The 72,089-nt window shown below is 34.7% G+C and overlaps 2 protein-coding genes, 4 long non-coding RNA genes and 1 pseudogene across 8 annotated transcripts; 1 reads left to right on the forward strand and 6 right to left on the reverse strand.

Annotated features, from left to right (window-relative positions):
• Positions 1 to 4,473: 4,473 nt before the first annotated feature.
• Positions 4,474 to 11,660, reverse strand: LOC148274692 (uncharacterized). 2 transcript variants are annotated; one of them, XM_088236769.1, is made up of 3 exons: positions 11,575 to 11,660; positions 10,599 to 10,927; positions 4,474 to 6,635 (listed from the first exon to the last, which is right to left on the reverse strand). In XM_088236769.1, exons 2-3 carry the CDS (start codon positions 10,870 to 10,872, stop codon positions 5,755 to 5,757), a joined length of 1,155 nt encoding a protein of 384 aa, XP_088092895.1. In that variant the 5' UTR covers positions 10,873 to 10,927; positions 11,575 to 11,660; the 3' UTR covers positions 4,474 to 5,754. The 2 variants fall into 2 exon arrangements, with proteins under 2 accessions (XP_088092895.1, XP_088092894.1); XM_088236768.1 differs by having other exon boundaries at positions 11,338 to 11,648.
• Positions 11,406 to 11,528, forward strand: LOC148274693 (U2 spliceosomal RNA; annotated as a pseudogene).
• Positions 11,661 to 14,778: 3,118 nt separating the features above from the next.
• LOC148274694 (uncharacterized) lies at positions 14,779 to 19,923 on the reverse strand. Its single transcript, XR_015824228.1, has 2 exons — positions 19,416 to 19,923; positions 14,779 to 17,208 (listed from the first exon to the last, which is right to left on the reverse strand). It is a non-coding gene; the product is annotated as an uncharacterized LOC148274694 (long non-coding RNA).
• Positions 19,924 to 29,666: 9,743 nt separating this feature from the next.
• Positions 29,667 to 34,381, reverse strand: LOC148274695 (uncharacterized). The gene is made up of 2 exons (XR_015824229.1): positions 33,837 to 34,381; positions 29,667 to 31,780 (listed from the first exon to the last, which is right to left on the reverse strand). It is a non-coding gene; the product is annotated as an uncharacterized LOC148274695 (long non-coding RNA).
• A 1,767-nt stretch (positions 34,382 to 36,148) lies between these two features.
• Positions 36,149 to 40,408, reverse strand: LOC148274696 (uncharacterized). The gene is made up of 2 exons (XR_015824225.1): positions 39,971 to 40,408; positions 36,149 to 37,034 (listed from the first exon to the last, which is right to left on the reverse strand). It is a non-coding gene; the product is annotated as an uncharacterized LOC148274696 (long non-coding RNA).
• A 2,520-nt stretch (positions 40,409 to 42,928) lies between these two features.
• On the reverse strand, positions 42,929 to 49,088 carry LOC148274697 (uncharacterized). Of its 2 annotated transcripts, none has more exons than XR_015824226.1 (3): positions 48,932 to 49,088; positions 47,512 to 48,024; positions 42,929 to 44,476 (listed from the first exon to the last, which is right to left on the reverse strand). It is a non-coding gene; the product is annotated as an uncharacterized LOC148274697 (long non-coding RNA). The 2 variants fall into 2 exon arrangements; XR_015824227.1 differs by having other exon boundaries at positions 48,928 to 49,057.
• Positions 49,089 to 58,932: 9,844 nt separating this feature from the next.
• Positions 58,933 to 64,043, reverse strand: LOC148274698 (uncharacterized). Its single transcript, XM_088236767.1, has 3 exons — positions 63,883 to 64,043; positions 60,908 to 61,258; positions 58,933 to 60,610 (listed from the first exon to the last, which is right to left on the reverse strand). The coding sequence occupies exons 2-3, from the start codon at positions 61,239 to 61,241 to the stop codon at positions 59,052 to 59,054; spliced, it is 1,893 nt and encodes a 630-aa protein (XP_088092893.1). The 5' UTR covers positions 61,242 to 61,258; positions 63,883 to 64,043; the 3' UTR covers positions 58,933 to 59,051.
• Between the last annotated feature and the right edge of the window lie 8,046 nt (positions 64,044 to 72,089).

Consider the following 72,089-nt stretch of genomic DNA (forward strand, 5'->3'; position numbering starts at 1 on the left):
CATTTAATCATGAAATTCACAACTATAATACACGACATGCAAAAAATCTTCACATTTCTAAATTTTGTTCCACGAAGTTCGGCAAAAGGTCTCTGGAATACATTGGTCGTATACAATTTAATAAACTGCCTGATGACCTTAAAAATGAAATGTCGAGTGGTAAATCTCAAAGACCAGAAATGAAGACCTATTTCTTGAATCTTTTTGAAAGTGATAGTTTTTAGCTCAGTTTCTGTGAATAGTCTATATATTGTGTTTTAGGTTTAAATGTTTTTCTTTTCTTTTTTTAATATTAAGTTCACAGAATGTTTAAATGTTTTTATTTTCTTTTTTAATATTAATTTCACAGAATGTTTAAATGTTTTTCTTTTCTTCTTTAATATTAAGTTCACAGATTGTTTAAATGTTTTCTTTCCTTTTTTAATATTAAGTTCATAGATTGTTAAAATTTGTTTAAATTTTTATTGTTTAAATGTATACTATGTATTGTTACAAGAAATGTACTATTTTTTTTATGTACCGTCCCAAATGAGTTTTCTCGTACAACTCCTGGGAATATAATATCATGATATTCATGTCTTATATGTTTTATTAATAAATAAAAAATAAAAAATAAATAAAAAAAAAAAAAAATATGACTGATAAATGTTAATTTGGTATTGAAAATAACACATAAATCACGTTTTTCGGAAACGAATACAAGTTCAGAATTGCCAATAGAGTAATTAAACATTATTGAAAACTGAGTCAAATTATTTATTTGTTTGACTTTTCGTACATAATGTTATTTGTACATTGGCGGGCTTATTGCCAGATGGCAATTTCTTCCAACCAACCAATAAAATTATAGTTTTACCTTTATAATTCAAGTTACAGAACATGTTCAATAGAAAATAAAGATTAAAAAGCTAAAGATATATAAAAATAGAAATAAACATATTTGTTTATAAATTACCTTATCGAAGCTATTACTCAATGGAAAAGGGGAAAAAAGAGAAATGAGGAGAGATTAAAGAAGAGAAAGGAGATGTTTCTTAAGACGTGATTTAAACAGAGATACTGTAGTAACATCCTTGATGGTGGATGGGAGATGATTCCACAGTGGAGCCGCATGGACACTTTATGAGTTAGAGAAGAAAGAGGAATTGTGGATGGGTATTAAGAGAGTGCCTTGAGAATTAGAACGAAGAGGTAAACCATGAACTGATGAGCGTTAAAGTTTTTCACGCAGGTATATAGGAGCGTTAGGACTAAGAAGTACATTGCACAGAAGTGAGAGGGAGTGATAATCTCTCCGCTGTCTAATTTTGAGCCATTTCAGTTGCCTACGATAATTAGAAATGTGGTCATATTTCCTAAGACCAAAAATGTACCTTATGCATGTATTCTGAAGTCATTCAAATTTATCGAGCCCCACACAGCTTAAATCAGTCATGGAAACATCAGCGTAATCTAGAATGGGCAGTAGTAATGCTTGTACGAGGGTGCATTTAGTATTAATGGGTAAGAATTTTTGCAACCCTTTAAGTGAGTGTAGACTGAAAAATATTGTGCGGCTTAATTCCTTAGTATGAGCTCGCCGGCATAGATTATTCCCTTCTCAAAAATGTTTTCCCTCTGTTGCAACAAATTTAGAGCATAAATCTCATTTAAAAACGGGTCCATTTCTAAAATCCGTCATGCACTTCTGTTTTGCAACCAAAAGCCGTTGTTTGCATAATGACCTCCAAAATCCGACTTATTCCATATGTAATATGCTCTGATATACAGATCAACTTTCAAAATCCTGCGTATTTATCCTCACTAATTAAAATTGTAAATCACTAAATAAATATTGACATCGTCAAAATACCTTAGGAACACGAAGTTCAGCTCGTAATGTTTGACATAATGTAGGTATGGCACACGCGCGCGGCCATTTCGAGGAGGCACATAGACAATATCACAGATGATAGAGACAACGATATCAACGATAACAACGATATCGTCATTGCCCTTAATGTAGTGTGCAGTACTTATCTAGCTAATTGTCCGTTGAGAGACGTTGTCCGGGCGGCTGAATAATACAGTTCTGTAAATCAAATCGAATCAGAATCCTGGACGAAAGTTTTCCACTCAACGATTATTCTTTTGTCCCAAACATTTTTTGACAGACTGGCAGAAAAATATTTTGCGTACCCTAGTCAGGAATCAAACCTGAGACTTCCAATCAGTACACTACATGGTGGACTCGGTTAAGGCTTCCTGGGGTACAATTATGAATCTTATCGCAGGGTAGAGAAAAAAAAATCAGATATTTTATTTCTATGCGATTACACTTTGCTTCAAATATGGCGACACTGATGATTAAATTAAAATAAAATTTGAACTATGAAATGTCGATAAAAAAATGGAATAAAGCGAATACGTACTTCGGTAAATTCAACCAAATTAAGTGTTTTGGGTAATGCTTGAGGTCGTAATAGTGTTCTATAAGAAAATCATCATGTTTGCATTTTTTTGGCTTTTAATAATTAGTGTTACCGCATATTTCATGTCAAGCAAAATGTTGTCGCATGCAAAAAATAAAAATCCTTATTCTACTTGGCGAAAAGATTTATATTTGCACCCAGGGCTGCAATTATAAATCAATGCATTACTTCATATATGGTCACACTGATAATTAAACGTCTAATGTCCAATCAACAGTGTTTTGAGTATGTCCAAATATTTGTAGACAGGCTGGATTTCATACCTGGGGAGTTATAAAATACTAAATTTATTGCAACAGAGAGGGAAAATAATTATGTGAAGGGAAAAAAGATGTCCAGGCATTTAGACGACTTATGACAGGACACACGCCCTGTATAGTCCAGTCAGTAAAATATTTTTTGTAGTAAAACATAATATAATATCTTGTTCACGGTTTGGCAACATTACGCGGCCACTTCACGCATGCGCACAGGCGTGATGTCATGCAGAGGGAGGGGGAAGGGGGCACAGCGCAATTAATGCGAACTTGATTCTACGCGCCATATGGTATATTATAAAAACTTAATTTTTTGTATTATTTATTTATTATTAATATTATAAAGTAAGGCCAGAGAACAGAAGGGTCCATGACATTGCCTTTAATGCCGGTAAAACGTGGATGATGAAAGCGGGTGATAGGAAGGAATAGAGACGTTTGGAAGACGCCGCCATCCAGCAGTGGAGAGAATAAGGCTGCAGAAGAAGAAGAATGCCCTTTAGAAGAAGACTCGTTCTAAGGCAGACTAAAATATACGTTTATTCATAGATTTCCATACACACGTGTGTACACATATAAACATACATACACACCCTAACATACAGACACATACATACACACACATATATATGTACATGTACATTCATATATATGTCTGAGGATGGTGATTACGCCTGACTCCAGGCATGGCTCGTCTGTGGACAGTCTCCCTCCATCTGGGACGGTCTTGTGCTCTTCTATAGGCATTCGTAAGTGATAATTCTAGTAATACAGTGAGAGTAGGCCGCTCCATCTGGTCGGTTGACGTCCACGCGACTTTGTCCCTTCGATGCTTCCCAGGAAAATAGTTTTCATCCGAACGATTAGAGTTCCCTCTGGAAATATGTCCAAACTGCAGGATTATTTTCGCGTATATTCATTTAAGTTTTCCCCTTATGTCCAGTTCCTGGAGTATAAATGCATTCGTACGTCTGGCCGTCCACGGTATCCGCAGCATTCAGCGCAAACACCGCATTCCGAAAGCTTCGATTTTTTCTTTTCAGATTCTCTGCGTCCAACATTCCACACCGTAAATGAACATCGAGAAAACAAAAACCTTCGCTAGTCTCTTTTTGGTGTTAATACTGCGATTCTTCCAAATCTTACCAGCCAACTGATAGCAATTTTGGCAATACCAACACGTCGCCATATTTCACCTTCACACCCACCACCGTCGCTGATGAGAGAATCTCAATAAATTGAATTGTTGACTCTTTCATAGTAATGCAACAATCATAGAATTAAAAATAGTCCAGAAGGAGCGTAGAATCATATTTGAATACATCGGACTGTGTCCAATAATTCCCCTACTATGCCTAACTTTCACCCAGCGCATTCGTGATGCCGCCGCGTAATGTTGCACGATGGGAAAAAATATAATTATAACACAAATGTAAGGTAAAAAAAAAGCAATATGTCAATTTCTCTAAAATTTTATTGTGCACGCGGAAATATTAATCGACACAGTAGAGTAGATAAGTAAAGGGTCATTAATCAAGAGTAATTGAATTTATGAAATTTAAACTTAGAATATAAAATAAATTTCATTTTACATAAAACATTTGTTTAATAATATTTGATATTTTAAAAATAACGTCGTTCAAATGTCCACAATAGAGTTTCAAACAGGGTTCTACACTTTTTTGCACCACAACAGGCCAGGAGGCCTAATTACAGTGGTGAATTACATCACAGAGCACCCAGACTTGAGAAAAATCACATTTAATTTTTGTGTTCTCGACGGGAATCGAACCCGGAACCTGACAGGACCTTGGAAACATGGAATTCAGCTCGGAATATTTGATATAATATAGGTAAGTATGGCGCACGCGCGCGGCTATTACGAAGAGGCACACAGACAATATCACAAATAATATTAATGACAATATAGAAGGTCATAGACATCAATTTATTATAAAGTACTTATCCGGGTGAGTTAAGAATGCAGTATCAGAAAGCTGAATTGTAAAATAGGGATTAGTTTGTTGTGGAACGATGGCGAGATCAAGAAAAATAAATGTGGTATTGGATAATCTTGGAGGATATAAAAATCAAGTTCCGTGATGACGCATACGAATGAACGAAGGCTGCCAATTTTTCCGCTAACCGAGAGGAAGAGGAAACTTCCGACGATTGGAAACTCGAAAAGAGGTCGTGTCTTCCATATGTCATACCAGATATGTGAGATAGGAAGGTTAAGTTTGCCATGAGTTTAAACTATTTTAATTCCCCGCCATGACTGATTTAAGCTGTGAGCAACTCGATAAACTTGAACGACTTCAGAATACATGCATCATGTATATTATTGGTCTTAGAAAATATGACCACATTTCTGATTATCGTAGGCAACTGAAATGGTTAAAAATTAGATAGCGGAGAGACTATCACTCCCTCTCACTTCTGTGTAATGTACCTCATAATCCTAACGCTCCTATTTACCTACGTGAAAAATTTCAACGCTTATTAGTTCATGATTTACCTCTTCATTCTAATTTTCAAAGCACTCTTTTAAAACCTAATGGTGCATAGGGCACTGTATTGTTTCACTAATCACAGCAAATCCTGATCATTTTTGTTACATTAGGATAAGATGATCAGTCTTACGCTTCAGGTACCAATCCAAGGACTATGAAATATTTTAGTGTGAAAACACCCCATTAAATAATGATTTCATATTAACCCTGTCGGGAGTCGAACCAGAAACCTCTTGCATGGTAGGCAAATGCACTGACCATTACACCACGAGAGTTATATAATAATATACCAACACTATTATTTGTGATATATTAAAAATCTCATGAAAATGCCGATAATTGCCGATATTAATTTTCGGTTGGGACTTGACTCCAGATATTGATTTTTTTGCAGTTTTTTCTTCGATGTTTGAATCATGATAACTGGCGACGTTCAGTTGCAGTAGACCACGCCAAAGTATTAGACGTGCCATTTGATTCGTAGACATATTTGCATTCTGAGCATGCGAACGGCTATTCGACAGAATGTACAAACATGTGCCGTTTTAAATTGTTCTTTTGTCGGGCTGTATAATCGCACTCAGAGCATGCAAACGGTTTCACGCCAGTATGCAGCATCATGTGTTGGTTTAAACTAAGCCGCCGTTGAGTTTTAAATTTACATTGTGAACATGCGAAGGGTTTTTCGCCAGAATGTGTCAACATGTGCTGTTTTAAACAAAACATCCGTCGAGTTATAAATTTGCATTCTGAGCAGGCGAACGGTTTTTCGCCAGTATGTGTCAGCATGTGCGTACTTAACTGTTGCTTCCGTTTGGTTGTAAAATTACATTCTGAGCACGCGAACGGTGCTTCGCCAGTATGTATCATCGTGTGCTGTTTTAAACAATAATTCCATCGAGTTGTGAATTCACATTTTAGGCATTTGAACGGTTTTTCGATATTATGTATTAACAAATGCCTTTTTAAATGATCTTTCCGATGAGTTACAAATTTACATTCCGAACATTTGAGTAGATTTTCGCCGGTATGTTTAAACATGTGCTGTTTTAAACTATACATCCGTCGAGTTGCGTAGTTACATTTAGAGCATTCAAACGGTTTTTTGCCAGTATGTGTCAACATGTGTATTTTCAAATGCTCCTTTTGTTTAAATGCATGTTTACATTCTGAACAAGCGAACGGTTTCCGCTTAGTTTTTGACAAGCGACGATTTAAAACTTTATTTCCTGAACTTTGAGAGTGTGCCAAGGATTTCAGTCCAGTTCTTGGCAAAGCCCGTTCATTACTAGTATTCTTCTGTTGTGTTTTGCATTTACGCCCAGGAAGTGGTACTGCACTATGAGACGGCAGATTTATACTATCTTCGGGTAAAAATGCTGTCGTCTTAGTGTCTGAAAAAAAATCATAATATTAACATGAGTGTTGGGCCACAGTTTTGCCGATACCAAGGATATAGTTATAAGACCCTGGCTAGGCCTAGAGTGAAACTAAAAGTATGTCTCAAATCTCTACTGATAGTTAGGTTTAATAATTAGGAGAAAACTCAATTATTTTATAAATAGGTACGACTACAGTAGTTATTTTATTACAGAGAAATACAGACTGTGAAGATGGTGTATTTCTTTTTTATATTGGTTTATTGTTCTAGCATTGTTCATGCCTCATTTTTTTTTTTAATATTTTTTTTTTGTAGTTGCAAATTATTTGTACCTTGCTTTTGTTATGTGCAAGGTTTTATCGAATATATTTATCTTTAAATTATATTCCGTTGACTTCAACATTTTTCACCGTAGACTTACAATAATAAAAATAAAGCAGAATCAGAATAAACAAAATAATTCTAGAAAGATTACATTAACAAATAATAAAAAATAAAAAATCGTAAAAGTTGGACACAAAAAACAAAAGGAGCTAGATACGACCATTGAATAACTTTGCCCGCTTGATCGTCCCTGTAATGAATCGAACAGTCTCTCTTCGTGTATCATTACAGTTCAGGAGCTCAGCTAGGTTATTAGTCGCAGGAATCCGAGTGTTTATTTTGCATTCAAGCTCCCACCTCGGCCTATCAAACATTGGACAGTATATAAGAAGATGTTCCACAGTCTACTCAGTGATGCCATCACATGGACAGCAACTGTCGTCTCGTGCCTCATGCCTCAAATTACACACAGTCTCAATTTTGAGTTCTAAATTTATTTATTTTTTTACGATTTTTGAAAGATATTTAATTTTGTTTTTGATGGGATTTTTTTTGTCTGTTAACTCGTCTGTTACTAATACTTCACAGGTCACTATATTTGTTTAGTATTCGGATCGAACATTTTTTTCTTTAGGTATAACGTATAACCAATGTAATCGCCTGTTTATCTGAGAGAGCTCATCCAACCTCTTTCACAACACGGACTATCTCTTCGCTCTAGTAACTCGATGTATTTACCTCGGGCCAAAACCTCACAAATTACTAAAATTATTGGGACAATGAAAAATTCGAGAACTACGGGTATAGACAATATAAGAATGTATGATATTAAAAAATATGTTTCAATTTTGAGCCCTGTGATTACGCATCTTATCAACCTTATTTTGAGTACTGGTTTAATTCCAGAAGTGTTCAAGCACAGTATAGTGAGACCTATTTACAAAGGGGGAGATCATTCTAATGTAAATAATTATAGACCGATATCTTTATTGCCTGCGATCGAAAAAATATTAGAAAAATATGTGTGTATTAATTTGGATCAATATTTGGAGAAGTTCAATATTATTGATCCTTGTCAATTCGGATTTCAGAAAAAAAAAAGTTGCGACGATCTATTACAGAAATTCGCAGATTACATAAATAATGAATTGAATGGCTTACAGCACATCTTGGTTTTATTTATAGATTTTTCAAAAGCATTCGACACTTTATGTCACTCAAAATTATTAGAAATATTAGAGTCAATTGGGATAAGGGGAACACTGCATTCTTTTTTTCAAAATTATTTATCGGGGAGAAAAATGAGCGTCAAAATTAAAAACATTTTAAGTTCAGACAAGGAATATTTATCCGGAGTACCTCAGGGATCGATTTTAGGCCCAAAATTATACATAATTAATGTAAAAAAATTTATCTTTGCAGACGATACGGCACTTGTGATTTCGGGGAAAAATCCACTAGAAATGCAAGAAAAAATGCAAAACGATTTTAATAAACTTTTGAATTGGGCACATGATTTTGGTCTCATTATTAATACAAAAAAAACAAAATGTTTGTATATCAAATCACCTCATGCTAAAAAATACATACTTCAAAATTTCATTGCCCATAATGTTGACTGTCTACATAATAAAATTCCACTACACTGTAACTGCGATATTATTCAATTTGAAAGTCAATATAAATATTTAGGAATATATATAGATGTAAATTTTAAATGGAATTGTCAAATATCTAACCTTTGTGATCGATTGCGGACTCTAGTTAGTACTTTTTATAAGTTATCGTTTATTCTGCCTAAAAGTACACTCAGAATTATTTATTTTTCCTTGGTGGAGGCTATTCTAAGATATGGTATCAAAGCATGGGGTCACTCAACAATCACAAACATAAAAATGATACAGAGTTTACAGTGTTCCATCGTTAAAAAAATAGTCTCTAATGATATTTACAAAATAAGGAGTAACAAATGTGTATTATATAAATCTATTAAGGCGCTGCCGGTTCGAGGAATTCTGTGGCTCTGTATCATTTTGGAACAAAGAAAAAGTGATGAATTCAAAAATTTATTGGAACATGGTTATAACACAAGATTTACACAAAATGATGGTTTAGTGATTCCAAAGACAAGAAACAAATATGGGACAAGAACTTTTAAATATGTGGTTCCAGTTATGTTTAATTTGTTACCAAACAATCTGAGAAATGGCACTACCAAAAGTGACAAGGGCAAAATAATAGACTGGCTATTCGATCAGGAGTTTATATATTAAAAAAATTGATTATTTGTAAATATAGATATATATAAAATAGAATTTATAACTAAGTAATATTTTCATGGATGTTTGTGTGTGTATATGTATGTTCACATGTATGTATGTATGTATGTATGTGTATATATGTGTATATATGTATGTATGGATATGAATGTGTGCATGTACGGGTATAAATATGTATGGATATGGATGAGGATGATATATAGATATAGACTTACATATAGATATAGATATAGATATAGATATGGATATGTTAATAAATAATGTTTTTAATAAAATGCTTTGTGCCCATTAAATATGTAAACACTTATGTTTAAAATTTTGGTACTCCGGTTCTGTAATTATTTATTTTTTATCTTAAAATTGCGTGATCATTCACTTATTTTTTTTGCTTTTTTTTACATCTTCTAAATATTTTTTTTTTTTTTTTGAAAGCATCAATTACATGTACTTTTTTTTCGCTCCCTATATCTAAGTTAGTAGTAATTATTATTATAAAACCATGTAGGATTATCATATGATTAATTGTAAAGGATCTTTACCGACAAGCCATATTCATTGGCTTGGTGAGTCCTGTAAAAAAAAAAAAAAAAAATGTCAAAAATGTCTTAAAATAACTAAAATGTAATATTGTATGTACATAATAAATAAATAAATAAAAATGAAAAAAAAAAAAAAAAAGAGAACCCTTTTAATACCCTGTGTCATAGCTCTAAGTTTCTAGCCTCCTCTTTCACGGTAGTAGCCGCTCGGTTGTGGAATAATCTACCCACTAATGTTAGAGACGCCCCTTCTTTATTTACATTTAAGTCAAGATTGAAATGTCACTATATAAATATTAAAATTGTTCCTTTTCTTATTTTTTCCTTCCCATCCCCTCTCCTCTCTTCATAGTATACTGGTTTTTTTTTTTTGCATATTTTTATTTTGTTAATCTTTGTTTTTAATTTATGTATAAAATTGTAAGATTCAATATGTCCATTTAGGTGGGTACTTACAATTTTCTCAAACTAAACGGTTTGGGTAGGTAGGAAGAAATGTGCCCGCCCTTATATGTATATATATTGTATATGTATATAAAATGTCAAATAAATAAATATGTAAAGCGTCAAATATTTTATTTTTTTTAAATCGTAAATGTTCAAATATGTCTAATAAAAGTATGGAAAAGTAGCATTTTTTAACTATCGTTGTTTACCCAGTTTAAGTAAGGAAAACACTAAAATTTCGGTGTATAGATCTGACAGATCCAGTGCGACTGTTCACGTGACCTTTAGGGCGCGCCCATCGGAGTGTTTAAATCCTACACAATAATATTTATGGACAACAATATTACAATTCAAGCTCAAGGTAAAGAGGAATGCAGTTTTACTTACTAGAGTCACCTTCAGTGTTGAGAGAGGATTCCAAATATTCTTGTTTTATATCCGAGAGATCAATATCAATTTCCGTAAAGATCAGTATGTCACTCTCTATAGTATACTGTTGTCCAGTACTGGTCCCCGGTTCAGCCTTCACGGTAGCAACACCTAGTTCCTCGCTTCTGTAGGGACATGGCGTCCCTTCCCCAGTCTGGAGAATAACTCCCTTTTCATCGGGAGTTTCTGGTTCAGCCTTTATACTCACTGAAGCGATATGTTCCATAGTCATTCGACTACCTATTCACGTATTCACGAATACCTCGCTGTATCTGAAGAGCGTTCACCTGAAAATGTAAACGATGCATGCAGAACATTTATTATTCATCAATACTCTTCATTATATGTATGCGTGAATATTTTTACAAAATATGATATTTCCAATTTGTATTTAACTAATACAAAAAGAATATAGGCAAAATACTTAACTACTTCTGGTGAATCTAGTAAGTATACTTGCTTATGAAGGAAACAGCAAAAAAAACACAAATAATGTGACTAATATCTACAAAAAATCATTTACCACTGGAATCATAACAACAGCAGGGAAAGCAAGTGTGGAAAAAAGAGTACGGGCGATAATAGATGTAAAATGATTGCTTTTCCTCAGTTTTACAGATTTTTTGGGTATAATGAGTTTTCATACATCATCTGTAGAAGTGGACAGGGTAAAAACAAACAGACCTATTACACATACCTACTAAATCAAAAGGCCTTGGCAGAGAGCCATCGCAAAATGAGGCACGATATTAGATGCAATAGACATTTGCTTCTCGGCCTGATGGCTAAGATCAAAGTATAGTATCTGTTTTTATCAACTTAATATCTGATAGTTCTCGCAATCTCACTGTTGAATTTTAATTACGTAAATGGTCCATTGAACCGTAAATAAACAAATACATTTTTATTCGCGCTCATTTCAAAATTTACTCACGTTTGGTACATACAAGACCTCAAGAACGCGAAATTCAGCTCGTGATATTTGATAAAATGTACGAAACGCGTGCGGCCATTTCGATAAGGCTCATAGACAATATCACAGATGATATTGACGACGATTCAAAAATTAGATAGCCATAGATATAAATTTACTATAAGTACTTATCTGGCTAACACTGCCGTCATGAGAAAAAAGGACGCATCTATAATTTTTTTCTAAAATGAGTTAAATACACATTCGGAATCAAGAAAAAAATACGCATCTATTGGTACTTGATAATCTTCCTAAAATTACCACAACCCTATCATTTTTTTAAATAAATAAGTCTAAACTGCAAAAGTCTTGAAGATTATTAAATATAAGTCATTTTTGACTTATAAAATTATAATATAATATCCTTATTTTTTCTTCTATTCCGTTTTTGTTTACAATAGGTCGAGAATTGCCAAATGGATATCAATTCGCATTGAAATTATTTTTAAATATGTTTTTGTGTGTTTATTATTGCAGGGTTATTCCAATCTGTTTTTTTATAATTCGCCTATATTTATTTTATAAAACTGAAGTTACATGTTTGTGTTTATTTTAATTAATTTATTCACAATATATTTATGTTTTATTAATTGAGACATAAATCCCAACTCCATTAAACCAAAGTCCTGTGTTGAGTTTATTTGTTTGTCCGTCACATCTCCGAAATGACAAGTCGTAGCGGCCTGAAATTTGGACACGTCATTTTAGATGCGATTTCAAGGTTAACGTTGCTATATTCGAGTAAAATTTGAATCAAATTCTACTCGATAAAAACTCAAATTTAATATGGATGCTTAGTGCGGCCCCAATATATTGCCCGTAATCAACTGTCATTATCAACAGTAATCATATTTTGATTCACAAATTTATACCCTAAATTGCGAAAAAATAGTATCTGAAGTAAATATGTTGATGTAAAGAAAGTTTTTCAGCAACATAATACTCGTGTCGGGACAATAAATGCCAAAAATTAATGTAAATCATGGGAAAATATTGGAAACCAATTCTCTGTGAAACCTGTCTCCTTTAACACCTTTGGCGCTCCTACTGCTGCAACCAAACATACTGCAACTTTTAGCATATATGCTGCAGCGTAACTTATTTTCGGAATCTCTAAGTTCAGTAATATCACTCCACTACTTCGGGAATTACAATGGCTACGTTTTCCACAGAGGGTCGAATACAAACTCTGTTGGCTCATGTATAAATCACTGCAAAACACTGCTCCGAAATATCTTAGGGAACTGTGCATTCCAGATGAACTAGCTGACAGACGTCTCACGCTTAGATCGGCTACGTCTACGGCGAGAAGAAAAGTTATTATACCTCTACGTAAACAGCGCACTAAATTTAGTGAACGCGCATTTGCCATCGCAGGCCCTACGGCATGGAATGCTCTCCCAGCAGAGGTACGAGGCTGTGAGAAAGTGATGTTTCGGAAAAAACTTAAAACCCACTTGTTCTGTAAATCATCCATAGCATGTGTAGAATAAAAGTAGTTGAAGGTTAGTTGGAGTTCCTACCCCAATTAGAGATTGACAGAGAAGACACGAAGTTGCTGTTTAATGCGTATTTATTACATGGCGAATAAGATACAGCACTTAGTTGTGTAGCGCAAGCGTAGCGACGATGATGGGTTGAAGAGACTGCTCTTGAACTACATGCTGGAGCTGAGCAAATTGCACTGATCTTGTTAGGCTGACTGACGTTGGCTGCGTCCTCTGGTCTCTTTACAGACGACGTTCCTTTGTAGTTCATTTCTTCATGGTAGGGACGATGTGAATGTACTTCAGAACGATGCTCTCCGATTTCATGTGAAATACTCATAGAGTTACATTTTACGAATGAATTGGATTCGATTAAAAATGATGACATTGCATTGTCGGTCATTAGTCTATTTTAGGTGAACTAATTTAACACGCGTGTGTCATCGACTATGGACTACGGACCCTACACATGGGGCAACAAAATAAATTGTTTTAATTAAATTACAAATTTAAATTTACAGCTTCTATTAAATTTATTTATCTATAGAATCACTATGTAAAGCGCCCTTGAGGTATTATATTACGAAAATGGCGATAACGATAGATAAGGTATCCATAATAATCATTTATCAAAGTACTACCTCACTAGAATATTAATTATACTTAATCAGTACCTACAACATTAATTTTACAATCTATTATTTATCGACGATGTCGGTCACGGCGAAACCCGGTAACTGGTAAAAATTATAAATAAAATCGGAGTAAAACTACATACGTATTTTTATTATTATAATATTTATCATTACATTGAAGAAATTCAAAATTAAACACTAACCTATATAATATATATTTATTTTTGTAAAATATGTTACCTATCTGTGAAATGAAATATTTTTAACTATATTTTTAATTTGTCCACATTTTTGTAGACTAGGGCTGGATTCAACCCCTGAGGGAGCTGTTAATATTAACATATTACAACAGAGATGAAGAACATACTAGAGAAGGGAATATAGAAGTCTGGGCATCCACACGGCTTGTTTAAGTGGCCACTTTACACACTGCGTAACATTTACCCTTCTGCCTATATTTGAACATCTTCTTATTCTTCTGCTTCAGCCCTATTCTCTCCACTGCTGGATGGCGGCCTCTTCCAAATATCTCAATTCCTTCATATCACCCGCTTCATCATCCACGTTTTACCGGCAATAGAGGCAATGTCATTGACCCATCTTTTCTGTGGCCTTCCATCACTTCTTTTGTTTATTTATTCATATTTTTCTCTTACAAATTATAATTATTAATAAAAATAATGTGACCTTACTGGGATTACACTTAATAAACAGAGATAATTAACAAAATATTCACAGTTTTAAAAACTAGGTATTTATGTACATCTATATTATTTATATTACAAAACGCACAATGAAAATAACAAAAACCTAACATAAGCTTTACACTCGTGGAGCAGTTGATTCAATATTGGTTTGGATGAATGAGACAATCCATTTTACTTCTATCTAGCTCCACTATCCATTTTTATAGCCTTTTTAAACATTTTCTCGTTACTAATTATTTTAATAGATAGTGGAAGTAGGTTATAGATTTTAATTGAATAACACTCAAAATCCCTTTGACCGAAAGTGATAGCAGTTTTTATTTGTCTTAAGTTGTCTTTGTGTTGAGGATCTAGTGATTATATCATTTGTATGTGATGTGATGTGTTGTAGGGGTTATGTATTTCATTTGAGTAAGAGTAGTTTTTGAATCTGTAAGTGAGTGATATTTTAGCACATAATCGCTCTGGTGTCATAAAATGTGATTTGTGGAATATTTCTTCAGTAGATGTCTGTATCGGGACTAGTATTATTTTAATTATGGATTTTTGTGCAACGTGCCCATGGTCTCCGCTTTATTATTCTGAGTGTCCACCTGCCATCATTTTGCCTCGCCGAGGTGTCCTGCCCACTGCCATTTACATTTTGCTACACGGTCCATCATATACACGATTTCGGTTCGGCGCCTTATTTATTTATTTCTTATTCTGTCTCTTAGACATACACCGAGCATCTTTCTTCCCATGGGTCGTTGCGTACGTTTTAATTTCCGGACACTTTTCTATACATCTTCCTTCAATTCTTCAATCTGTTGATGTTTGGGAAGTTGAAGAGCTGAAACCTTGCGGGTTGCAGGTAGGATCATCACAATCAGATTAATCTCAGTTAATATTTATTCAACCACTGTTTAAGAAAAACTAATGAATACGCGGTTTTTTCAGACTTTCTTGAGCCATTAGATTTTGATTTTTCATTGAATAAGTTTTATATTTTTCAAATTTGGTTAATTATTTGTAAAGAAATTATTCAGTCAACAATGTTTGAGTATGTCCAAATGCTTGCAGACTGGTTGATTGCCTCCCTACAGAGTTATTCATATTTGAATTTATTTCAAGAAAGAGGAAAAACATTTTCGAGAAGGGAATATGGCAGTCTAGGCATTTACAGAAATTGTGACCTGTCATTGGCTGGTTTAAGATGCAACAAATTTAAATATGAACAACTCCCTGGGGAGAAAATCCAGCCAGTCTGCAAGCATTTGGACATACTCAAAACATTGTTGAATTAACTACCTGGTAAAAGAAGAAGTACCCAAAATTGGAAAATTGTTTTCAGGAGTTGCCTAGTAGGTGATTCGGTTCAGCCGGATAAATCTCACCCACGTGATAAAGCACCGAGACAAAAAGTAGTTTTTTAAATCACCTTGCCGTGAAATTACATTTTTAACATGTGAACGGTTTCTTGCCAGTTTTATGTATTAACAGGTGTCGTTCAAATAAATGTATACTATCCAAAGTTGCATACTTACATTCTGAGCATGCTAACGGTTTAGTCGGTAGTATGTATAAACATGTGCTCTTTTAAACTACCCCTTCGACGAGTTACATATTCACACTCTGAACATGCGAACGGGTTCTCGCCCGTATGTTTCCACATGTGTTGTTTTAAAGTATCTTTTCGACGAGATGTATATTCACACTCTGAGCATGCGAACGGTTTTTCGCCGGTTTTATGTATGAACATGTGTTGTTTTAAATGACTATTATTCAAAGCTGCATACTCACATTCTGAGCATGCGAATGGTTTCTCACCGGTATGTATTAACATGTGCTGTTTTAAAGTATTTTTCCGACGAGTTAAATATTCACATTCTGAGCATGCAAACGGTTTCTCGCCAGTATGTATCAACATGTGCTGTTTCAAACTACCTTTCAGTCGAGTTGTATAGATACATTCAGGGCATGCTAATGGTTTATCACCAGCATGTGTCAACAAGTGGCTCTTTAAACTACTTTTCCGTGAAGTCACATGATTACATTCCGAGCATGCGAACGGTTTTTCGCCAGTATGTATTAACATGTGCTGTTTGAAATTATATTTACCTTGAGTTGCATAGTTACATTCTGAGCATGAGTACGGTTTCTCGCCAGAATGTATCAACATATGCTGTTTTAAACAATCCTTCCGATGAGTTGCATATTCACATTCCGAACATGCGAACAGTTTTTCGCCGGTTTTATGTTTCAACACATGCCGTTTAAAATTACTTCTACCAAGAGTTGTATAAATACATTCTGAGCATGCGAACCGTTTCTCGCCAGTATGTATCAAGCTACCTTTCTGTTGAGTTGCATAGTTCCACTCTGAGCTTGCGAATGGTTTCTTGCCAGTATGTGTTAACATGTGCCGTTTTAAAGTATCTTTCCGAAGAGTTAAATATTGACATTCTGAACATGCAAACGGTTTTTCGCCAGTATGTATCAACACGTGATGTTTAAAGTGACCTTTATGGCGAGTTGTATATTCACATTCCGAGCATGCGAACGGTTTTTCGCCAGTTTTTTGTGTAAACAAGTGCCTTTCAAAAATTATTTTCTCTTGTAGTGTATATTTACATTCTGAGGATGTTAACCGTTTTTTGGCAGTGCTCTTCATCCGAAGTACATTGCAAGGCTTATTCGGTTGTGTTTCGTATTTACACTCTGGTGGTGGCTCTGCACTGTGAGACGGTAGATGACTCTCCACAAACAATGTTGTTGACTCAGTGCCTAAAAAAAAATTCAAAATATACTTTATCTAATAATCATGCAAAGTATTTCACTCCCAGTAGTTACACACGACTTGTTTCGAGACGGAACATTAAATATTACAATAAACAACACTGAAATAATGTTCAAAGAAAAGAGTACTACAATACATTAATTAAAACTATCAGTCATAATTTCGACATTTACATTTGGAAAAAAAACACGTATATATGTAATTTAGTGGCAAAACAAAAGCAGATCAACCTGGAGGGAAGTATTGGGCCACCGCTTAGCTAATACCGGAGATCTACTTGAATTAGGCCCTGGAAAGGCCTAGAGGGAAACTTAATATATTGACTGACCTAATCCACGTTGGTATCAAACGATTTTTAAAACTTTATTTATACATTTTCATAAAAATATATTTGAATACCTCACTGGGTAGAACCTGTGTTGAGGCACTCATTTACACTGTTAAAAAAATTCTCATAGTGTCCAAAAAATATGTATATATATAATATAATATAAAATAACAATAAAGGACAATTAGTCATTACTCACAATTGCTAATTGCTATTAAGAAATGGATGGTGGAGGCGGTTTGCGCACGGATCGATGAGTGGATCAAGGCAGATAGGTAAAATTGTATTGTTAAAATAGATTATTATTATTTTATTTTTTTAAATAAAAAAGAAATATTTGCGTTCTTATGATTTACTCAACTATTAAATTTTGAGGGCCATTTTCAACGAGTTTTAAATAACTCACTATTAGAAAATGGAAATCAAGTTGGGGTAGAGTAGGATTCGAACCACTGACCTTTGGTCCGTGAGTCCTAGATACTAGCCACAGGACCACAACCCGATTCAAAATTCATTATGAAATATTATAGTGTGAAAACACTCTTTTAAATAAATATTTCATATCAGCCATGTCGGGGATCGAACCCGAGACCTCTTGCATGGAAGGCAAACGCGCTGACCATCACACCACGAGGCCGACTAAAATAATAAATTTTTTGTTGAAAATATTAGTGCAGCACGTACATAAGTACTGAGCAGAAATCGAGCGGAAAAACAAGCTGTCTTAAGCTATTCAGCACTTTTACATTAGCAAGTTCCTGATAGTCTAACATCTGCACAAATACGAAATATATATTACAATATTACAGATAATACACTGTACACCAAATTCAATCCAAACTCTGGAGTATAGAAGAGTGATTGCAGATCAAATATTCCTGTTTAAACTAGTAAACAACGTCGTAGACTGCCCTTTGCTTACAAGTTCTTTAGAATACCTTGTACCCAACAGAACAAGACTCCATACTACATTTAATTTGCCAGTACCTAGGACTAACTAAAGGAAAAACGACGTTTTCTTTAGAGCATGTCATTATTATAATACTGTTCTTTTCGGTCACGCAGACATTTTGTAACTCTCCTATATGAAATAAAGAAGATTCCCTATAGTATACGTTATACGATGTCAGTAATTATGAATGTACTCGTATGTTCAATATTATATTTTGTACCTTTTACATTATTTTTATATCATTTCTTTTCTTTTCTAATTTTTTAAATTTATCTTATTTCTTTTTCCTTTATTTTTATTACTGTTTTTAAAAATACGTATTTTTATTTTATTTGCAACTTCTAAGTGCCTAACATTTCTTAATTGTTAAATTGCTTTTATTTTGATGCCGATAATGTACTTAATCAACAGATTACATCACTGTGGACTGTTGGCTGTTTTCACAATTTTCGTATAAATATATTGTTATTTTCTGTATAAAAACTGTTGTTATTTTCCCACATGAATAATAAATAAAGATATTCAACAAAACGCCGTGTTGATATAATGTTACTTATAAAATATTAATTGGCATGACTTCTTACATAATTTGGGAATACTTTCGACTGTGTAATTCAATATTTTACACCACGAATAAAGTGCATTGCCGATTATTTCATTAAAATAAAGTACATTTAAATAAAATACTGTGGCCAGAACTGAAGTTAGTACTGTTGGCAATGTATAGGTGTGGCGGGCATGGGTGGTACTCGGCACTGTGAGTAAAGTAAGTTTGTAGTACTCACCCCTATCGGCCACTGTCTACAATAGTTACCACCCAACTCTATACAATACTATTGACGACAATAGAACATTTCATAATGCCTTTACAATTTTACTCTATTAATGGTAAAGATAAATGTAGAATTACTTACTAGAGTCACCTGCGGTGTTGCGAGAGGATTCCAAACATTCTTGTTTTATATCAGGATGATCAATGTCAATTTCCGTAAATATCTGTATATCACTTTCTATAGTATACTGTTGTTCAGTACTGGTCCCCGGTTCAGCCTTCACGATAGCAACACCTGGTTCCTCGCTTCTGTAGGGACATGGCGTCCCTTCCCCAGTATGGAAAATATCTTCTTCTACATCGCCAGTCCCCGGTTCAGCCTTCACAGTAGCATAACTAGGTTCCTCGCTTTTGTAGGGACATAGCATCTTATCTCCAGTATGGAGAACATCTCCTTTAACACCGCCAGTACCCGGTTCAGCCTTCACAGTAGCAACACCTGGTTCCTCGCTTCTGTAGGGACACGGCGTCCCTTCCCCAGCATGGAAAATATCTCTTTCTACATCGCCAGTTCCCGGTTCAGCCTTCACGGTAGCAAAACCCGGTTCCATGCTTCTATAGGGAAATGGCGTCCCTTCCCCAGTATGGAGAGTATCTCCTTCTACATCGCCAGTCCCCGGTTCAGCCTTCACGATATTAACACCTGGTTCCTCGCTTCTGTAAGGACATGGCGTCCCTTCCCCAGTATGGAAAATATCTTCTTCTACATCGCCAGTCCCCGGTTTAGCCTTCACAGTAGCATAACTAGGTTCCTCGCTTTTGTAGGGACATAGCATCTTATCTCCAGTATGGAGAACGTCTCCTTTAACACCGCCAGTACCCGGTTCAGCCTTCACAGTAGCAACACCTGGTTCCTGGCTTCTGTAGGGACATGGCGCCCCTTCCCCAGCATGGAGAATATCTCTTTCTACATCGCCAGTTCCCGGTTCAGCCTTCACGGTAGCAAAACCCGGTTCCATGCTTCTATAGGGAAATGGCGTCCCTTCCCCAGTATGGAGAGTATCTCCTTCTACATCGCCAGTCCCCGGTTCAGCCTTCACGATATTAACACCTGGTTCCTCGCTTCTGTAGGAACATGGCGTCCCTTCTCCAGTATGAAAAATATCTCTTTCTACACGGCCAGTCTTTGGTTCAGCCTTTATACTCACTGAAGCGATCTGTTCCATAGTCGAATACGAACACTTTGCTATATATGAAGAGCATTCACCTGAAAGTATAAACAAAGTCTACAGAATATTTCACAAAATAAGTGTCATTACTCCCTTGGCCGGAGCAAGTCCAGGAACAATGAAAATTGCAGTGTAGTACCACTTTTGATACCAATAGAAATCGAATCCAGGATATTGAGAATGGTAGGCAAAAGCACCAACCAGAACACACAGCCTGGATTCCTAGTGCAGTGCCCAATGCAGCACTGAGTGCGGATAAGACATAAGCTTACAAATTTACTGGCAATGTATTTTATTTATTTAACACTTTATACAATTAATATACATACGGCAATTTCTTCTTACCTACCCAAACCATTTATTTTGAGAAAATTACAAGTACATGGATATATTCTAAGGAATTATACTGAATCTCTGATTTTATACAAAATCAAAAACAATTATTGTAAAAAAATATTGTAATTAGAAAATTAACACTATAATATGAAGAGTGGAGGGGGGGTGGGAAGGCAATAAGAATGAGAAAGGAACAACTCAAGTATTTAGATAGTGACATTTAAATCTTGACTTTAATATAAATAAAGAGGGGTGTCTCTTAACATTAGTGAGTAGATTTTTCCACAATCGAGCAGCTACTACTGTGAAAGGAGGCAAGAAAATAAGGGCGGTGAAAGGGTATTAAAAGGGTTCTCTCGATACTAGAACAAAGAGATAGTCCATGCTGTGATAGAGGTTTGAAGAGCTCTCTCAGATAAACAGGAAAAATGGGATTATTTAAAATATTGTAAAGAAGCGAGAGAATGTGAATGTTTCTTCTAGGCCAGTGTAGTTGCGTGCGATATTCGGTTGTACTCCAAAATACTTCTTACAAGTGACGTTTACATTATTTTTAATGCACCGATATCTTTGAAATCTTTAGTTGTTCTGATAATGAAACCCAACATTTTTACAGATCTATTACTAATGCTATTAATATGACTGATAAATGTTAATTTGGTATCGAAAATAACACATAAATCACGTTTTTCGGAAACGAATACAAGTTCAGTATGGCCAATAGAGTAAACATTATTGGAAACTGAGTCAAATTATTTATTTGTTTCACTTTTCGTACATAATGTTATTTGTACATTGGCGGGCTCATTGCCAGATGGCAATTTCTTCCAACCAACCAATAAAATTATAGTTTTACCTTTATAATTCAAGTTACAGAACATGTTCAATAGAAAATAAAGATTAAAAAGCTAAAGATATTTAAAAATAGAAATAAACATATTTGTTTATAAATTACCTTATCGAAACTATTACTCAATGGAAAAGGGGAAAAAAGAGAAATGAGAAATGAAGAGAGAATAAAGAAGAGAAAGGAGATGTTTCTTAAGACGTGATTTAAACAGAGATACTGTAGTAACATCCTTGATGGTGGATGGGAGATGATTCCACAGTGGAGCCGCATGGACACTATATGAATTAGAGAAGAAAGAGGAATTGTGGATGGGTATTAAGAGAGTGCCTTGAGAATTAGAACGAAGAGGTAAACCATGAACTGATGAGCGTTAAAGTTTTTCACGCAGGTATATAGGAGCGTTAGGACTAAGAAGTACATTGCACAGAAGTGAGAGGGAGTGATAATCTCTCCACTGTCTAATTTTGAGCCATTTCAGTTGCCTACGATAATTAGAAATGTGGTCATTTTTTCCTAAGACCAAAAATGTACCTTATGCATGTATTCTGAAGTCGTTCAAATTTATCGAGCCCCACACAGCTTAAATCAGTCATGGAAACATCAGCGTAATCTAGAATGGGCAGTAGTAATGCTTGTACGAGGGTGCATTTAGTATTAATGGGTAAGAATTTTTGCAACCCTTTAAGTGAGTGTAGACTGAAAAATATTTTGCGGCTTAATTCCTTAGTATGAGCTCGCCGGCATAGATTATTCCCTTCTCGAAAATGTTTTCCCTCTGTTGCAACAAATTTAGAGCATAAATCTCATTTAAAAACGGGTCCATTTCTAAAATCCGTCATGCACTTCCGTTTTGCAACCAAAAGCCGTTGTTTGCATAATGACCTCCAAAATCCGACTTATTCCATATGTAATATGCTCTGATATACAGATCAACTTTCAAAATCCTGCGTATTTATCCTCACTAATTAAATTTGTAAATCACTAAATAAATATTGACATCGTCAAAATACCTTAGGAACACGAAATTCAGCTCGTAATGTTTGACATAATGTAGGTATGGCACACGCGCGCGGCCATTTCGAGGAGGCACATAGACAATATCACAGATGATAGATACAACGATATCAACGACAACAACGATATAGTCATTGCCCTTAATGTAGTGTGCAGTACTTATCTAGCTAATTGTCCGTTGAGAGACGTTGTCCGGGCGGCTGAATAATACAGTTCTGTAAATCAAATCGAATCAGAATCCTGGACGAAAGTTTTCCACTCAACGATTATTCTTTTGAGTATTTTGATATGTCCCAAACATTTTTTGGCAGACTGGCAGAAAAATATTTTGCGTACCCTAGTCAGGAATCAAACCTGAGACGTCCAATCAGTACACTACATGGTGGACTCGGTTAAGGCTCCCTGGGGTACAATTATGAATCTTATCGCGGGGTAGAGAAAAAAAATCAGATATTTTATTTCTATGCGATTACACTTTGCTTCAAATATGGCGACACTGATGATTAAATTAAAATAAAATTTGAACTGTGAAATGTCGATTAAAAAATGGAATAAAGCGAATACGTCCTTCGGTAAATTCAACCAAATTAAGTGTTTTGGGTAATGCTTGAGGTCGTAATAATGTTCTATAAGAAAATCATCATGTTTGCATTTTTTTGGCTTTTAATAATTAGTGTTACCGCATATTTCATGTCAAGCAAAATGTTGCCGCATGCAAAAAATAAAAATCCTTATTCTACTTGGCGAAAAGATTTATATTTGCACCCAGGGCTGCAATTATAAATCAATGCATTACTTCATATATGGTCACACTGATAATTAAACGTCTAATGTCCAATCAACAGTGTTTTGAGTATGTCCAAATATTTGTAGACAGGCTGGATTTCATCCCTGGGGAGTTATAAAATGCTAAATTGATTGCAACAGAGAGGGAAAACAATTATGTGAAGGGAAAAAAGATGTCCAGGCATTTAGACGACTTATGACAGGACACACGCCCTGTATAGTCCAGTCAGTAAAATATTTTTTGTAGTAAAACATAATATAATATATTGTTCACGGTTTGGCAACATTACACGGCCACTTCACGCATGCGCACAGGCGTGATGTCATGCAGAGGGAGGGGGAAGGGGGCACAGCGCAATTAATGCGAACTTGATTCTACGCGCTAGTATATTATAAAAACTAAATTTTTTGTATTATTTATTTATTATTAATATTATAAAGTAAGGCCAGAGAAAAGATGGGTCGACGGCATTGCCTCTAATGCCGGTAAAACGTGGATGATGAAAGCGGGTGATAGGAAGGAATGGAGACGTTTGGAAGAGGCCGCCATCCAGCAGTGGAGAGAATAAGGCTGCAGAAGAAGAAGAATGCCCTATAGAAGAAGACTCGTTCTAAGGCAGACTAAAATATACGTTTATTCATAGATTTCTATACACATACATACACACGTGTGTACACATATAAACATACATACACACCCTAACATACAGACACATACATACACACACATATATATGTACATGTACATTCATATATATGTCTGAGGATGGTGATTACGCCTGACTCCAGGCATGGCTCGTCTGTGGACAGTCTCCCTCCATCTGGGACGGTCTTGTGCTCTTCTATAGGCATTCGTAAGTGATAATTCTAGTAATACAGTGAGAGTAGGCCGCTCCATCTGGTCGGTTGACGTCCACGCGACCTTGTCCCTTCGATGCTTCCCAGGAGAATAGTTTTCTTCCGAACGATTAGAGTTCCCTCTGGAAATATGTCCAAACTGCAGGATTATTTTCGCGTATATTCATTTAAGTTTTCCCCTTATGTCCAGTTCCTGGAGTATAAATGCATTCGTACGTCTGGCCGTCCACGGTATCCGCAGCATTCAGCGCAAACACCGCATTCCGAAAGCTTCGATTTTTTCTTTTCAGATTCTCTGCGTCCAACATTCCACACCGTAAATGAACATCGAGAAAACAAAAACCTTCGCTAGTCTCTTTTTGGTGTTAATACTGCGATTCTTCCAAATCTTACCAGCCAACTGATAGCAATTTTGGCAATACCAACACGTCGCCATATTTCACCTTCACACCCACCACCGTCGCTGATGAGAGAATCTCAATAAATTGAATTGTTGACTCTTTCATAGTAATGCAACAATCATAGAATTAAAAATAGTCCAGAAGGAGCGTAGAATCATATTTGAATACATCGGACTGTGTCCAATAATTCCCCTACTATGCCTAACTTTCACCCAGCGCATTCGTGATGCCGCCGCGTAATGTTGCACGATGGGAAAAAATATAATTATAACACAAATGTAAGGTAAAAAAAAAGCAATATGTCAATTTCTCTAAAATTTTATTGTGCACGCGGAAATATTAATCGACACAGTAGAGTAGATAAGTAAAGGGTCATTAATCAAGAGTAATTGAATTTATGAAATTTAAACTTAGAATATAAAATAAATTTCATTTTACATAAAACATTTGTTTAATAATATTTGATATTTTAAAAATAACGTCGTTCAAATGTCCACAATAGAGTTCCAAACAGGGTTCTACACTTTTTTGCACCACAACAGGCCAGGAGGCCTAATTACAGTGGTGAATTACACCACAGAGCACCCAGACTTGAGAAAAATCACATTTAATTTTTGTGTTCTCGACGGGAATCGAACCCGGAACCTGACAGGACCTTGGAAACATGGAATTCAGCTCGGAATATTTGATATAATATAGGTAAGTATGGCGCACGCGCGCGGCTATTACGAAGAGGCACACAGACAATATCACAAATAATATTAATGACAATATAGAAGGTCATAGACATCAATTTATTATAAAGTACTTATCCGGGTGAGTTAAGAATGCAGTATCAGAAAGCTGAATTGTAAAATAGGGATTAGTTTGTTGTGGAACGATGGCGAGATCAAGAAAAATAAATGTGGTATTGGATAATCTTGGAGGATATAAAAATCAAGTTCCGTGATGACGCATACGAATGAACGAAGGCTGCCAATTTTTCCGCTAACCGAGAGGAAGAGGAAACTTCCGACGATTGGAAACTCGAAAAGAGGTCGTGTCTTCCATATGTCATACCAGATATGTGAGATAGGAAGGTTAAGTTTGCCATGAGTTTAAACTATTTTAATTCCCCGCCATGACTGATTTAAGCTGTGAGCAACTCGATAAACTTGAACGACTTCAGAATACATGCATCATGTATATTATTGGTCTTAGAAAATATGACCACATTTCTGATTATCGTAGGCAACTGAAATGGTTAAAAATTAGATAGCGGAGAGACTATCACTCCCTCTCACTTCTGTGTAATGTACCTCATAATCCTAACGCTCCTATTTACCTACGTGAAAAATTTCAACGCTTATTAGTTCATGATTTACCTCTTCATTCTAATTTTCAAAGCACTCTTTTAAAACCTAATGGTGCATAGGGCACTGTATTGTTTCACTAATCACAGCAAATCCTGATCATTTTTGTTACATTAGGATAAGATGATCAGTCTTACGCTTCAGGTACCAATCCAAGGACTATGAAATATTTTAGTGTGAAAACACCCCATTAAATAATGATTTCATATTAACCCTGTCGGGAGTCGAACCAGAAACCTCTTGCATGGTAGGCAAATGCACTGACCATTACACCACGAGAGTTATATAATAATATACCAACACTATTATTTGTGATATATTAAAAATCTCATGAAAATGCCGATAATTGCCGATATTAATTTTCGGTTGGGACTTGACTCCAGATATTGATTTTTTTGCAGTTTTTTCTTCGATGTTTGAATCATGATAACTGGCGACGTTCAGTTGCAGTAGACCACGCCAAAGTATTAGACGTGCCATTTGATTCGTAGACATATTTGCATTCTGAGCATGCGAACGGCTATTCGACAGAATGTACAAACATGTGCCGTTTTAAATTGTTCTTTTGTCGGGCTGTATAATCGCACTCAGAGCATGCAAACGGTTTCACGCCAGTATGCAGCATCATGTGTTGGTTTAAACTAAGCCGCCGTTGAGTTTTAAATTTACATTGTGAACATGCGAAGGGTTTTTCGCCAGAATGTGTCAACATGTGCTGTTTTAAACAAAACATCCGTCGAGTTATAAATTTGCATTCTGAGCAGGCGAACGGTTTTTCGCCAGTATGTGTCAGCATGTGCGTACTTAACTGTTGCTTCCGTTTGGTTGTAAAATTACATTCTGAGCACGCGAACGGTGCTTCGCCAGTATGTATCATCGTGTGCTGTTTTAAACAATAATTCCATCGAGTTGTGAATTCACATTTTAGGCATTTGAACGGTTTTTCGATATTATGTATTAACAAATGCCTTTTTAAATGATCTTTCCGATGAGTTACAAATTTACATTCCGAACATTTGAGTAGATTTTCGCCGGTATGTTTAAACATGTGCTGTTTTAAACTATACATCCGTCGAGTTGCGTAGTTACATTTAGAGCATTCAAACGGTTTTTTGCCAGTATGTATCAACATGTGTATTTTCAAATGCTCCTTTTGTTTAAATGCATGTTTACATTCTGAACAAGCGAACGGTTTCCGCTTAGTTTTTGACAAGCGACGATTTAAAACTTTATTTCCTGAACTTTGAGAGTGTGCCAAGGATTTCAGTCCAGTTCTTGGCAACGCCCGTTCATTACTAGTATTCTTCTGTTGTGTTTTGCATTTACGCTCAGGAAGTGGTACTGCACTATGAGACGGCAGATTTAATATTTTAAAAATAACGTCGTTCAAATGTCCACAATAGAGTTCCAAACAGGGTTCTACACTTTTTTGCACCACAACAGGCCAGGAGGCCTAATTACAGTGGTGAATTACATCACAGAGCACCCAGACTTGAGAAAAATCACATTTAATTTTTGTGTTCTCGACGGGAATCGAACCCGGAACCTGACAGGACCTTAGAAACATGGAATTCAGCTCGTAATATTTGATATAATGTAGTTAAGTATGGCGCACGCGCGCGGCTATTACGAAGAGGCACACAGACAATATCACAAATAATATTAATGACAATATAGAAGGTCATAGACATCAATTTATTATAAAGTACTTATCCGGGTGAGTTAAGAATGCAGTATCAGAAAGCTGAATTGTAAAATAGGGATTAGTTTGTTGTGGAACGATGGCGAGATCAAGAAAAATAAATGTGGTATTGGATAATCTTGGAGGATATAAAAATCAAGTTCCGTGATGGCGCATACGAATGAACGAAGGCTGCCAATTTCCCCGCTAACCGAGAGGAAGAGGAAACGTCCGGCGATTGGAAACTCGAAAAGAGGTCGAGTCTTCCATATGTCATAATAGATATGTGAGATAGGAAGGTTAAGTTTGCCATGAGTTTACACTATTTTAATTCCCCGCCATGACTGATTTAAGCTGTGAGCAACTCTATAAACTTGAACGACTTCAGAATACATGCATAAAGTATTTTTTTGGTCTTAGAAAATATGACCACATTTCTGATTATCGTAGGCAACTGAAATGGTTAAAAATTAGATAGCGGAGAGACTATCACTCCCTCTCACTTCTGTGTAATGTACCTCATAATCCTAACGCTCCTATTTACCTCCGTGAAAAATTTCAACGCTTATCAGTTCATGATTTACCTCTTCATTCTAATTTTCAAAGCACTCTTTTAAAACCCATCCACAATTCCTCTTTCTTCTCTAATTCATATAGTGTCTATGCGGCTCCACTGTGGAATCATCTCCCATCCACTATCAAAAATGTTAGTGCAGTACCTCTGTTTAAATAACGTCTGAAGAAGCATATCCTTTCTCTTTCTTAATCTCTCCCCTTTTCCTCTTCCCTCATTTTCCCTAACTAACTAACCATCACGCCATTTCCCCAGAGGGGTAGGCAGAGAGGATAGAACGCCACACCACTCTGTCCTGGCACACTTCCTTTGCTTCCTTCACATTCATACATCTTCTCATGCACGCACGTCGATTATTCCGACTTTTCACATGACCACTTTCAAGAATTTGTTGTACTTGATCATGCCATGTCTTTCTCGGCCTTCCTCGACTTCTACAACCAGACACATTCGCATCATAAATCTTTTTAGCCGTTCTTTCATCATTCATTCGCTCCATATGACCGAACCATCGCAAAAGACCTTTCTTAATTTTGTCGATAATGCTTAACTCAGCCTTGCATTCTGCTCTAATTTCGACATTAGGGCACCTATCATACATTGTTTTTCCGCACATTCGCCTGAGGGATCGCATTTCAACAGCATTCAGTCTACTTTCGTCCCTTTTTTTCCAACTCCATGCTTCGCTTCCATACATTAGGGCTGGTACCAGAACTCCTTTATGAACTGCTAATTTAGCCTCTTGCGATAGACACTTATTTGCTACGACAGACTTTAAGGCACCATTAACTCTGTTACCGGCACTAACCCTCCTTTCAATATCCTTGTCCATATTTCCATCTCTAGTAAACATACTACCCAGATATACAAATTCTTCGACCTGTTTCAAACTATCTCCATTTACTACAATCTTACATTCAGTCATAGTTACATTTCTTTCAAAGACCATGACGTTCGACTTTTCCCTCATTTTCCCATTGATAAATAGTATTGATTTAGGGTAAAATTATGTACAAATACAGTTATTTATATTTTTCTGTATCTTTACCTTTTTTTCTATTGAATATGTTTTGTTACTTTAAATATGAAATAAAAACTTTTATATTATAGGTTGGTTGACCGCAATTGCAATTAGCTAATAAGCTCGCCAATCTAAAATTAAATTTATGTACAAAAAGTTAAATAGATATTTTAAAAAATGATAATACAACCTTTAATCAAACTTTATTCATTTAAAGCCCAAAAGAAAAAAATGAAACTTAAATCAATCTTGAAAACATGTTATGAGGATGGTAATTAAAATAGCTTGAAAGTTGTATCTACCTGTGTTTATTTATCTGTCGAGTCATTTAAAAAATGACATATAATTAATTACAAATATAAAAAATAAATTACATACAGCTAGATCCTTACACTAAACAGTTCTCGATTGTCACTCTGATTGTATTACTACGCAACACTGCCTAAACTTTCACTGAGCAGACAGGTAGATAGTCCGAAAAGCTGCGCTTGGACGAGCACCAACTGGGCGATGTCGAGGGGTGGTATTCTGAATCTTCTGTACCCCCAAGAGAGTGATTACTTTGAGGATTTTCATTTTTCTCATTCGTTTACACATACCTTCATATCTGACAACACTGATAATTAAAGTCAGATAAAAATGAATACATGAAATTAAACTTGCTTATAATCATTTAGAAAATTTTTGCGTTACCTAAAACACTTAATTAATAGAAATCAAACTAATTAATACCTATGAAGATGAGAAAAGGAATCATCATTAATAATTGGAAATGTTTCTGCGCCCTTATTTTGTGCGTTGACGCGTTTGCCTACCGAGCTTGAGATTCTAGGCTCAATTCAGAAATTGCCAGAGCAAGGAGTGTTTGAAATATTTATTTGAATTGTGATTCTACACTACAATGTTGAATAGTTCCTAGAGTGGAACCTAAAGCGTAAAACTGCCCATCTTGCCTTCATACGTCTTATAAACGCTAAAAATGATAAAGTCGTCTGGTTTTTGCTCGAATTCATTCTCATGGATGGTCACTACTTCACTTCTCAATTTACGGAAGTTGCATATGATTCTAAAGATGAATGAGTCCGCATGAGGAACTGTTTTAGTTATTTACTACAAAATTTAAGTTCTAATATTGATGTTAGTACCTCACGGTCCGAGCATACGCTTATATTTTGCAAGATTTATTCAGCAATGTTTTAAATGACGCACTCAACGGTTGATAATAACATTTATTGTACAGTCCGCACTCTTCTACTTGCAGAAGTAAGTACTTAACTACATAATAAACAAAGCAGTTTTAAATTAAACTTGAGTTGAATTATATTCTGAGCAAGCAAACCTATTTTAGTCAGTAATGTTTTGTTTCCAATTATAGATCAGTTGTGTAACACATTAACATTTTGAGCGCGCGAATGGATTATCAATTGCATGAGTCAACAAGTGGCTGTTTAAATCACTTTTTCGTGAAGTTACATAATTACACTTCAAGCATGCGAACGGTTTCTCGCCAGTATGTACCAACATGTGCTGTTTTAAATTACCTTTCCGTTGAGTTGTATAGTTACATTCTGAGCATGCGAATGGTCTCTTGCCCGTATGTAACAAAATGTGCTGTTTTAAATTACCTTTTTCTTGAGTTGCAAAGTTACATTCTGAGCATGCGAACGGTTTCTCGCCAGAATGTATCAACACGTGCTGTTTTAAATTACTTTTTCGTCGAGTTGAATAATTACATTCTGAGCATGTGAACGGTTTCTCGCCAGTATGTATTAACATGTGCTGTTTTAATTTATCTTTATCTTGATTTGCATAGTTACATTCTGAGCATGTGAACAGTTTCTCGCCGGTATGCATCAACATATGCCGTCTTAACATATATATTCTTTGAGTTGCATACTCACAGTTTGAACATGCGAACGGTCTCTCGCCAGAATGTACAAACATGTGCTGTTTTAAATTTCTCTTGTTTCGAGTTACATAACTACATTCTGGGCATGTGAACGGTTTTTCGTCAGTATGTATCAACATGTGCTGTTTTAAACTATCGTTCCGTTGAGTCGTAAATTTACATTCTGAGCATGAGAACGGTTTTTCGACGGTATGTAACAAGAGGTGCCGTTTAAAATTACACTTGAGTTGAGTTGCATAGTCACACTCTGAGCAGGCGAATGGTGTTTCGCCAGTATGTATCAACATGTGTCGTTTTAAAATACTATTCAATGAGGTTGTATATTTACATTCTGAGCATGTAAACCGTTTTTTGCCGGCACTTGTCAACCGACGTACATTACAAGGTTTCTTCTGTCGTGTTTCGTATTGACACTCTGGAAGTGGTTCTGCACTATGAGACGGTAGATTTGTACTCTCCACAGGCACAGATAATGTTGTCAACTTAGCGCCTGAAACTAAAATCATAATGTCATGCGTTAGGCCATCATTTTGCGGATACTTGGAGCCTACTTGTAATATAGCCTGGCTAGACCTAGAGAAAAACGATATAAATATAATGATTAAGGAATCGTATAATCACTTCTAAATTATTTTTTAAATTTTTTATTTACTAACATATAGATAGTTTATTAAACATTATTTGAGACAAAAGCCCCAATTTCTTTATTTATTTAACACTTTATGTATATATATATTTACATATATTTATAAATATACAATATGGACGGGCATGACATACCGATATTTAGGGGGAGTATTTTTCAGATATTTTTATCGACAAATCCACTCCCCTATAATGACCTACCTCACCCCCCTTTAAATGGCCGCCATTTTTATTTTTACGTTACGACTACGCTAGTGCATGTACAAAAATTTCAATAACCGAGTACGTAAATATCGCAGAACAATAAATTTGGTGTTATTCGCACGATAACATATTGTTCTAGCGCCTACTAGACAAATTTTATTGATACTAACGGTTACAAAATTACAAGTACATGGACATATTGAATCTTACAATTGTATACAAAAATTAAAAACAAAGATTAACAATATAAAAATATATAAAAAATTAACACTATACTACGAATGTAAAAAAATTAAATAACACTATGAAGAGAGGAGAGGTGATGGGAAGGAAAAGAGATGGATAAATTATCAGTTTAAATATTTAGATAGTGACATTTCAATCTTGACTTAAATGTAAATAAAGAAGGGGCGTCTCTAACTTTAGAGGGTAGATTGTTCCACAATCGAGCGGCTACTACTGTGAAAGAGGAGGCAAAAAAATAGAGCGATGACAGGGTATTAAAAGGGTTCTCTCGTTACTAGAACGAAGAGATAGTCCGTGTTGTGAAAGAGGTTGGAAGAACGTTCCCAGATAAACAGGCGAAGTGGGATTATTTAAAATATTGTGAAGAAGTGATAGAATGTAAATGTTCCTTCTATGCCTGATACTGAGCCAGTGTAGTTGCGTGCGGTATTCAGTTATGTGGTCGAATTTGCGAAGGTCAAATATATGACGTATACAAACATTTGCAATCGTTCTAACTTATCAAGTAATTCAGAGTTAGCATCTGGATAACAAACATCCGCATAGTCAAGGAGTGCAAGAAGTAAGCTCTGGACTAATGATTGCTTAACATAAATTGGCGAGAAATTTTGTAATATTTTAAGTGAGTGCAAATTGCTATAAAGTTTACGACTAATTTCGTTAAACTGATCGTGCCATCCTAAATGCTTATGAATGATAATCCCTTAGATTTTGACTGAAGTCATGAATGGAATTTCCGTACCATCTATTTTGAAAAGAGGAAGTGTGGGAAAATTCACTTTTGGATACATTTTTTTACCACCAACAAGTACAATTTGGGTTTTTGTTGGATTTATGAGAAGTCCATGTTTGTTTGTCTATGAAGAGATATGCTCGAGTGCAAGTGACATTACTCTATGTGTTTCAACAATATCAACGGGTTCGAAATGAATATTCCATGGGGCTAAAAGTCCTTTGTTAAGTTAGGACGAGTAATTAGTTGACACGGACACATGAGTAAACTAATATACCTATGGCACATCAATATGGTAAACAGTAAACTCAAACATTCTAAAAATCATCAAGGAGTTTCCCACTCAAATCCCTCCCACTAAGGATAATCCAGTCTTTAACTCATCTCTTGAAATTAGTGTTTGTCCTCGAGAGCTTAATACGCTTTTCCAAGATATTGAACACTCTCAGTGCGATAAAGGAGAGTTGTCTCTGGGCAAAAGTCGTTCGGGTTTTAGGCATGACATAATTCGTGCTGTGGGAAAATCTCATACGAACGTTTTTCTGAGATCCAAGAACGTAGACAATGAATGGATTACAGTAGGAAGGCCTTTGAAACTACATTATTGCTTTTTGAGTGGGGTATTATCATCCACATATACCCATTAAAATGATTTTATTTTGGATACTCAATATAATTACAATTTTACTCCCTGAACGGTAAAGTGAAATGCAGTATTACTCACTAGAGTCACCTTCAGTTTTGCGAGAGGATTCTAAATATTCTTGTTTTATATCAGGATAACCAATGTCAATTTCCGTAAAGCTCGGTATATCACTATCTATAGTATGCTGTTGTTCAGTACTGGTCCCCGGTTCAGCCTTTACAGTAACATCGCTAGGTTTCTCGCGTTTGTAGGGACATGGCATCTTATTTCCAATATGGAGAATATCTCCTTTAACATCCCCAGTCCCAGGATCAGCCTTCACGGTAGCAACACTTGGTTCCTCGCTTTTGTAGGGACATGGCGTCTCTTCCGCAGATTGGAAAATATCTCTTTCTACACCGCCAGTCCCCGATTCAGCCTTTTCACTCACTGAAAGGATCCGTCCCATAGTCAAATACGAATATGTCCCTACATCGACATTATTTGCACTAGACATTTGTATCCGCGCTCGTTTCGGCCACATACAAATTATTTACGACAGATTAGTAATAATAATAACTTTTATTGAGTCAAGAACACGGAATTCAGCTGGTAATGTACGATGTGATGTATGACACACGCGCGCGGCCATTTTGAGGAGGCACATAGACAATAGACAATATCTTAGACGATAATGTCATCGACATAAATGTACCTACATGAATATAAATAGTACTTATCTGGCTAATAAGAACAGCGTCCGGCGGGCGGGGCGACTGAAAAATACAGTTATGCGTCTGAAATGAAACCAGATTATTCCGAACGCAATTATAGCGTGGTATAGCGCGTTTTTACTTACTAAAGACGCGTTATAGCGCACGTTCGGAATACCAGCTCTGGATTGGTCTTGGTAAAAAAAATACTTTACTGGCGTTTTAGTTCCGTTGGACACGCCCTCTTTAAAAAAATATATTTTCAAAATGTGTTATGTTCTATTTTTATTTTCATTTTTGTTTATAATTACATGGTTTATGTTATGTCAATTGATAAATAAAACATTTTTATATTACAAAATAAAATACTCATATCAGCCTTAAACAACAATATTGACAAATTGAAAAAATGTAAAAACAGTGTTCAGTAAAATTTGACTAATGAAACTTTATACAATTTTTTTCTCTCAAGTTGATCAAAAATTTTAACAATAGAAAGGATGTTCTTAAGAAAATGAAAAAATAACAATTAAAAAACATACAAGACATAGAAATAACGATGGGTAAAATAAACTTTTTTTCTCTCTCTTTCTTTCAATTTTCTGTCTCTTTCATACAATATTTTATTATATAAATAGCAACGCGTGTAATTATAAGTTAGTTAAATTCCTGACGATGAGGTAGTAACCTCGAAACCGGTCGAAGTGTAATTAAAAAAAAAAAAAAAAAAATTAAGTGGTTTATACAAATTTATAAACAAATAAGTGTAAACTTTTTTTTACTAATTGAAGCAGATTTTGCGTACTCTGACATTGCATGTGCTTCAAATCGAATTTTTACGCATAAAACATAAATGCATTGTCTTCGCACGCTTGCCAGAAGGACACACGAAACATCTTTTCCTATTTTTGCTCTCCAAAACTTGTTGTCGCTCAGCCACTGCTGATGATGCAGGATAATTATCATTGAGTTCTCCGAGGAGCCACTGTTCTATTTCGTCTTCTTGGTCTGTAGTACGAGCCCTGGTACCGCGTGGGCCGGCAACTTGCTTGTCCATGGTGGATATATTACAAAACAAAAAGTTACGTGAATGGCGTCTTAGCTGGACCCACTTACTTGTTTAAAATGCTATTTTCTCTGGCCCGATCGACACATCCTCTCACTACTACATTTTCACCTCGACTCAAGGAAGGTACTGAGGAGGGGGGTCATTTCCATTTCATTAGTGGAATAAACAAAAATCAACATGGGTCCAAGGGGCAAGGACGCCAATCAAGATTTAAACTCACGTCCATTCCCTTTATCCCCTTCCTCTTTTTCTCTTTTTTCTACTATTTCTCCCACAACTTAAAATACTTTCATAACCTAATCAGTGCATGCAAGGGTTGCCTACTGAAATGAATGGCATGTTAGTTTCATATTATTGTGCAAAAAGCTTTATATTGGGTTTTGTATATTATTGGTTTAATTAGTGTCCTGACGAAACCGGTAAACACAAAAATGTCGGTAAATGGTTACATACAAATATTTAATAACATTCAGTATAAAAAAAAGACTCCAAAGTTAATGCTTTGGATATTAACTCTTAAAAGACTGTGGTAAATAATTCTTCTACGCGCGGTGATGTAACATTGTGTAACCACTAGTAAAAGACGGAATATTCTTAAGTTCAGACATAAGAAAAAAAACATGGAGACATACTGTTTAATAATTTCATTTATTAAAGGTAAACAAATAAAGGTTTCAGCTTTTTAACTTCACAAACATCAACAGATGAAAGAATCGAAGGAATATAAATTTTCAAATATGGGCAGAATGGTGAAACACCGTGTGTAGAGTGGCCACTTAAAGCAGCCAATGACTGGTCATAAGCCCTGTAGATTCATGGACTTCTATATTGCCTTCTCTATAAAGTTTTTCATCTCTGTTGTAATCTGTTAATGCTTAAAAATAAATTGAGACTCATCCTATCTGGCTGCAATACGCTCCCACTTACGTTTAATGATGTATAAAATAGAATCCTGTATCCTTTCTTACGTTTAACTATTGCATTCACCATTATGTATCAACATGTGCTCTTTTAAATTACCTTCATCTTGATTTGCATAGTTACATTCTGAGCATGGGAACAGTTTCTCGCCCATACGTATCAACATGTGCCGCCTTAAAACACGTTTTCTTTGAGTTGCATACTCACATTTAGAACATGCGAACGGTCTCTCGCTAGAATGTACAAGCATGTGTATTTTTTAATGTTTATTATATCGAGTTATATAACTACATTCTGGGCATGTGAACGGCTTTTTGTCAGTATGTATCAACATGTGCTGTTTTAAACTATCGTTCCGATGAGTCTTAAATTTACATTCTGAGCATGAAAACGGTTTTTCGTCGGTATGTATTAACATGTGTCGCTTTAAAGTACTATTCTTTAAAGTTGAATATGTACATTCTGAGCATGAAAACCGTTTCTCACCGACACTCGTCAATAGACGTACATTACAAGGCTTCTTCTCTGATAGTGGTTCTGCACTATGAGACGGTAGATTTATACTCTCCGCAAATAATGCCGTCGACTTAGACCCTGAAAAAAAAAAGTCATAATATTAACCTGGTAGGAAGCATAGAGCCACCGTTTTGCGGATGCCAGGGGCCTACTTGTAACAGACCCTGGCCAGGCTTAGAGGGAAACTTTATATTGATTGAGCTAATCCCATTGACAAAAAAATACTAAACATGCCCTGAGTCTTAAAAAATATGACACTTTACTCATGTCCAAACGCTCAGTCATGCCCGACGCGTATTAAGTCGTTCTTCGACCACCAGCTAGGCATGAAGTTTAGAATCGAAACAAAAATGCCAGCTAGTGTTATGAAAACATGTAAAAACCTTTCCGATAAACATTGTAATAACGATTGTGTATTTTTTTATCGGTAAATATTTGTTCACGAGTAGTTAAAAAATCTTAAAACAAGTAATATTTAAATATAAATATGTTTTTTTATAAACTTTAAACTACGCCTAGCGGCGCAATTGCGAAGCTTTTTTTAGTTACAGTGATGCACTGATAAGAATACGTTTTTAATAATAAACGTGAGTTTATATTTTCTTTTCGTTCCTAAAAACCCAGTGAAAAGAAACAAATGGGTCGAAATTATAAGGGATTAAGGAAAGAACCCGATTGGAATCCACCAAAAACGAATGTTGATTGTTTTTATGTTCCTTATAAGTATCTTTCCGTTTATGGTCGCAATAATTTAGGAGTACCCCAAGGCTCAGTGCTGGGGCCATATTATTTATCATGTATACAAATGACATCGGTGAATCTCTAAAATATTATAAAATACAACTCTTTGCAGATGATACACTAGTTTACATATCAGGTGATAATTATGATAAATAAGATTAATTACGATTTTGAAAATATATCAAAAAGGTTCAAAATGAATAAATTAAAATTAAATAACGCAAAAACAAAATATATTAACATTGAGAGAAAAAATATACCCCAGGGATACAATATCGATATTGATAATTTAAATAAAAATTCTGTGGATAAAATTAAGTATTTCGGAGTGTACTTAGATAGATATTTGAATTACAAAAAACATTCTTAATTTGTAACAAAAAATCATTCATGGGAAGATTACGAATTGCAAAAGATATAATGAGTTTAAAACAATAATATGTCCAGACATTAATTATTTATTTATTTATTCACACTCTTTATCAAAATACAATTCCATGTTCACTTTGCCCAGCTAACAAGGGTACATACCCCGTTCCAAGCTAGGCAATTACATTTTAATATATTATGAAAGTTAACAAACTTTTATAGAGCACAGACAAACAAAATAAAAACTTATTCGGCTACACATTTTGATTCATATACATACAGACATACACATATATACACACATATATATACACATGTACATACACACACACGTACATACACCCATGCGCATACACATACAAACATTTATAAAAACATAGACAATTTATTTATGCGAAACTTCATGGTTGTCATCTATAAATATATTTTTTTAAATTATTCCTTATTTTTTAATTATTGTTCTTCTATTCTTTTTTTATGCAATGAAGGGAAGTTAAAAATATACAAATTCTTCCAATAAAGGCGATGAGGATTATACTCAAAAGAAATATGTATTCTAATATAGAAATAACGCACAATGAAATATGTCCATCGTTTTCGACGAACTAAATAATGAAAAGTCTGGTTTAACGCATGATTAGATTTAATGAAAAATATATTTATAAACCAGTGTTTTTTATCCATAGCTTAATACTTATACATTGATTATATATTATTATATTTTTGCTACTAAAAATCGCAGCGAAATTCAGACGAACGCAGAAGCATTCTGTGTATATTCTATTATCATATCGTAAGCAACTAACAAAGCAATAGTAATCTATGTCACGCTCATAAGCCACGCCAAATACACTGAAAACTTTATACAACACTTTTGAACGCAGTAACTTGGAGTTTGCATCCGTTGTGTGGAGCCCACAATACATAACAAACATTGAAAGGATTTAAAATGTTGAACGAATTTTTTTAAATACCTAGATTATAAAAAACAATAAAACGCTTTACACTTACAGCCAATCTGCTAAATAAAATGGAATTTTCACCTTTGAAAATAGACGCACTATATCTGAATTATGCTATTTATTTAAATTATAAAGTAATAAAGTATACTCGTTTAACCTACACTCCAAAATGAATTATAATGCCTCCTTTCGTGTGACAAGAAATAAATATTTATTCCATGTGCCAGTCTGTAGCACTAACTATGCACAACACTCTTTCCTCTATCGTTCTTGCTCTAACTATAATGCTTTTTTTCATCTATTGATATATTTTACATACCCCTTAATCTATTTAAAAATAAATTAAGACTCATTATTTTTGGCTGCGGTACGCTCCCACTTGCTAATGCTCACGCTTAAACACACCTGAACACCCCCCCCCCCCCCTTGACAAATACACACAAACACACCTTTTGTTGTACCACAATTTTATATGTATGATTTTTATTTAGAAACTTCGCTGGTCTGTCTTTAAACCGTATCTTTTTTACTTATCATATCATTGTCGACTGTTTGTTTCTGTAAAATGAATAAATAATAATAAATAAATAAGCGCGTCTGAGCGCGAGAGATACAGAGAATATTTTCATGATGCGAATGCCGTGCGATGTCATACCATATTTACAGATACTACACAATGCGTTTGTATAAGTTTTGCGAACGCGAAAGCTTAAAATAATCGACTAGTAAGTATTATTGGCAATACATGTGGCGGGCACGGACGATACTCACTACTTGGCACTGTGGATTTAGAAAGGTTTGTAGTACTTACCTCTACCGGCTACAGACTACAATATGAACTGATTAACCATACAATACTATTGACAACAATATTACACTTAATTAATACATATATACAATTCATTATCTCTGAGCGGCAAAGTGAAATGCAGTATTACTCACTTGAGTCAACTTCATTGTTGCGAGAGGATTCCAAACATGCTTGTTTTATATCAGGATAATCAATGTCGATTTCCGTAAAGATCAGTATATCACTCTCTATAGTATACTGTTGTCCAGTACTGGTCCCCAGTTCAGCCTTTACGGTAGCTACACCTGGTTCCTCGCCTATGTAGGGACATGGCGTCCCTTCCCCAGTATGGACAATATCTCCTTTAACATCGCCAATCCCCGGTTCAGCCTTCACGGTAGCAAAACCTAGTTCCTCGCTTCTGGCATTATATGCAATAGACATTTGTATCCGCGCTCGTTTCAGCTGTATACAAATTATTTACGACGGGTTAGTAATAATAATGACTTTTATACGGGCAAGGCTTTAGGAACACGCAATTCAGCTCGTAATGTTCGATGCGATGCATGATACACGCGCGCGGCCATTTTAAGGAGGCACATAGACAATATCATAGACAATATAGAAAGTCATAGACATAAATATGATATACCGTACTTATCTGGCTAATGAGAGCGGCCGGCGGGCGTCTGCAGAACACAGTAAAATTATTTTATTTTATTTGGAGAACCAACAGTTCTACATACATATTTATAGTAAACAAGAGATTCATTGTATTAACTCAGAACCAATAGCAGATTTCCACAAATGTAATAAGTTTAGTATATAAATACAATTGAGTTTATACGAATAAAAATGTTAGTTTCATATTTAGGAGTGTTTTTTTAATATTTAAACAATAAATATATATTTTTTAAATGAACAGTTGTTGTAAATGAGGAATTTAGACAAAGCTGCATGAAGAAAAGATAAGAAGGGGAAGAGACGCATACAAATTTATTGTTATGGTGTCTATCAAGTTACATAATGAATTCAAAAAGTCTTAGAATTTTTTTTTTCCAACATATGATATTTGGCTTATTGATACATGAAACAGGTGGTGCCGTCTACAAAGCCTAGCTAGAACAAGTATTGTTATTAAATTAAGCAATTCTGCACAGTCAGCTTATCCTGTTATAATTTTGTAAAGAAGTTATGTGTGTGAAATAAAACTAGAATACTCTTGGACAAGTGTATTTAATTAAATGGTTAGGTAGAAATTCTGATGTAATAAATCTAGTGCACATGATATATTTGCCATCAGACTTAGATGTACCTACCTTCAATACAAAATTATTTCAAACCAATTCCCCATGAAATCTGATTATTCGGACTATTCTTAATTCTATGTAAATAGTATTTAATGCATTTGCTTCTAACACATTCATTTGCTAATTACACATGAAATCTGATTATTCGGACTATTCTTAATTCTATGTAAATAGTATGTTTTTTTGCTGTCGTTCATTTATCCTTCACGTGACAATATCGCCCCCTCCCCATACCTTCACAAGTCTAGGTAATGCTCCTGTCAGCAATCTGGAATCGTAGAGCGAACGCACGACGGTATTTTTAGTGAAAAAGCCTGTGAGACGTATTGCGACCTTTTGTTCTATATTTTTTGTGAGTTCGGTTTAAGATATTTAAAAAAATTAAATAAAGTTTTTCTTGGACGCATATTTGTGTTTTCAAAATATTTTTTCCCAATAAAAATAACTAAAAAAAGTATTCAGTATCGATGTACCTACCCAAAACTTGAAGGTGGGGGGTCGATAGTATATCTTTATGATTATTTATGATTATACCGTCAAGGTTTATCGTTTACGTTTTTATCTTCCCATCACAATCGAGGCCCAGTGCCTGGATTATGAACGCTCTCTTCATTTGTATTTATCGAGACGGTATACTTAACTTCTGTACTATCTGTATCTTACCTCGGTATGTTCTACCTACTTGTCATATCGACATCATATGATCGAAACAAGCCAATGCCGCAAACAATTAGTCCGCGTTCCTTACGTCACAAAAGTTAAAAATAATTCTCATTTATAGTTTAAATAGGCTTCTGTAATAAAAAGTGATCACATCAAAGCGATTCTAAACTCCAATAAATCCCAATTCAAACAAAAAATGCTCGCTTGAACATGAATTTTGTATAACTTTTGGAAATCACCTGGACGGTACGCTTAACGATCGTCTGTATGTATCTACCGATCGACTACCAAGCCGGCTCCTTTAACGTCTCGCTGCATACACTCGGAAAGATAGTAAAACACATGGAAAAAATATAATAACTAAATTTATTTTTTACACTGGTAACTCCCTTACGCCTAGATACTCTTACATGTAAATGGACAGAGCACAGCGACATTATTTTCACATCTAGGCGTTCGTTTTATTAAAGTGACAGATATGTCTGAATTTAATTCGACTTCAAAATTTACTTATTTCTCTCTCATATTTTTAATAGGCTTTTAATAAAAAAAGTGCCATCCTCAAAACTATTAGATTTTTTAACAAATCATAATTAAAGGAAAAATTGCTAGGTGTAACAAAATTTTTGAGACTTTAAGTGCGTAGATAAACGTATCGAGGGGCTCTAGACCCGTCGGTATAAAATTATGTACTTACATCAAAACTTAATGGTGGGGGTATCGGTAGTATACCTTTGTAGTCGGTCGGGAGACTTTTATTTTCAACTATGACGTCATACTGAAGCTATGTCATTTTAGAGCGTAGATATGTGTACCACGGTACACATACGTCACGACGCACGCTTCCCCTTGATTCATATCGATGTACCTACCCAAAACTTAAAGGTGGGGGGTCGGTAGTATAACTTTATAATCGCTAGAGGGAATTTATCTTCAACTTTACCGTCAAGGTGAAGGTATGATGTATTTATCTTCCCATCATAATCGAGGCCCAAGTCATACTATTAGTAGGTCACATAAAATTTTTGTTCGTAATTTTTTATTTTTTTATTTTATTAACTTATACGGCAAATCTACCTTTTACAAAAAATTATAATATTAACATATTTGGTTTGATTATTTAAAAAAAAACATAAATTACCTTTTACCCAAGATTTATAAACAAAAAATATACAACAATACAGTAAAAGTTTAAATAATTCAAGGATAAATACAAAAATTTAAATGGATATTTTCACGCCGGATTTGGAAAGTAAAATTTGTAAAACTATGCTGGATTTTCAAACAAAAAATATTCATCCTTGCTATGCGAAGAATGAATGTCCGCTAATTCTACAACACATCTGTATAAGATAGAGCGCGAAGTAGAATTTAGAATCGGGTTGTGGTACCGTGGCTAGCGTTTCAGACTCACGGCCCAAAGGTATGTGGTTCAAATCCCACTCTACCCCAACTTGATTCCCATTTTCTAATAGTGAGTTATTTACAACTCGTTTAAAATGGCCCTCAAAATTAGATATTTGGGTAAATCATAAAAACGCAAATATTTCTTTTAAAAAAAGAAGATAGAACTCATAACAAGGGAAACAGAGGCGCTGTTCTGTGGTGGGTGTTGCGTAAAACAGATTCATTGTTTTTTTTCTAAGTATATTTTGTTTATTACCAATATGTTTTAACTGTAAACTGAAAACGTAATGTAAGCGACGTTGCATCAGTACATTCTGAGCATACGAACAATTTTTAGCATGGCATGTTTCGACATGTGCTGTTTTAATGCATATTTGCGTTTAGTTGTAAATTTACATTCTGGGCAAGCAAATGGTTTCTCGCCAGAATGTACCAATAAGTGCTGCTTTAAAGTGCATTTACGTCGAGTAGTATAGCCACAATCTGAGCATGCGAACGGTTTCTCGCCAGTATGTGTTAACGTGTGGCGTTTTAAAATAGAATTCTTTGAAGCTGTATATTTACATTCTGAGCATGCAAACAATTTCTCGCTAGCACGTACTAGAGCGAGAACACTTATATCCTTTTTCCGCGTTTTATCATAACATTCCGAAAATGCCAACGGGTTTTCACCGTTATGTATAAACATGTGCTGTTTTAATCCATATTTTCGTTTAGTTGTGAATTTACATTCTGGGCAAGCAAATGGTTTCTCGCCAGTATGTATAATTAAGTGCCGCTTTATTATATGCTTGTTATGAGTTTTATAGTTACATTCTGCGCAGGCAAACAAATTTTCACTAGTATGTAGCAACATGTGATTTGTTAAATAACGTTTTTGAGTTGTTTTAAATTTACATTCTGGGCAAGCGAATGATTTCTTTCTAGAATGTGTCAACATGTGCAGTTTTAAACTATCCTTGCTTCGACTTATATATTTACATTCTAAACATGCGAATGGTTTTTCCCCAGTATGTATTAACATGTGCTGTTTTAACTTATGCCTCCATCGACTTTTATATTCACATTCTAAGCATCCATGAGATTTTTCGCTAGCATGTAATAACATGTGTTGTTTCAAATTACTATTATTTGAAGATGTATATTTACATTCAGAGCATGTAAATCGTTTCTTGCTAGCGCTCGTCGACCGACGTACATTACGAGGTTTCTTATCTGGCTGTAGTTTTGGACCACGAGAGGGTAGAATTATATTCTCCACAAATAATGCTGTTGACCCTGAAAAGAAAAAGTCTTTTTTAAAATTATTTATTTAACTTTTTGTACATAATGTTATTTGTACATTAGCGGGCTTATTGCCATATGGCAATTTCTTCCAACCAACCAATAAAATAAAAGTTTAATTTTTATAATTCAAGTTACAGAACATATTCAATGGAAAAAAAATTAAAAAGCCAAAGATATACCTATAAAAATAGAAATAAACGTATTTGTTTATAAATTATCTTAAATCAAAACTATTACTCAATGGGAAAAATGAAAAAAAGAGGAAAGAGGAAAAAGGAAAGGAGGAGAGATTAAGGAAGAGAAAGGAGATGTTTCTTCAGACGTGATTTAAACAGAAATAATGTAGTAATATCTTTCATGGTGGATGGGAGATGATTCCACAGTCGAGCCGCATGGACACTATATGAGTTAGAGAAGAAAGAGGAATTGTGGATGGGTATTAAGAGAGTGCCTTGAGAATTAGAACGAAGAGGTAAACCATGAACTGATAAGCGTTGAAAATTTTCACGCAGTTATATAGGAGCGTTAGGACTATGAAATACATTGAACAGAAGTGAGAGGGAATGATAGTCTCTCCGCTGTCTAATTTTGAACCATTTAAGTTGCCTACGATAATCAGAAATGTGGTCATATTTCCTAAGACCAAAAATGTACCTTATGCATGTATTCTGATGTCGTTCAAGTTTATCAAAAATTCATAACATTAACCTGGTAGGAAGCATTGGGCCACCGTTTTGCGAATACCTGGGACCTACTTGTAGCAGACCCTGGCTAGGCCTAGAGGGAAACTTTATATTTTGATTGAGCTAATCCCCGCGGCTATTACATGATTATTAATTAACGATTGACAATTAATTAAATGCGAGGGAAGCGATTTGCTGATGAATGTCGATAAATCGAATGTGATGGTTTTTGAAAGAAACGAAAATATGACTAAATGTGAAATCACTGTGAAAGGAGTTATAATAAAGCAAGTAGAGGAATTTGTGTATCTGGAAAGTATGTTTACTAGGGATGGAATGACTGAGAAAGACATTGAAAGGAGGATGAGTGCGGGGAACAGAGTGTTTGGTGCACTTAAATCAACCTTGGCAAATAAATGTTTGTCGCAAGAGGCAAAATAAGAAGTTCGCAACGGAGTCCTGGTCCCTACCCTGATGTATGGGAGCAAAGTATGGACTTGGAAAAACAGGGATGAAAGTAAGCTGAATGCTGTCGAAATGCGAATGTGTGGTAAAACTATGTACGTAGGTGCGCAAGTGTTGAGATCCGTACATTATGTAAGGCTGAGACAAGCATTATCGACAAAATCAAGAAAGGAGCTCCGCGCTGGTTTAGACATGTAGAGCGAATGGACAGCGAAAGAACGGCTAAGAATATTTACAATGCGAATGTTGATGGATGCAGAAATAGAGGAAGACCGAGAAAGACATGGCATTTATTTATATTTGGATAATTTATATGGCGCCGTTTTTGTGAAAATCACCTCAAAGGCGCTGTACAATAAATAACAAATCCACCCTGCGCGGTATTTTCACCGGGTACACGCTACAAAAAGCGACTCAAGCGTCACAGTAGAATTAGAATGAGGAACTTCAGCCCTACGGGAAATTGGATACAAAAAATGTTTTCTTACGCGGGGTAAAAATTAGAGCATTAAATTGTACGGCAAAGTCTTGAAAATGTACAGAAAAAATAATAAAAAATATTTTGATAAAAACGCCCTACTTTAAATGACGTCACTGGTTCATGTGAATCAACCTATGATCTGAGAGCTATGGAAGATTTCCAGTCTGCTTGTCGCTTCTGGACCAATGGGAAGAACTGAATGAGAATAAGCGGAAATGAACCTCTGACGTTACACGCGGAGTTATTTCAGAAATACAAAACTTTGAAAAATCGTAGCGCCGATAATACGATGTATAAAAATTAAAAAAAAAATTTTTTGACTTAGTTTAACAGTCTATGTACAAATATGTTTTTTTTTTAAATCACTGAACTTCCTCATTATTTCGGTAGCATTACCGCGCCGGGTGGATTTGCGTGGCATGTGTGAAAGGGCCTTATTATTGTTTCTGGGTATTGATTAGGTACTGTTTCTTTTTTTTTTACTGGCTTAGAACGGAGTAAATAACCCTAGTTCCTAATCAAAGCAAATTTGTAAAAATGTATAAATTTATGTATTAAGTAAATCATTCGTTTTTAAATAGTGGCATTCGCGTGACCTTCTTTGCAGTACAGACTTTAATTTAGACATCCAAATGCGCATAGCTCGATGTTACGTCTTCTCGGTACTTTTTTACGGCGCCGAAACGTGGACCCTCACCCAAAACACTTCAAAAATGATCGAAGCCTTTGAAATGTGGTGCTACAGGAGGATATAAAAAATCTCCTGGGTGGATAGAGTCCGAAACGGAGATGTTCTCCGACGGATGGAAAAAGATAAAGAGGTACTGAAGACCATAAAGAAAAGAAAACTTGAGTACTGTGGGTGTGTGATGAGAGGCGAAAAATATAACATTTTACAAGTCATTCTACAGGGAAGGATTGAAGGAAGACGCAGTGCAGATAGAAGGCGCATCTCTTGGCTTAAGAACTTGCGCGACTGGTTCCATTACACTACTCGGTCCTTGTTCAGGGCAGTTGCCTTGCCAACAAAGTGAGAATCGCAACGATAATTTCCAACCTCCGTCGGGGAGAGGAACCATGAGAAGAAGAAGAATAAGAGGCATTGATTTGTTTCATAATTTAAAAATACGTTTGAATGTATATTCCCGATGCTTCCATAATGCTAATGTTTCAAATATGGACTATTTTATAATATAATGGTTTAGGCCAGCACTAAACTACGTATTATTGGCTAACTCGGTACTAGGCACTGTGGGTATAGGAAGGTTTGCAGTACTCACCTCCATCAGCTACCGACCACTCAAGGAACTACTCAACCATGCAAAACTATTGACAACAATATTACTTTTGATTTATATAAATCTCTGGATGGTAAAGTGAAATGCAGAATGACTTACTAGAGTCACCTGCAGCGTTGCGAGAGGATTCCAAACATTCTTGTTTTATATCAGGATGATCGATGTCAATTTCCGTAAATATCTGTATATCACTCTCTATAGTATACTGTTGTTCAGTACTAATTCCCGATTCAACCTTGACGGTAGCTACACCTGGTTCCTCGCTTCTGTAGGGACATGGCGTCCCCTCCCCAGCATGGACAATATCTCCTTTAACATCGCTAGGCCCCTGTTCTACCTTCACGGTAACAAAACTTGGTTGTTCGCTTTTGTAAGGACATGACATCTCTTCCTCAGCATGGCAAATATCTTCTTTTACATCGCCAGTTCCTGGTTCAGCCTTCACGGTTGCAGCACCAAGTTCCTCGCTACTGTAGGGACGTAACGTTACTTCCCCAGTATGAAGAATATCTTCTTCTACACGGCCAGTCTCTGGTTCAGCCTTTACACTCACCAAGGCGATCTGTTCCATAGTCAAATACAAACACGTCTCTATATCTGATGATCAATCAGCTGAAAATGTAAACGATTCACATAAAATACTTAATATTCATAAAACAATAACAATATTTCAAGTTTGTCCAAAAGTTTTTAGACAAGGACTGGATTCAACTCCTTGGGGAGCTGTTGATATTAACATACTACAACAGAGATGAACATTTTAAAGAAGCTAATATAGAAGTCTAGGCATCAACAGTGATTATAACCTGTCATTGGCTGGTTTATGTGGCCACTTTACGCACTGTATAACATTCACCATTTTGCCCATATTTAAATACCTATACACCTTTAATTCTTTCATCTGTTGATGTTTGTGAAGTCAAAAAGCTAAAACCTTTATTTATGCGGGTGAGATTCATCCAATTGAATTATTTCACCGACATACTAGGCAACGCCTGAAATTTTTCTATATTGCCTTCTAGAGAAGAACATTTTTGAAAATATTCTTCATCTCTGTTGTAAAATGTTAAAATTAAAAGCTCCCCGGGGAGTCGAGTCCTTGTCTACAAAAATTTGGACAAACTCAAAATATTGTTCAAATAAATTAATTGCTAAAAGTAAGAAGGGCGTAGATATTAAAAGAGTCTATATTGAGAAATAAAAATAAATTATTATTAACCAAAAGTCTTTTCCTTCATACCCATACCGAGAATATATTGAACGCCCCTCGTACATATTATGTGTACCTACATTATATATAAATAGAAATAAAATATAAGGTTGATGGTCACAAACAACAAAATTATACCCGACACGTTTTTTGCTTTGTTTTATGTGTCAGTATCATACAGAATTAATACTCCCTTAAACAGTAGATCACAATTGACATTACCGTCGTCACCCGGCGATAACAAACACTTCTCACATAAACATATTCCGGACAACAGACGGCGCTATATAATGAAAGAGTTTTACCTACAGCTAAAACTTGAATTGAGTTGCCTGGGTGCCTCTCGTCAGAATACATGTGATCAATTCCTGCCAGGTGATAAACAATCAATCAAACAATTACATATTTTACTTATTCTCCTGCCTGTGACAGGTGCCATAGCAACCAGAGATAACGTTAAACTATAACAAGCAGGGTTGCCAGAGGCCAGACTGGATCAAGCGAAAATAGGTAGATTCAGAAAAATACATCGGTAGATTCGGGCGGAGAGAAAGGGAGGGGGAGGAGGGCAAAAATAAATTTGACTGTTGTTCAAAAATAAAGCGCCATTTCGCCTAAGGCCGTTGTTTTAAATAGTATAAAACGCTTGATAAATGAACAATTGAAAACCAAAAGAACATATTGATGTGAATCACCAAAATATATTGATTCCGGCTTGCAAAACTGGCTTAGAATACAGGTAAATCTTGTTTTATTGCTTCGAACTTTTATTTATTTATTAACGGACACTGTCCATGTATACAATTTATAAGGTTTAAATATTACAATAAAAGAATAGTTTAAAACATTTTTAAAAAAAAGAAAGAAGCATTGACAAACATAAGGGACATCGAGACAAGATCTGGACTATTTATTTAGTGCTCGTTTAAATCGTTGCAAACTTAAACCAAAAAAGTCCAGATCTTGTCTTGAGTTAACAATACGACAAAGACGGGTCATTGGAGAATTTAGGCCATAGTTTGTTCTATGCTGATCGATGAACAGTGCTTCATTGTTTCTCAATCTACGAGTCGGAATATTGAATTTTACTTGTCCCAGTAATGATGGAACATCGATTATACCATTTAGTATGCCGAACATATATATGGAGTCAATATTAGTTCTACGTTTTTGTAGACTAGAAATATTTAACATTGACTCTATTTCAGCACAAGAATAATTATCTCTCTCTAGTCCGAGCATCCAGGCTATTTTTCGAAGCAAACGATGTTGGACTGATTCTATGTGATTTATGCAATTGACATAGAATGGACACCAGACCGCGGAGGCATATTCTAGAAGAGGGCGAACAGTTGAGCAATAAAAAGTTTTGATTGTACGGACATGAGTAAAATCAGAGGATATTCTGTTAATGAAGCCAAGTAATTTCAGTGATTTATTGACTGTATTATCTTTATGCTCGCTGTATGTCAGTTTATAGTCCAAAACAACTCTTGGGAAGGGAAAGGACTTGACTACATCAATTTTGGAGTTTTCTAAAAGGTACTCGAAGAAAATTGGTTATTTTGTTCTATGAAATGACATTATTTTGCATTTTTTAATATTTAGTTCTAATTTATTGACTTTACACCATCGGTTAAAATAGTTAATGTCTGATTGAAGAAGAAAGCAGTCTTGTAAAGTTTGAATTATTTTGAGAATTTTGTTGTCTTTTGTTATTGTTTTTTAATTTCTCTTTCAACAATACTGTATTTCATGTAACCATACAAACTCTTCGAGGGTTTAAGGCATAAATATTTTGATATAAGTGTATGTAGCTAATTAAATTAATGAAATCACACAAGTTACCCATGTTTTTATTTTTTAATGCATAAAGATCCATCTGTCAAATGTATTTTCATAAAATATATTCAATGATATATATTAATACCCGTTCTGTAGAAATTCAAGTATTGTGTAAGCCTGTCAATGACTCGGTATAAATAGTTTTTTTTGCAGGTAGAAGCGTCAGGCAGCATAGAGGCCCTGACACTGATAGCTCTTCTCTGTCTCTCTATGTCCTGGTCATTTTTACAATCATCAATCAAACTTTGTTGTCAAACAAAATTGCCAAACAATTAATATTTTAAAGTTCTCTAAATATAAAACTGCTAACTGCTAAAGTACTGAAAAAAATTATTAAAACAATAGTTCAACTAAACTTAAATAATTTATAACAACATAGATGAAGAACATTTAAGAGAAGGTAATATTGAAGTCTAGGCATCTACAGGGCTTATGACCTGTCAATGGCTGGTTTAAGTGACACTGTGTAACATTTACCATTCTGCCTATATTTAAACATCTATAATCCTTCAATTCTTTCATCTGTTGATGTTTGTGAATTTAAAGAGCTGAAACCTTTATTTATGCGGGTGAGATTCATCTAATTTAATTATTTCACCTACATACTAGGCAACGCCTGAAAATGTTATTTTTTCAATTTCTATACTTCTTCGTGGACCAGGTAATTTATCAAAAATATTTTGAGTTTGTCCAAATTGAATCCAGTCTTTGTCTACAAAAATTTGGACAAACTCAAAATATTGTTGATAAATTTAAATTGCTAATTAAATGAAAAAAAGCCATTTCTATAATTTTTTATGCGAAAGGTGATCCCCTTACATTTCTCTTCATAAGATAGGCAAAGCGATATATAAATTTTCAAATAATGTCATGAAATTCTATGGTCATAATTTATTATCCGACAATACGATATATTTGAAAATGACCGGGAATCGCCATTCAACAATTCGTTTCATTAATATATAGTTCATTATATACTTATGCATGAAAGATAAGCAGTTTTTTAACAATCAACAGATAATAATAATAATTATGGATAACGTATACAGCCCCATTTTCGTAATATAATACCTCAAGGGCGCTTTACAAAGTGATTATATAAATAAATAAATTTAATTTTAACTTTTTAATTTAAGAAAAATAATTTACTTTGTCACCACATGCTAAGAATTTATTCAAATAATTTAGAGAACAAGTGGGTTTTAAGTTTCTTCCAAAATATCACTTCACTCTCACAGTTTCGGATTTCTGCTGGGAGAGCATTCCATGCCGTAGGGCCTGCGACCGCAAATGGACGTTCGTCGAATTAAGTGCGCTACTTGCGTAGAGGTATAATAACTTTTCCTTTCGACGTAGATGTAGCTGATCTAAGCGTAAGACGTATGTCAGCTAGTTCAACCTAAGTGAGCAAACAAACAAAAAAAATATTATGATATGTGTTCGTTTTGTTTGTATTGAATTTCGTTCCATGAAAAAAAAGGAAATGTATAGAAATCGGTAGAATTTCAATAGAATTCGGTAGATCGGTAGATTGCTCCCAAAATCGGTAACTCTACCGAAAAATTGGTAGTTATGCCAACGCTGCTTAAGGGGCAGAAAGGGCTGCCATAGAAAAATAAGGCATTAAAATATTGGTAGGAACTAGGTAACTTGGTACTGATACGAGCAATTATCAAATAAAGCACTATTTTCGTAATATTATACCTCAAGGGCGCTCTACAAAGTGATTCTATAGGTATATAAATTAAATTGAAGCTTTTAAATTCGTAACTTAATTGAAACATTTACATGCTACGGATTTATTTACATTATTTAAAAAACAAGTGGATTTTAAGTTTTTTTCAAAATATCACTTCACTCACACATATGCGACCGCAAATGCGCGTTTACTGAATTTAGTGCACTATTTGCGTAGAAGTATAATAACTTTTTCTCTCGCCGTAGACGTAGCTGATCTAAGCGCAAGACGCCTGTCAGCTAGTTCATCTGAAATGCATAGTTCTCTTCGATATAGCAGTGTTGTGCAGTTATTTATACATAGGCCAACAAAGTTTGTATTCCACCCTCTGTGGAAAACGGAGCCAGTGTAATTCCTTGTTAATTTGTAATTACTAATATGACTGAACTTAGAGATTCCGAAAATAAGTCTCGCTGCAGCGTTTAATGTAGGCGAGTCATTTTGATCATCGGTAGACCTGCGTACATACAAACGTGTGTAAAATATTCATAATTTAAAACACGTTTCCCCGTAAAATAAGCAATTATTTTTCATAATTCATTAAAAAGTCAAGCGTTATTTATATTGGGAAATAACGCAGCGATAAAAATATTTCAGTACAACTTGACGCTTAAAAGACTGTGGTAAATAATCCTTTTGCGCGCGGTGATGTAACATCGTGTTACCACTAGTAAAAGACGGAATATTTTAAAGTTCATACATTTGGAAAAAAAACATGGAGACATACTGTTAAAAAATTTTCTTTAATAATTTATGCAAATAAACATATCATCAAAATAAATTAAAAATCACAAATACGCCGCTCATGTTTCGCGCGTGCGTCCCCCATCACTGTCATCAGCTGACTGAAGACTGAATCTGTTTTAGACAACATCCACCGCAGAACAGCGTCTCTGTCTTCCTTGTTATGACTTCTATATTCGTGCTCTCTCTTGTATATGGTATATGTATAGATGTGTTGCTGAATTAGCGATCATTCATTCTTCGCGTAGCAAGGATAAATATTTTTTGTATTAACATTCAGCATGGTTATAAAAATTTTACTTTTAAATCCGGTGTTAAAATGTCCATTCGGAGATTTAAAAAAATACGATCTCATCATTTTAAAAAATAAGAGAGAAATATCAAGTTTTGTGTCTTATGTCGACTATAGTCTTTAAAATATAGCTTGATTCTAATTATTCTAATGACAGCTGTCAAACTAATTTCATAAGTGATGGAAAATTACTGATCACTTATCAAATCGATTTCATCAGTTATTTCATGCAATCGTGAAACTCTGTTTCCGAAAATTGATATGAAAAACGAAAAAACAAGCCTATTATAGTATGTTTAAGACAATTATTTACCAAAAAATAAGACCAAAAAATAACCAGAAGTCCAGAAGGAGCCTAGAATCATATTTGAATACATCGGACTGTGTTCATAAATCCCCTACTATACCCCACTTTCACCGCGCGCATTCGTGATGTCGCCGCGTAATGTTGCACTATGGGAAAAAATATAATTATAACACAAATGTAAGAAAAAAAAGCAATCTGTTAATTTCTCTAAACTTTTATTGTGCACGCGTAAATATGGATTGTCACAACAGAGTAAATAAGTAAAGGGTCATTTAATAAGAGTAATTGAATTAATGAACTTTAAACTTAAAATATAAAACTGCTAAAATTTATTTTACGTAAAGCGCATTACGTAAAGCGCAAGTCGAAGAATTTGTATATCTGGGTAGTATGTTTACTAGAGATGGAAATATGGACAAGGATATTGAAAGGAGGGTTAGTGCCGGTAACAGAATTAATGGTGCCTTAAAGTCTGTCGTAGCAAATAAGTGTCTATCGCAAGAGGCTAAATTAGCAGTTCATAATGGAGTTCTGGTACCAACCCTAATGTATGGAAGCGAAGCATGGAGTTGGAAAAAAAGGGACGAAAGTAGACTGAATGCTGTTGAAATGCGATCCCTCAGGCGAATGTGCGGAAAAACAATGTATGATAGGTGCCCTAATGTCGAAATTAGAGCAGAATGCAAGGCTGAGTTAAGCATTATCGACAAAATTAAGAAAGGTATTTTGCGATGGTTCGGTCATGTGGAGCGAATGAATGATGAAAGAACGGCTAAAAAGATTTATGATGCGAATGTGTCTGGTTGTAGAAGTCGAGGAAGGCCGAGAAAGACATGGCATGATCAAGTACAACAAATTCTTGAAAGTGGTCATGTGAAAAGTCGGAATAATCGACGTGCGTGCATGAGAAGATGTATGAATGTGAAGGAAGCAAAGGAAGTGTGCCAGGACAGAGTGGTGTGGCGTTCTATCCTCTCTGCCTACCCCTCCGGGGAAATGACGTGATGGTTAGTTAGTTAGTTAGTTAGCATATTTTTATATCATGTTAAATAATATTTGATGTTTTACAGATAATGTCGGTCAAATGTCCACTACCGAGTTATAAAATCGAACCACCTTATACCTTATATTCTTCTCAAGCACTTACTCTCAAAACTCAGTTTGGTGTTTTGAGGTTTGGTAAGGTGCCAAGATTCGCACCCATATAGGAGTACTGGCACTATACAAGAGTTGAATAATGGGCATTTCGTTTTGAACGAGTATAGAATAGAGTTCCAGACAACACGCATCATGTTAAAAGTTGCTCCAGCAATTCCTAGGCGGGTTGCGAGCTCTTTATGCTGTGCATGCTTCCATCCTCAGTTATGCGTACTCCCAAATCTTTAAAGCTGTCAACTTTCTCAATCCTCTATCTATTATTATAGGGAGGCTGATCAGGGTCAGGACAGGATTTGATGCACATAATCTGAGTCTTTTTTGTATTAATATCAAGTACATTTACAACAAATATTAAATATTTGATTTGTTGAATTATATAATTTTCTACCATAAAAAACAAGTCATATATTGTCGTTTGATGTGCAAATTAAGTATGTTTAATTATTATGGATTAGTGTTTTGGATACTTACAACAAAATGATTCACCTCCTCCCTCCCCTTCCCTCTCCAACTCATCCCACGAACCACCTTCCCCCGAAAGCTCCTTGTTAAAAAATTGGCAGCCCCCCCTGGATGTTAGGTTTGGTAATCAGAATCACTAAAGATTTCAAAGATAGTACCTACATTTAAAATAATGTATACTTCACTTGTTAGAAGTATTTAATAAATAAGTTTAAAATTGCTAATGTTTTGTGCATACATAATTAGTAATAACGTTTCTACCTCTCTAATAGAGTAAAAACTAGTGTTTAAAGATGGAGTTGGTTTTACAAAAATGTATATTTATTTATAAATATATTATATTTAATTTACATTTCATTTTTATTATCTAAAACAGGTTTCCTGAAATAAGATGTTACATCTTAAAAGATCAACAATTATTTGCTGAATGAATTTCTGAGTGGGTATCGTTTTTTTTTTTAAATTTAGATGTTAGTGTTATAATATTCTTTTCCAATTTCCAATCTATAAATAATGATTTAAAGCTGGTTGTGTTGCATCCTTGTAAAGTTGAATTATCTGGAAATCTGCGGTTTCGACAATTTTGTAAATTAATGGTGTTACGGACGTCAATACGGAAAGTGGCCCTTAAAGAGACCGCCACCGCGCCGTTATGTATTAAGAATTAGGTACCTCGGTAAGTGTTTGAAAATGTGGTATCCTCCAATAAAGACTCGTATTTGTCACTTTCGGGGGCGGCCTTTTCCATACCGAGGCATTTAGAATAGGTATTTAGATTACAAATTAGTATAAGCATATTTTTGTGAGAATTGGAGGGGGTAGTGCTAATATACGTGGAGGGAGGGAGACGGATAGAGAAGGTGGGCAGCATCCTCTATCGCTCTCTCTCTCTCTCCGCGCAATATGCTACGGCTAGGCTCGCCGGGATGAATGGTGGGGCACGCAGCGCAAACGGTATATAATGTGCACTTTTGAAAATAAACAATAACTTTTTCTCTGATGTTTGGCTTTTACTCATCTCTACTCTCTACTCCCCGACCCAACTTTCTACTCGACTTCACTTCTCTTCGCTTGAAATCTCGCTTCGCCCAGGACTTGGATTTTGGACTTCTCTCCCTACGGATTCCTGACCACGGCGAATTGAAGAACATCTCCGGCCTTAAAGAGTTAACTACGTCGCCTGGCCTCCACTGCCTTACGATCTCTGGACCCAGTCGTGTACCACAGTGACTGCAGCGGAACCACAACACGACGCCGGTAGCGCGTTAGCTACAAGGGTTAGGTTTTTTTTTTAAAGTTCGTACAATAGATCATTTTTTAAAGATGTCATCAATTGAAGGTCCATCTAACTCTTTGAAATTTAAAATTGTTGGATATGTTTAAGGCTTCTAAAATATAATTTTAGCGATTGTCTTTTGGGCAGTCAAAAATGATCGAAAATTTTCCTTGTACGCTCCTCCCCAGCATATGACTCCATACTGGAGAATGGACGGTATGATTGACTTCTCGCTCTAGGCAATAACTGCCAAACGATAGTGATTACTTTCATGAATTTTGGTACTTACAGGGCGACCCTACTCCTGTATTTCATGGGTAGGAGAAGCTATTACCTAATAGTTCCACTTACATTTTTTTAAATTCTATAGTATTTTGAAATAGTTTTAATTTCTTTATTAATGATTTTCTGTTGACCAAAACCGACAATTTTGTAGATTAACATTTATCTCGCTAAACATCCAAAAGTTACACATGATCCGAACGGGGGGACCAAACGACCCGAGCGCCTACTTGTATATAACGTCACGAGAATAAAAAGTTGGAAGTGTTTATGATAGTGCAATAATTTATTCATGTTTTCACGTAGGTACATATATTTTACTCATTCGTGTATTTTATTCATTTTTGTTAGTTTGCCGAGTGCTTATTTAAATAAAGTGAAATCAACCCTTGTATTATTTGCCGATGCAAATCAAATAAAACGCAACTCAAGAAAATCAAAGCCAGGTCAAAAAATATATAATAATTGCTACCTCAAGACAAGATCTGGTCAATGTTAGTGATTGTTTAAATCTATAAAGACTTACACCAAAAACGTTATTAAGTAGACATTCATTAAGTGGTATATTAAATAGACAGAAGCCGTGGCGCAGTTGGTTAGTGTGAAAATGGCGTCGCGGGTTCGATTCCCACCAGTTGCAAGAAGAAATCCAAGATTTTTTTTTCTCAATCTGGGTATTGTGATGTATTATTCATATCTTACTTGCTGATAAGCCTCGAAATGAGAGGCTTAGGGGTTATTCCTTTAACCCTTTGTGTTTTAGTTGTTCTACAGTGGGACCACCGATTAAAAAATAAAATCCTTGCGTACTGGTAAGAATCGGATGGAACCACCCTAGTAAATATACTACTTGTGACATCTGTGTTTAAATAAAAAAATAGTTGTAACAATAAACATGACATGTCGTCATTATTTCGACAAGTCAAATCCTGCAAGTAGTGTGTGCGTTTGGAAGGGGAAACAAATTGAAATATTTACACGTGTTTGTTATAATGGGAGGTATGTTTTTACAAATATTTATATATTTACATTAGTTTTAAATATATGTTGCATTTATTTGAAAATAATTGTGATTTTAAACAATTTTTAAAAGTGGTTCCATAAGAAACCACTAAGACACTTAAGCTTTTTTTTTCTTTTTACTCAGATAAAACTAGTTGGATTTTTCCCGAGTTTGAGGCTCTTCCAGTTAATGCAATTTTGGATGAAATACCTTCAGATTTTGATTCTATGGCATCTGACGGTGGAGATGAGTTTGAACATATTAATTTGTTGGAGGAAATTGAAGTTTTAGAACCTTTTCCCATCAATGCATCAGAGCAAATATACTCAATTAAAAATAATAATTGGGATAGTGAAGACGAGATTCCACTAGCCTCGCTTATACAGGAAGCAAACATTTTATGGGGTAGAAATACTAAAAATTGGAATGAACCTTTCTTAGAAAACACTGGTCCCATTTTACCGGAAAATGTTGAGATTCCCACTGATTTTTTAAAAATTGCTGTTCCCTATTGATTTACTGGAAAAAAATGTGTTTGAAACTAATCTATATGCTATTCAAAGAAATGATGGCAATTCTCGAAATTTTGAAACTACAAATGTCCAAGAAATTAAGTGTTTTTTAGCTATAAACATGTTGATGGGAATAAAAAAATTGCATAGTTATAAAGATTATTGGTCTTCGAAAGTTGAGCTCAGAGATCCATACATATCTTCTCTAATGTCACGTGATAGATTTAGTTGGCATCTTGGGAATATTCACCTGAACGACAATTTGTTACAGCCGTCTCACGGAGAAGAATATTATGATGAATTGTATAAAATAAAACCTTTGCTCAATACACTGTCGGAAACATATGTATTGAGCACCAAGTTAAATCCGCACCGGACCAGGTGGCACAGCTCAACTTGCCATGTTGGACTTTGTCTTACAGATAAAAGAAATTGTTTTATGTTATTTCATCGATATGAATAATCATACCTTTTTTCCTATTTTTTATATCACAGTGTTTTTAATTTTTTTATTTCTTTTGACCTGGTGGTTCCACTGTGGATCCGCCAATTTTTTCGTATTTTTCATGTAAAAAAAAATGTAAATATAGAAATAATCTTTACTATCCTTTGTTTTCAATAAAATATTTTTAAAAACCTAATCCGACTAAAAATAATGTTCCGTCCACAAAGGGTTAAGAAAAATTAATTAAAAAATAAATTCGGAATTTATTGCGGATAAAATTAGAATGATTTATCGTCGCCAACATGAGTGAACATTTTGTTTTTGATTCAACGTGTGTACTTTGAAACTACTTCTTTAAGAACATTTTAATTGGCACTCTGAGGATGAGAAAAGTTTCTGCTGATATGGGTCAACATGTGTGATTTTAATTGGTCTTTTCGAGAACACGTATATCGACACTCTGGGCATGATAATGGGCTCGCACCAGTGTGAGTCAACATGTGTCGTTTTAAATTGCCTATTGCAGAACATGTATAATGGCACTCTGAACATGAGAATGGCTTCTTGCCGGTATGAACAAACATGTGTCGTTTTAAATATACATTTCGAGAACATGTATATTGGCACTCTGGGCATGATAATGGTTTCTCGCCGGTATGGGTCAACGAGTGTAATTTAAAATCGCCTTTACGAGAGCATGTATATTGGCACTCTGAGCATGATAATGGTTTCTCACCAGTATGAGTAAACATGTGCCGATTGAAATCGCCTTTTCGAAAACATTTAAATTGGCACTCTGAGCATGATAATGTTTTCTCGACGGTATGAGTCAACATATGTGATTTTAAATTGGCTTTTCGAGAACATACATATACGCACTCTGAGCATGAGAATGGTTTCTCACCGGTATGTTTCATCACGTGTAATTTTAAATCGCCTTTACGATCACATGTATATTGGCACTCTGAGCATGAAAATGGTTTCCCGCCGGTATGTCTCATCACGTGTAATCTTAAATCATCTTTACGAGAACATTTATATTGGCACTCTGAGCATGATAACGGTTTCTCACCAGTATGAATCATCATATGGGATGTTAACCGTTCTTTTCGAGAACATGTATATTGACACTGCGAGCATGAGAATGGTTTCTCGCCAGTATGAGTCAGCATGTGTGGTTTTAATTGACCTTTTCGAGAACATGTATATTCACACTCCGAGCATGAGAATAGTTTCTCGCTAGTATGCGTCAACATGTGTGATTTTAATTGGCCTTTTTGAGAACATTTAAATTGGCACTCTGAGCATGAGAATGGTTTCTCGCCGGTATGAGCCAACATGTGTAATTTTAAACTGACTTTACGAGAACATGTATACTGGCACTTCGAGCATGAAAATGGTTTCTCGCCGGTATGTGTCATCGAGTGTAATTTTAAATCGCCTTTACGAGAACATGTATATTGGCACTTTGAGCATGATAACGGTTTCTCGCCAGTATGAATCATCTTGTGGGATGTTAAACTATCTTTTCGAGAAAATGTATATTGGCATTCAGAGCATGAAAATAGTTTCTCGCCGGTATGAATCAACATGTGTGATTTTAAATGGTCTTTACGAGAACACGCATATTGGCACTCTGAGCATGAGAATGATTTCTCGCCTGTATGAATCATCATGTGTGATTTTAAATGGGCTTTTCGAGAACACGCATACTGGCACTCTGAGCATGAAAATGGTTTCTCGCCGGTATGTGTCATAAGGTGTGATTTTAAATCGCATTTACGAGAAAATGCATATTGGCACTTTGAGCATGAGAAGAGTTTCTCACCGGTATGAGTAAACATGTGCCGTGTCAAAATACTCTTCTTTAAGCATTTATATTGGCACTCTGAACAGGCGAAATATTTCTGTGTTGCTTGGAGACCTGCAACAAAAACAATGTATGAAATCTCTTTGAATTGTATTTCAAAATACCACTTAAGGACCACGCGTTCGAAAATTACCGCACCTGAGAAAATTCGGACAAACTTTACCTGCAGAAAAGACTACTACTACCATCACGCCTCGTGAAAGCGCTCGTTGGTCAAAATAATAAAAAGTAAATCTAAACCAAGAAGTTTCATTGATAAGTTTATTTATAATTATCGTGAATGTTTTTATGAATATCTTTTATTTATTGACCGACCTTGAAGCAGATATAGTGGAAGAAAGTAACACTCACTTGAAGGTATTTCCCCGTCACGAGATGAATCCAAACACTCTTGTTTAATGTCGGGATAGTCGATGTCCATCTCCGTGGAGATAATTACATCACTGGTTTTTCTGGGCAGGTCAGAACTGGTCCCCGGTTCAGCCTTTACCTCCTGGCTTATGCGGAGACGTGGCGCCCCTTCCCCGGTACGGAGAACATCTCCTTCTACGTCGGCAGTCCCCGGTTCAGCCTTCATCTCCTGGCTTATGCGGAGACGTGGCGTCCCTTCCCCGGTACGGAGAACATCTCCTTCTACGTCATCAGTCTCCGGTTCAGCCTTAATATACACTTGAGCGATTTCCATCTTTAATAGTAAATATCCTGAAAATTGCCTGAAGTAAATATCCTGAAAGTTATTTATATTATATCTTGTTCGATAGTAAATTGTCGTTTGCGTCTTTTTTTTATTTTATGGATAAACCCCTACGGGTTACATACTGGCTACGCGTGAATGTTTACTGCCATTTATATGTTTTGGTTGTCGGCTTTTCCTTGAGAAGAAAAAACCAGAGCAGCCTGGCCGTACCTTCCGCATCACAACAATTCACAAATTCCAAATTCAAATATTGAACTGACTGCTGTATTTTTCCTAAAAACAAAAGAATATATCTTTTGTGATCCGCACAATATACTAACAACGACCAAAAATAATATTTCTACCGCTATCATATACAGTTACCGCTAAAGTGTCAGCTTTGTTATCGTCACCGCATCCAAAATCCAAAAATTCGGATACACAAAGCAGAATAAGAAAGAACTTAACATCCGCATCATTCCTGCACATAATATCTGGTGGAGCGAGGGGGAACAGTTCAACACAGGTGAGTCGATTTTCATTATGTATTAGGTGGCAGTAAACGTCCTTAATAACGAGTGTGTTAGCTGACCTTGTAGGACCATCTTGGTTTAGTTCATGCGCTCTCTAAGCTATCGAGGAAATAACTTTCGCGCCTCTCTCTCCCGTCACCACATACATTTGACAAAATATTTTTACTTTTAAAACTCATATTCTACTGTCAATGATAATATTTTGACATCTTTTGTACAGGTTGCCTGAATATTTTATATAGTTTTGTCTGGTAGTTTATTGAATAATTTCAATCCATGGTTTATTAGTCTCGACTGTCCTTGTCTCGTTTTAGAAGGTTGTATATATAATATTGTTCTCTTATTCTTGTATTGTTTCCATGTTTACTACCATTTTTTTTACCAAGTTTTAGTTTGTCTACAATTACATCAGTGGCTAATTTATGAATAAATTTTAAGTATCCTAGTTTAAAGAGTTCAGTTATATTTAATTATTTAGTTTGTTTAAAGAGTTCTTTAGTTGCTGTTTTAGATAGGGTAGGTCATATACTAACTTTAATTTTTTATTTTGCTGTCTTTGTAGTCTGTTCATGTCATTTTGATTTCTCATTCCCCATAGCAGTTGCATACAACATATTTTAGTTGTTATATAGGCTTCATACATCAGATTTTTTTCTGATTTGGAACAAAGTTTTTAATGTTTTGAAAAAATACTCGACAATGTCGCCACTTTGTTAATTAAATTGCTGATATGGATCGTCCATGTCAATTGTCTGTCTATTAAACGTGTTAGATTTCAGTAAGCGTTCATTATTTATGTAAGCGTCTACCTACTGAATGTATTATTTTTCTTAATTCAAATTAATGAGATTACTCACATTAATGAGATTACCGAGGCGCTGAAATGCCCCTTTTTTAAAATAAATATGGGGCACCATGAAAAGTCAGTAGCGGAACATTTTATAGACACAGAACATAATATTTTCGCATTCGAACTAAAGATTTTACATAAACCTAGACAATGACAGTGCACGAACAATAAAACTGGCAATTGAAATACACAAAGACCCAAATAACTTACTCATAAACAAAGACGACAGGCTCAACATGTTTTCCGCCACTTCATTTTACAAAAATGACTTAAAATGGTGCAAATTATTAGTATTATACATAAACACGAGGTTTTTATACAAAACACAATTAGTTGGAGCTACAAAATTGCCGCAAAGCCTGAAACGGCTACCATATGCGGAGAGAATGCAAACTCTCGGAACGGCGAGAAAGGAGTGACCTGGTAGAGACTTTAGCTACTGGCTTCAGGGTTGACGAGAGAGGAGGAAAAAGGCATAGACAAAAATACGGATCGTTTTTATTTCTTTGAAAGGCATTACCAACAGTAAAATAAATGCATGGTTCGTGATGTACTGTTAGGTGGATTTGTATGATTTAATTTATTACCAACCTACCGACATGGCTTTTCAAGAATATCGAATATTGTAAACGAAATATATGGATGAAATTATTGATTACAAAGCTTAATACACACTAAACGAGTCTTTGAAAAATCTTTTTTATTTACAATATGCTAAATCCGATATTTCTCCCGAATGATAACATAGACATGCTCTGAGCCCTGAAAAATGTGTGTAGACTTTGATCACAATGCTGTATTTTTTTCTCGCTGACACATCATATTGCCTCATTTAAAAAATATCCATTTCAGTTTACATTTAAATAACTAATATATTTATAAAAGTTTGAAGTTCGAAAAGAATCAAATTTCTCAATGTTTTACGAATCATAAATATTTTTTAGAAAAAAACACATACGACGTCACACAGCATCCGCAAACGTCATACTTGATGACGTCACAAATTGTTTGCTATCTTTCAATCTTTATTTGAATGACTAGACTTTGATCCTTTCTTTCCATCTCCCTTAACTTAAGAAATCTTAACAGATCTCAATAAGAATAGTACTGATATTCTTGTGAACTTTTAAATTGATTTATTAGCTCATATAAAAAATCCATGATAATGCCCATTGACATCACCGCCGTCACCGGGCGATAACAAACACTTATCGCATAAACATATTTCGAATTAGAGACGGCGCTAAATAACGTAAGTTCTACCTACCACTAAAACTCCTATTGTGTTGCCTGGGTGCCTCACGTATCCGGAATACATATGATCAATTCCTGCGAGGTGGAATACAATCACATACAAATTATATAAACAGATCCAATTGAAACAAAGCGTTGATTAGAAATTATACTTATTCCCTTGCGTGTGACAGATGTCATGGCAATCAGAGATAACGTTGAACTATAACAAGTAAAGCAACTTAAGAGGCAGAAAGGGTTGCCATAGAAAAAACCGTATTAAAAGACGGGTAGGAACTAGGTAAATAGGTTCAATTCATTTATTTAAATATACATTACAATTATATATTCAATACGTACATATTATAAAAAAGATAAAAATACACGAAAGAGACTCATGTCAAAGTAGTAGAAGAATCCTGCTCTGGAAAACTTCTTCGGATACATGGAACAGATCAATATCCAGAGCGATGTTGTTCAGCATAGCGGTGCGGTAGCCTTTACAACATGCATAACCATAGGCACGTTGGTTCTGTATATCGGAATATGAAACAATCTGTGGTGACACTGTCTTAGGTAATTATTAGGAACATACAAACCAATGCTCATTATAATCTCAGAATTATCGATCACACCGCGCAACAATCGATAAAAATGTGTAGTCAAATACACATTCCTTCTAGTCTCTAATCTGTTGTAGCCGAGCATACCCTGGAGAAACTCGGTCGAGTAGAGCCGAGGATAATACCCACACTCTCTCATGTGGAGATATCTCAGAAACTTCTTTTGGATTTTCTCTATCGTCGGGCCACTCTCGAGTCTACTTCGCACCGAGGAGTTGTAAAGAGTTCTCAGTACGCGGGTATTTTCAAAAACCCTGGCAGTACGCAGAAAAAATCCTAACATCTTCAATGCATTACCACTGATTGTCTCTATGTGTTCATTAAACGTCAGGGTGCTCACAAATCTAAAGCCCAGATCCTATATCCAATTGATACGACCTATATGATATTTATCATTAAAATTTGTTTCCCCATAAAATGGGCATGCATTTTTTATTATTCATCATAAAGTCGACCTTCATTTGTATTCGAAAATAACGCGGCGGTATTTGAAAACATTTCAATTTGAATGAATATAATCTTTCAATACATTTTTTTTTAAATTTATTTATTTAATTATTTATTTATTTAAAGAAAACAACAGCCATTACAACAAAAAATACAGTATATACAAATAAACCAAAATTTTAGGCCAGTTATAGTTTTCTATATAAAAACTAAATAGAATGTAAAAAATTTAAAAAAAAGCGTACCTGTATTAAGCCACTCCGTATCATATCACTTGCAAAAAATTTAAAAAAATAATAATAACTAAAAGTACAAAATTTAATTTATTATTATAATTTTTAAATATTTTTTTTTAAAAAATCATTTTACGGATCCCCACGGAGTAGCTTCAGATCAGCTTTTCCTCTTAGACATAAATACAAATGTACAAGTATATAACAAATTACAAATGTTAAATAGATAGTACTGATTAAGTTAAATGATTATTATCTGCAATTATAGCCTTGGCATTTTTCTTATAGTTAATTAAAGTTAGAAAATATATATCAATTTCAAAAAAATGTTTGTTATAACTATTTAAGATTCTGGGAAAAGGTGCATTCTTGTTGTTATTTGTGCTTGATCTTCCAACATGAAACAATTGCTGCAGCCGAGTTGTGCGCTGAGGGATACGAATTTTAATTTTCTCAAGAAGTTGGGGACAATCTAATTTGTTATTTACTATTTTGTAAAGGAAGACGGTATCAGATATAGTTCTTCTGGATTGTAAGGTTTCAATATTGTGATATAGTACAGCTTCTTCATAGTTATTAAAATGTTCATTTTGTCGATAGTTTAGATGCTTCATAAAAATTTTTTGAATCCTTTCAATTCTTAAAATGTATTTGGAGTATTGAGGAGACCAGACTGTAGAGCAATATTCAAGAATACTGCGGACATGTGCAAAATATAATATTTTTAGTGTTTGTGGATAGTTAAATGGTTTACATACTCTTATTATAAAGCCTAATGTTTTGTAAGCTTTGCTGACCATCTTCTCTATATGTTTCTCATAAGACAATTTTTTATCCAAATATACACCAAGATCACGAATACAATCAACTTCGGTAATTGTGCATCCATTAATACTGTAAAAGGATGGTTTTAAAATTTTATTTCTAGTAAAAGACACTTTGTAGCACTTGGAGACATTTAAATAAAGTTTGTTATGATCGCAGTATTTAACGACCCTATCTAGGTCTTTTTGAAGATTGTTAATATCTTTTGAGGATTCAATTTTTGTAAAAATTTTCATATCATCGGCGTACAGGGAAAAAAAGGCAAACTCAAAGCAGTAAAAAATATCATTTATGTAAACATTAAAAAGAAGTGGACCTAAAATCGATCCCTGGGGAACTCCAGAAGGGACGCATTTATATAAAGATACAAACCCATTCACAACCACGGCTTGAAGTCTTTTATTTATATAAGAGCAAAACCATCTATATAGATCATCGTGAATTCCAATTAGTTTTAATTTTTCCTTAAGAACTGAGTGACAAACTTTGTCGAATGCTTTCGAAAAATCCGTGTATAGAACGTCAACCTGTGTTCTTTTGTCCATATTATAATGAACATAGTCAGTAAAGTGCACTAAATTAGTTAGAATAGATCTTTCACGAACGAAACCATGTTGATTGACGTTTAAGTATTGTTTAATCGCTGGATAAACCTGATCGTAAACGATGGATTCAAACATTTTACTGAATACTGAAAGAATTGATATAGGCCTGTAGTTATTTATTTCATTTCTACGCCCTGATTTGTATATGGGAATTATTAAAGCTTCTTTCCATCGTTTGGGGAATATTCCATCACGAATAGACCAATTAAACAATATCGTTAGTGGCAAAGCTAAAGATTTGGCGCAATTTTTGGCAAAGATGGTAGGTATTTTATCACTTCCAGCACCTTTACTGACGTCAAGTTTACCAAGGTATTTATTCACTAAATTTTCGCAAATATCAACATCATTTATACACTGTAAGTCACTTACTAGTCTAGTATTGTCTGGAACATGTATTTGATTATAATGGTTAAATGTAGAATGAAAGTATTCGGAGAACTTTTCACATATATTGATACCCTCTTCAATTATATCACCGCCATAACGCATTGATTTTGGGATAGAATTATTTTTTCTTTTGCTTTTAACATACGTCCAGAAGAATTTTGGAGAATTAATTATATTTGTTTCTGTGTTGCGTATATAGTTATAAAAATCTTCTTTGTTCAAACGCTTTTGACGAGATCGTAACAGGTTGAAAGTATGTTTGTCAGCAATGTTGTTATAGTTTTTCCATTTTTTTTGGTATTTAGTTTTCTCTTTTATAACCTTAATTAGAGCCTTAGAGTACCATAATGGGAATTTAGTGGTTCGTGGCATTTTGTATGGTACATGACGTTCAATGCTTTTATGAAGATAATTGTAGAAAGAGTCGACAGCTTGATCAATATTAATTTCCTTGAAGTCGTCATGCCAGTCAATGCTTATAAGATATTCATTGATAGCAGTATAATTTGCTTTATGGAAAATATACAGTTTGTTCGGCAACTCTTCTAGTGGCAAAGTATTTAATTTAATTATATCAATTTCCAGTGCTGGATGGCGATTATCTTCAGCCACTATTGGAGTAAAAGAACGTGTTACTTTTAATTCCATATTTGCCAAAGCAAGGTCCAGACATCTTAAATTCGAGTTGTGTACGTGATTATATTGTTTCGCATTTGTATATGATATGAGATCTATGAGCCGTGCACTAACTGAATTTGTTTGTATGCTTGCCATGCAAAGAATAGTAAATAAAAAACGTCTTTCGGTCGGTAAATGCGTAAATAAACACTGTCGTAGGAAGATTAAATGCGTAAATAAACACCGACTTTTGGTGATTAAACTCGTCAAATAACGTCGTCTAAGGGCGATTAAATTTGTCAAATAACATCGTGTGATGGTGATTAAATAAGGAAATGAAACTATTGTTTTGGTGATTAAGAGAGAAAAAAACATCGTCTTTCGGTGATTTAGACAGGAAAAAAACATCATCTTTCGATGATTAAATGCGGTAAAAAAAGGTCATCATTAGGTGTTTAAATTTGTAAAATAACATCGTGTTATGGTGACTAAATAAGGAAATGCAACTACTGTTTTGGTGATTAAGAGAGAAAAAAACATCATCTTTCGGTGATTTAAATGTTACAAAAATGTCGTCTTTAGGTAATTAAATATGTAAAATAACATCGTGTTATGGTGACCAAAGAAGAAAATGCAACTCGTGTTTCGGTTATTAAAAGAGTCAATAAGCATCGTCCATTGGTGAATAAATGCGTAAATAATAACCGTCTTAAGGTGATTAAATGCGTAAATAAACATCGTCTTTTGGTGATTAAAGTTGTAAAAAAAAACCGTCTTTCGGTGGGTTAATGCGTAAATAAAAAACGTCTTTCGGTCGGTAAATGCGTAAATAAACACTGTCGTAGGGAGATTAAATGCGTAAATAAACACCGACTTTTGGTGATTAAACTCGTCAAATAACGTCGTCTAAGGGCGATTAAATTTGTCAAATAACATCGTGTTATGGTGATTAAATAAGGAAATGAAACTATTGTTTTGGTGATTAAGAGAGAATAAAACATCGTCTTTCGGTGATTTAGACAGAAAAAAAACATCATCTTGCGATGATTAAATGCGGTAAAAAAAGGTCATCATTAGGTGTTAACATTTGTAAAATAACATCGTGTTATGGTGATTAAATAAGGAAATGAAACTCCTGTTTAGGTGAGTAAGAGAGAAAAAAACATCGTCTTTCGGTGATTTAGACAGAATAAAAACATCATCTTTCGATGATTTAATGTGGTGAAAAAAGGTCATCATTAGGTGTTTAAATTTGTAAAATAACATCGTGTTATGGTGATTAAATAAGGAAATGAAACTCCTGTTTAGGTGAGTAAGAGAGAAAAAAACATCGTCTTTCGGTGATTTAGACAGAATAAAAACATCATCTTTCGATGATTTAATGTGGTGAAAAAAGGTCATCATTAGGTGTTTAAATTTGTAAAATAACATCGTGTTATGGTGATTAAATAAGGAAATGAAACTCCTGTTTAGGTGATTAAGAGAGAAAAAAACATCGTCTTTCGGTGATTTAGACAGAATAAAAACATGATCTTTCGATGATTTAATGCGGTAAAAAAAGGTCATCATTAGGAGTTTAAATTTGTAAAATAACATCGTGTTATGGTGATTAAATAAGGAAATGAAACTCCTGTTTAGGTGATTAAGAGAGAAAAAAACATCGTCTTTCGGTGATTTAGACAGAATAAAAACATCATCTTTCGATGATTTAATGCGGTAAAAAAAGGTCATCATTAGGTGTTTAAATTTGTAAAATAACATCGTGTTATGGTGATTAAATAAGGAAATGAAACTCCTGTTTAGGTGATTAAGAGAGAAAAAAACATCGTCTTTCGGTGATTTAGACAGAAAAAAAACATCATCTTTCGATGATTAAATGCGGTAAAAAAAGGTCATCATTTGGTGTTTAAATTTGTAAAATAACATCGTGTTATGGTGATTAAATAAGGAAATGAAACTCCTGTTTAGGTGATTAAGAGAGAAAAAAACATCGTCTTTCGGTGATTTAGACAGAAAAAAAACATTACCTTTCGATGATTAAATGCGGTAAAAAAAGGTCATCATTAGGTGTTTAAATTTGTATAATAACATCGTGTTATGGTGATTTAATAAGGAAATGAAACTCCTGTTTAGGTGATTAAGAGAGAAAAAAACATCGTCTTTCGGTGATTTAGACAGAAAAAAAACATCATCTTTCGATGATTAAATGCGGTAAAAAAAGGTCATCATTAGGTGTTTAAATTTATAAAATAACATCGTGTTATGGTGACTAAATAAGGAAATGAAACTCCTGTTTAGGTGATTAAGAGAGAAAAAAACATCGTCTTTCGGTGATTTAGACAGAATAAAAACATCATCTTTCGATGATTTAATGTGGTAAAAAAAGGTCATCATTAGGTGTTTAAATTTGTAAAATAACATCGTGTTATGGTGATTAAATAAGGAAATGAAACTCCTGTTTAGGTGATTAAGAGAGAAAAACACATCGTCTTTCGGTGATTTAGACAGAAAAAAAACATCATCTTTCGATGATTTAATGCGGTAAAAAAAGGTCATCATTAGGTGTTTAAATTTGTAAAATAACATCGTGTTATGGTGATTAAATAAGGAAATGAAACTCCTGTTTAGGTGATTAAGAGAGAAAAAAACATCGTCTTTCGGTGATTTAGACAGAAAAAAAACATTACCTTTCGATGATTAAATGCGGTAAAAAAAGGTCATCATTAGGTGTTTAAATTTGTAAAATAACATCGTGTTATGGTGATTCAAAAGGAAATGAAACTCCTGTTTAGATGATTAAGAGAGAAAAAAACATCGTCTTTCGGTGATTTAGAAAGAAAAAAAACATCATCTTTCGATGATTAAATGCGGTAAAAAAAGGTCATCATTAGGTGTTTAAATTTGTATTATAACATCGTGTTATGGTGATTAAATAAGGAAATGAAACTCCTCTTAAGGTGATTAAGAGAGAAAAAAACATCGTCTTTCGGTGATTTAGACTGAAAAAAAACATCATCTCTCGATGATTAAATGCGGTAAAAAAAGGTCCTCATTAGGTGTTTAAATTTGTAAAATAACATCCTGTTATGGTGATTAAATAAGGAAATGAAACTCCTGTTTAGGTGATTAAGAGAGAAAAAAACATCGTCTTTCGGTAATTTAGACAGAAAAAAAACATCATCTTTCGATGATTAAATGCGGTAAAAAAAGGTCATCATTAGGTGTTTAAATTTGTAAAATAACATCGTGTTATGGTGATTAAATAAGGAAATGAAACTCCTGTTTAGGTGATTAAGAGAGAAAAAAACATCGTCTTTCGGTGATTTAGACAGAAAAAAAACATCATCTTTCGATGATTAAATGCGGTAAAAAAAGGTCATCATTAGGTGTTTAAATTTGAAAAATAACATCGTGTTATGGTGACTAAATAAGGAAATGCAACTCCTGTTTTGGTGATTAAGAGAGAAAAAAACATCATCTTTCGGTGATTTAATGTGTTAAAAAAATGTCGTCTTTAGGTGATTAAATATGTAAAAAAACATCGTGTTATGGTGACCAAAGAAGTAAATGCAACTCGTGTTTCGGTTATTAAAAGAGTCGATAAGCATCGTCCATTGGTGAATAAATGCGTAAATAATAACCGTCTTAAGGTGATTAAATGCGTAAATAAACATCGTCTTTTGGTGATTAAAGTTGTAAAAAAAAACCGTCTTTCGGTGGGTTAATGCGTAAATAAAAAACGTCTTTCGGTCGGTAAATGCGTAAATAAACACTGTCGTAGGGAGATTAAATGCGTAAATAAACACCGACTTTTGGTGATTAAACTCGTCAAATAACTTCGTCTAAGGGCGATTAAATTTGTCAAATAACATCGTGTTATGGTGATTAAATAAGGAAATAAAACAATTGTTTTGGTGATAAAGAGAGAAAAAAACATCGTCTTTCGGTGATTTAGACAGAAAAAAAACATCATCTTTCGATGATTAAATGCGGTAAAAAAAGGTCATCATTAGGTGTTTAAATTTGTAAAATAACATCGTGTTATGGTGATTAAATAAGGAAATGAAACTCCTGTTTAGGTGATTAAGAGAGAAAAAAACATCGTCTTTCGGTGATTTAGACAGAAAAAAAACATCATCTTTCGATGATTAAATGCGGTAAAAAAAGGTCATCATTAGGTGTTTAAATTTGTAAAATAACATCGTGTTATGGTGATTCAAAAGGAAATGAAACTCCTGTTTAGGTGATTAAGAGAGTAAAAAACATCGTCTTTCGGTGATTTAGACAGAATAAAAACATCATCTTTCGATGATTTAATGCGGTAAAAAAAGGTCATCATTAGGTGTTTAAATTTGTAAAATAACATCGTGTTATGGTGATTAAATAAGGAAATGAAACTCCTGTTAAGGTGATTAAGAGAGAAAAAAACATCGTCTTTCGGTGATTTAGACAGAATAAAAACATCATCTTTCGATGATTAAATGCGGTAAAAAAAGGTCA

The sequence above is a fragment of the Micrasema longulum genome, unplaced genomic scaffold (assembly GCF_059751315.1).
Source record: "Micrasema longulum isolate JH-2025_06_02 unplaced genomic scaffold, ASM5975131v1 h1tg001604l, whole genome shotgun sequence".
In the NCBI taxonomy this organism is placed as follows: Eukaryota; Metazoa; Arthropoda; class Insecta; order Trichoptera; family Brachycentridae; genus Micrasema; species Micrasema longulum.

Coding starts and splice junctions, on each gene's coding strand:
- LOC148274692 (XM_088236769.1), bottom strand. CDS start 10,872: ATGACTATGGAACATATCGCTTCAGTGAGTATAAAGGCTGAACCAGAA. Junction 6,636..10,598: donor CAACACTGAAGGTGACTCTA/GTAAGTAAAACT, acceptor ATTTTTTTTCAG/ACACTAAGACGACAGCATTT.
- LOC148274698 (XM_088236767.1), bottom strand. CDS start 61,241: ATGGAAATCGCTCAAGTGTATATTAAGGCTGAACCGGAGACTGATGAC. Junction 60,611..60,907: donor TGACGGGGAAATACCTTCAA/GTGAGTGTTACT, acceptor TTTTTGTTGCAG/GTCTCCAAGCAACACAGAAA.